Raw genomic sequence first — 60,206 nt, 5'->3', positions numbered from 1 at the left:
AATGTGCAGGAACGTCTCGGTCTGCACAACGTCACTCTGGCTCCATGTAGTACTGGGGGGTGGTCAAGGCCCCGGATCCTGTTCCCTCGCACGGGGGGTCCGTGCGGACTGGGCGGCCCTGTAGTCAAGCGGTATCCTTGCATTTCTTCAGCTTTTACCAAAAAGCCCCTTCCCTTGCCCGTTGGGTTGGCAGCTGAGGCCCCACGCGCAGGCTGCACCCCGGGCCTGGTCGGGGGCCTGGGGCTCCCCAGCCCTCACAGTTTTACAAAAGCCCAGTTGAGAGAAATAATAATTATGGCCTGGGCCTGTGGAGTCCACAGTCCACTCTTCCCCCGAAACAGCCTAAACTGTTCCCCTAAATTAAGCCAGCCCAGCGCAGACCACGAACCTGACCACGGCTTCTGGAATCCACGCCCCAGTGGAATGGCTTTTTTTTTTTTTTTCCCTGAATTGGGTCTCGGCGTCAGTCGCACATCATGACCCAGTGTAGGATGTCGTCGGAGGCGGCCCTGCCGCCCTGTGGTGGCCGCTCCTGGGAACTTGCAGGACAGGCCCCCCCTGTCCCGACCAGAAATAATCACCGGCTCCTGAGCGCCTGGCCTGCTGTCGCCTCCCGAGCCCTGGGAGGCAGGTCCCGGCCGTGTGTCCTCCTCCATGTCCGCTGCCACAGCCCGCGGAGGGGAGCTAGGGCCCAGCCCGGCACCCAGCACCCGCCACCCGGCACCCACAGGCCCCTCGCTGGGCCAGGGAGAAGGAGCCCGCAGGCCCTGCTCGGGGCCGGGGAGCCCACCGACTGGGGTTGAGGCAGTGTCATCCCTGTCTCACCTGTCCGATCCGCTTTCCCTCTGTATCCATTCCCTCTTTCACCAATTTTTAAGTCTGGTCGTAGGTAAGCCGCCTTAAATGCCTCCTCCAACAGAGCTGGGTGTTAAAAAAGGAAATGCGCGCGGAGAAAGCGCCAAAAATATATGCAGCTCCTGACAGTCGGTTACAAGTCATCAGTAGGAAAGTATTACTTCTTGTAAAAGATGCCTGGGCGGCTCAGTTGGTTAAGCGTCCGACTCTTGGTTTCGGCTCAGGCGATGGCCTCAGCGTCCTGAGATCCAGCCCTACGCTGGGGCCTCCGCACTGGGTACGGGGCCTGCTTGAGATGCTCTCTCTCTCCCTCCCCCTCCACTCACCCCCTCCCGCCACTCACACCTGTGCTCGCGCCCTTCTCTAAAAATTAAAATGAAACACATAATAAACTTACACAACAAGCATAACAGGGATTATCATCTCAGTAGACGTTAACCCGGCTCTTGCACCTTCCAGAAGCTGCTGGAAGGATGATCCTGTTCCGATTTGTCCTGGTGAGTTTCTGTGAGCAAAGGCTGACCCTTTGTACCACCTAACGGGTCAAAGGCTGGCACCAGGAAACTGCACCAAACTCTTCATCAAGAGACAAGCCAGTAGGAAAGGGATTTCTCTGCCGTCCCCTTGACTACCAGGGGGCTGGGCTCTGAAGGAGCGCCCCTGATTCCCCAGCACCACTGATACATCTCCTGCAAAGTCTGTTTCTCATCCACTTTTTCCCTCTCACTCTCCGTTGAGAGCTCTTGGGAAGGCTAGCCTTGGGCCTAGCTCAGAGATCATCCGAAGGATCCCTTGCTGTGCAAAAAGACTTGCTTGAATCTATTAGTTGCTACGAATTAGGGCGTGTTCCGCTGGCGACCTCACAGCACGGTCTCTCCCGCTATAACGAAAGCAACCCCCAGAAGGGGTCGTCTATCAAGGTGTCTCAAGCCCCCGGAGATAACTATTGGGTTTTAACTAAAAGCAGGTTTTGATAAAAGAAGTGAGTCGGTAAACATTTACTCAGCACCCACTTGGGGCCCAGCAGGCGTTGGAGTTGCCCCAGCGCAGGACTCCCTCGGGGCGCGCAAAAATGGTGGGAAACCAGGAATAGATGGTGTGTCGGATGATGAGGGCAAAAGGAAGTCATAAAGCGAGAGAAGGAGAGAGAGAGATGAGGCCAGGCGGGGGGAGGTGGGGGAGGGCTACTCATGACCCAAGGGGGTTGGGGAAGGCTCATGGATGGGAGGACAGGGATCCCAAGAGGCCTGTGGTGAGGGGTGGGACTACCCCCAAGGAGAGGAAGAGCCCCTCCGGGAAAGGGGGGAAGGGGTCCTGGGGGTAACTTAGCGGGGGCTGAGCAGCAGCCAAGCTCTGGGCCCTAAATCTTGGCTCCGTCAATCCCTGCCCTGCTCCACCTCATGTCTCAGATGAAGCTAATGTTTGCCCTGTCTGTGCCTTGGAGCGACTCGCGTTTGAGGTAACGTTTAGAGAATATTTTCAGCCCCACAGGCTGAGACACATGAGGAGAGCACAAGGTACAATTATGGTTTTTTCCCCTATATTTCTCTCCTGTTCCTTTCAGTTTTTTTTTTTTTTTTTTTTTAATTATTAAGACAAACAAACAGGGCTGGTGGCCTCTCCCTCCGAGGCTGTGAGCCAACCTCACGGGTCAGTTCCTACGTTCTTGACCTGACGGGGCCCTGAGGTCATCCCCCATCCGGTAGGGTCTAGGTCCACGGGGAACTGGGGAGGGAAGGTCGTGAAGCTTGAGGCAGGCCAACTCTCTCAGCCCCTCAGTGCCCGACCCGGTGCGGAGGGCCAGCGCGTACGAGGAGGCTCCCCTCAGAGAATCTTTATTCTCCGAAAAGCAGACGAGCACAGGATGGCACAGAGCCCCTGGGGGGGCAAGAGGGCCATGGAAATAGCAGCCCCAGCAGCACGATACTCATTTACTGCGCCGACTGTTCTCGAGAGCCAGACAAAACCCCACAAGACATGATTTTTCTGGGTCTGTGCAAGTTCAAGACACTGTTTTTTGGAGCCCTCAGATTGTATTCTAACCTCCTCTCACGTTCTCTTAGGACGGAAGAAAGGGGTAGAGCTGAAGGAAACAGGACAATAAAAAAAAATCATGAAGATGTTGAGTCAAATACTGACATTGATCGGAAGCATCAAACGTTCATGAAAATATCTCTAATTCAAGTGTTCAAATATTTATAATGGGATTTAAAGGTAATTTTTTTTTATGATTGGAAATGCCAAGCATATACCAAAAGAGAGAAAAATAGCCTAATGAGCCCTCAGGTGTCCATCACACGGCCTTACCAATCTCCGACTCCTTGGCCATGGTTCATCTATGCCCTGACACACTGTCCTGGACCCTCCTGAATTATTTTACGCAACCCCTAGTCACTTCGTCAGAAACTACAGTCAATTCTCACTCTTCTGTGTGGTTTTGCTCCATGAATTCATCACAAACATTTTATTAGCAAATACTGAGCCACTCCTATGGGATTATAGGACAAGGTTCCCAAAGCCTCTGGTCACATTTCTGACAACTGGTGAACATACAGCTGAATTTTATTATGAGTATTTTCTCTGTAAGGTACATCCCAGGATCCTTGTACTTAGAAACACGAGATGGCACTTTAACGCTATGTTTGGAGGCCACTTTAAATAGCAAAATAATAAAGCTTCCCACGTGAAAAGCATGGCACTAAACAGACCCTAAGAACACTGCTTCATGACATGAAAACTGAAAGAAGGCAGAGAGCCACCTGGGCAACCCAAGCTAGAAACGTGTATGTTGGGCCCCTCGAATTGTGCCGCACTGCTCACGACTGGGAATGACCATGGAGCCGCCATAAGTATTGATGCTGGGGTTACAAAAACCTTTTAGTCTGTGGGCAAACTCATAAATATGAATCCACAAATAATGAATCAACTATATTTTGACATGTATTTCATGTAAGGGTTCCTTCTTATTAACAAAACCACAATATCGTTTTTTTTTTTTTACTTAACAACAAACAAACAGTATTTTAAAGTGACCTTTGTCACTCATTAATAATACTCATTCAGTAATGACACTCATTCAAAATGATATTCAAAAATGGCAATGATAATTCAATAACATCACTCATTAACTCAAACATTTATTAAGTCCCCAAGAGGGGACTGGTTTAGTAGATCAGGTTACAACCAAGCGATGGGGCTCTCTGCAGTTATAAACGTGAAGACAGATCTTTGCATGCTGTTATGAAGCTATATTGCTAAGAGCAAAAGAACAAGTTAGAAAAAAATACATATGACATGCTACCATTTATCTAAGAAGAGGACATGATTATGGATGGATAGACCTCTTGGTAGATCAGTCAGCCAGTAGATAGGACAGGTAATTTACATAAAAGAACAATGGAAAGATGGAGCTTTTTTTTTTTAATGATTACTGATAAAGGAAGACTGGAAACAGAATAGGAAAGATGGGTATAAAGTAAGATTTCCCTGAATGTATTTTAGTCCATAAAATTTTATTGTGGAACACTGTAAAGAATATTAACAATCATAAAACTTATTTTTAAAAATTCCTAAAGAGCAATGATAAAACAAATGAGTCTAACCGTAACCAGTTGGTGGTAGGTATAGTTGATGTTACCAACTAACATCAAAACACAGTGTTTGGAGTAAACACCCTCAGTGAGATGTAGCCTTAGGACAAAAGAACTGCAAAGATTCATAAAGAGCATCTAAAAAATTCTATTATTGGCAGCAATAGTACTTTCATGAAGATTGATGGATTATTTGAGAAAGAGAATGAGCATGAGAGAGAAAGGGAATGAGCATGAGAAAGAGAATGAGCATGAAGGAGCAAGCAGGGGGGAGGATCTCGACCCCAGGACCCTGAGATCATGACCTGAGCCAAAGGCAGAGGCTGAGGCACAAGGCACCCCACACTGCAGTTTCGAAATATTATGTCCCGCCAAAGAGCCATGGCTTCTTTAGTAGTAGCCAGGGCCTACCACATTCTTTAATGTCAAATGAGACTTAAATTTGTTAAAGATGAAGTTCTAGCAATAATTAAGTATTCTATAGGTTGTCTACAAGAAACTCAATTATTATCCTCCCCACCTCTTGGAGATAGTGATTTTTTTTTTCTATTTGGATCTATACCCTATATATCCTATATATAGGATTCCTGGGTCGTAAGGTGGTTTTATTTTTAATTTTTGTAGAAACCTCCATACAGCTTTTCCACACTGGCTGTACCAATTTACATTCTATTTATTTATTTGAGAGACATAAGTATATGATGGGGGTGGGAGGGGGAGCAGACAGAGGGACAAGCAGATTATGTGCTGTGGGCGGAGCCCAACTCAGGGCTTGATCCCACAACCCCAAGATCATGACTTGAGTCCCAATCAAGATTTGGATGCTTAACCCACTGAGCCACCCGTGGCTCTGAACCAATTTATATTCTGACCAGCTCTGTACAACAGTTGCTTTTTCTCCACATCCTCAACACTTGTTATCTTGGGGGGGGGAGGGGTTCTTCATTGTATTGGAATATATTTGACATATTGCTCTGTAGAAATGTAATATGCACAGCATAATGACTCGGCTTACAAGAAACCCACTTCCAAGGTTTTATTTTTAGGTAATCTCTATACCCAATATGGGGCTCAACCTTAAAACCTTGAGATCAAGAGTCACATGCTCTACTTACTGAGCCAGCCAAGCACACAAGAAATGTACTTTATTTTTATTTTTCTTAAATATTTTATTTATTTATCTGACAGAGCAGGAGAGAGAGCACAAACAAGGGGAGTGACAGGCAGAGGAAGAGGGAGAAGCAGGCTCCTGCTGAGCACGGAGTCCAATGTGGGACGTGATCCCAGGACCCTGGGATCGTGACCCAAGCTGAAGGCAGATGCCCAACCAACTAAGCCACTCAGGTGCCCCCAAGAAATGCACTTTAAAGATAAAGCTCCATATAGAGTAAAAGTAAAGAGATAAAGAAAAATATACCATGCTAACACCAAAAGACAGCAGGAGTAGCTCTATTAATTTCAAACAGAGCTGACTTCAGAGCAAGGAAAGTTACCAGAGATAAAGAGGGGCATTACATAATGACAAAGAGGTCAAGTCTCTAAGAAGATGAGACAATTTTTCACACATATGCACCGAACAACAAAGCATCAAAATACATGTGGTAAAATCCGATAGAACCACAAGGTGAAATAGGTGAGTTTATTATTATAATTGGAGGGTTTAATACCGCCCTATTGGAAATGGACAGATCCAGCAGGAAGAAAATCAAAAATACCTGAACTCAACACCATCAACCAACTGAATATAATAAATACTTTAGCCTATTTCATCAAATAATAGCAGAATACGCATTCTTCAAGTTGACATGGAACATTCACCAAGATAGAACATATTGTAGGCCATAAAACACACCTTAATAAATCTAAACCAACAGAAATCACACGATGTCTGCTCTCATACCCCAGTAGAATTAAACTAGAAATCAGTAACAAAGACAACTGAGAAATCCCGAAATAAATGAAAATTGAACAACACACTTCTAAGCAACACATGAGAGGAAACAGTCTCCATCCAGAGCAGAGCCCGACACAGGGCTTGATCCCAGGACCATGAGATCATGACCGGAGCCAAAATCAGTGGGAGGCTTAAGCAACTGAGCCACCCAGGCACTCAAGAAAAAAAAAAAACATTTTAAACAATCCCAACACCCATTCATTCTAAAACCCTTGATAAGCTAGGGATAGAGGGAAACCTCAACTTCATTTCTAAAAAGTAAACAACTTACGGCCTGACGTTACACTTAATGGTGAGAAACTCAAGGCTTTCCTACTAAGATGGGGAATAAGGCAAAGACTTCCCCTCTCATCACTGCTCTTCGACGCTGTAATGAAGTCTTGATAACGCAGGAAGAGATGGAAATTAAGGGACACAGTCTGGGAAGGGAGAAAGAAAACCGCCCTCATTTGCAGATGACACGATCGTCTGTGTAGAAAAATCCTAAAGAATCAACAAATTAAACCTCCTTATAGGAAACTCACGTAAGAAGTTATAACCAGGTTGCAGAACACAAGGTCACTACTCACAAGTCCGTCCCTTTTCTCCAGAGCAGTGATGAACAGTGACATTTCAAATAAAGGACAGTATCAGTCACATTAACACCCCTAAAAATGAAATACTCGGGTACAAATCTAAAAAGAAAATACGTAGGATCTATTTGGGGAAAGTGACAAAACTCTGGAAAACTATAAAACTTTACTCTTCTTCATCTGTCCTGTCTACTGTCCCAACTTCACTTTCACTCTTTTTGATCCTCTTCCACCTTCATTCTCCCCGACACCCCGTAAGCTCCGGCCACATGCAGCCGATCCCAGGGCCCCAAACGTCGGGCGGCGACCCTCATCAGCTGCCCCCAAGGACCGGGGCAGCGGCCATGCAGCCCCCCGAACACCGAAAGAATCATGCGAGTGAAGTACAACCTGACGATCTGAGGTGCTCGCTTTCAAAGGGGGACCACCTCGAACCCAAAACTTCTCTTGTCCAGGTGGGGCACCGACGACCCCGGGCCCCCTTCCTGCAGCCCATCTGCTGCACCTGCTGGCCACGCTGCCCACTCTGGGCAAGCCAGCTGCTCCCGGGCCCCCTGCTCCCCTCCTACCCCGGGCCCCAGGGGCCCCCTGCACTCCCCTGCCGGGCCTCCCACCCAGGTCCAGGCCCCACGGGCATTTGCCCAACTGGCCATCTGGCACGTCCTCATGGCGATCCTAATGGTACCCCAAAGCTTACAGGAGCAGGTCGGCCCTACAGCCCCCCTCCCCAGAGCCCCACTTCCTCCCACGTTCTTTCCATCTCCCTGAAAGGTCTCCGCAGCGGCTCGTCCCCAGAACCTGCGAGTCACCCCTGATGCCCCTTTTCCACTTACCTTGCATCACCCCCGTCATCAGCGAGGCTCGCAGAGGCTACTGCCAAAGCCTCCCCTGCGCCCTGGTTCCGCCTTCAGCCTCTCCTGCCCCCCTTACCCGCCTGCCTCCCGCCGCCTCTACTCGGACCCCCTCACAGTTTGTTGTTGATCGAGTAGAAATAATCTTTACAAAGTGTAACCCAGGCCATTCCCTGCTGAAGAATCCCTCCAAGCGTCCCACGTCACGCAGAATAAAGCTCAAGCTTCCTGGTGACCTACGACAGCTCTGGTGGGACGTGCGCCAACCTCCCAGGCGCACACACCTCCCTCCTGCCACGCTCCCTTCCAGCCTGTGCGCCCCGCGATCGTGCTCTGCTTCTGGGCCTTGGCTCGTGCGGCCCCTGCCTGGAGCACCTGGGCCCCGCTGCTTGTGCACTTGCTCCTCCTGCTCTTTGAAATCTCACTGACTCCCACCTGTAAAAGCCGGTTCCTGAAAACCTTGCTGCTCTTCTTTACGACCCAGTTTAGGTGATGGCGTGCATGGGAATTCTCTAAAAATCAGCCAGGAAGCGTAGTTTTTAAAGATAATGAGTTCAGCTTAGAGCCTGTTGAGCTCGGGACAGGATGCTGCCCAGCAGGTGAGCGGATGCGCCCATCCTTCGGAAAATGGGTGTGATGGAACACGTGGGTCGCAGCAGAACGCACGGCATCAGGTAGGTTTGCCCCAGGAAATCAAAAAAAGAAAAGTTACAAAAGGACTAATCTCAGAGCACTGTGAAATGCCACCCATTTATTTCACTGAGGAGCATAAGAAGAGTTACCAGAAGGGCCCAGGGGGTAAGACACCCAGTGAAGAATGGGGACACAGAGCAAAGGAGAACGAAGTTTCCAGAAGAATGATGTGATGAACTCCGATGAGACATTAAAAGTGGAACAAAAAAGGTCCACTGCGGTCGTTGCTGGCCTGGGCTGGAGTATCAAGCCCAGTGGGGATAAGTCGGAGGTAGGAAGTGAGGACGAGACGACTCCACCCCCTGTTTATCAAGTGTTTGTCTTCTGTGCCAAATATTAGGCCCCATGAGGACACGGCCCGGTCTTTCCAGCACATTCCTGTTTTCACCACAGTGTCAGACACATCGCCGGCACCCCCACCAGGTGAGTGAGGTTGCGGGGGGAGAAGGGAAGAGGAGGACGGGGAAGGCGGCTGTGGAGAAAGAGAGCAAGGGAGGCAGCAAGGGATGAAAGGACAGAGCGCAGGACAGGGAAACGCGGCAGTGCGTGGACAGGATCTAATGGTTTTCAGGATGGGAACCTCGTGAGCATATGGGGGGGGGGCACAAATAGAGAAAACTCTGCCAGAAGATGAGAGGAGGGACCAGGAACTAGTGGAAGGATAAGTTTTATATTGAGAATCCAATGAAAATTACGTTTCAGGGGCGCCTGGGGGGCTCAGTGGTTGAGCATCTGCCTTTGGCTTGGGGTGTGACCCCGGGGTCCTGGGGTCGAGTCCCACATCAGACTATTTCCCGTGGGGAGCCTGCTTCTCCCTCTGCCTCTCTCTCTGGGTCGCTGATAGATAGATAGATGATAGATAGATAGATAGATAGATAGATAGATAGATAGATAGATAGATGAAAGAAAAGAAAGGAAAGAAAAGAAAAAAGAAAGAAAAAGAAAAGAAAAAAGAAAGAAAAGAAATAGATAAGTGAATGAATGAATGAATGAATGAAAATTAGGTTCTAGTAGGACTATAGAATGTCACTGACAAGCCACAAACGATCTGTAAAGGATTTTCATTATTTAATATTATCATTTTCTTATTTAATGCAATTACATGAAATAGCCAGTATTCATATCAGATTTTAAATTCTTGATTAAATCGTCGATGACCCACTTAAGAGTTCACACTCGTTCCGTCGGAATTTTAATTCTTTAGAAGAACTTTCTACCGTAGCTACGAAACGCTTTACCTTTGGAGGTAGAAACAGGACCGGGAATAATAATTGAATAATATTATTCAACTGTCACATAAAATCAAGGGCCGGATCTCGAAAAAGGTCTTTGTTGTTCTGGGCTGCCCGCGTCAGAGCCGATAGATGACGACGGAAGAAACCAAGAAAGGTTTGCTGTTTGTTATAAGAAAAGATTCCAGTCCCGGGCTCCTCTATTTTGGTCAACAACGTCCTTTGAGGAATGTGACCTTCCCTCCACGTCCAGAGAAGAGGAGGACCCTGAAGGGACTGAGCTCTACCGTGGGGCTCTAACTGGGCCAACCTCCTTGTTTACCAAAAACGAACCGTCCTAACATTTGTCCCGCACGTTCCCACCGAGAGGACAAGGCTCTGCTGAGCTCCTGGTGCTCTTAAGCCTCGAGCCGGCCTCACCCCCAACCCAAGGAAACAAACGCGCGTTTTCTCCAATTTGACTCTCAGTTGAAGACGCCGAGGACAGGACAGGCCTCGCTCACGCCTCGAGGACAACGGCCCTCGGGGGCCGACGAAGGACAGAGCGTCAGGGCTGCCCTGAGAGACGGTCATTCTGGAAGAAGACGACACCATCGACAGAATCAGGACTAGATCTCAGGTTTTCCGCCTGTTAAGCCAGTTTGTTTCCTACTAGGCACCGGGTCGCCGAAAGTATTTGCGAATATTCGTGGATGAAAAAATTAATCGTTGACACCAAGGTACAGCGAACCCCATCTGACCCGTCTGCGCCTTAAATTCCGCTTCTTTCCCACCCCAGTGGCACCCACTGTTTCACGGATTCGGGAGTCGGTGAACCTGCTCGTCGTGAACCGGATTCCCAGTTGGACTTGGGGGGTCATGGTCTAATTGCCCGCTAACGCCTCCTGCAGCAGGGAGCGTGCGCCACTATGGGCCGAGGGGGACCCCCCGGGGCCGGACCTGCAGAGTTGGTGAGCGCGGCCAGAACTGGCAAACGAACGGTGCCTTGGCGGGTGTTTCACGTGGCGACTCCTGCCGGAGCAACTGAGAGTTGGTAGGGGTGCCGGGGGCCCCCACCCCGCGGGCAGCCGTGCCCGTCTCCCCGGACCAAGTCCCAGGCCTGTCCTGCATGCCCGCCCCGAGCCCCCCAGCCCTGATGTGGCCCGGCCCTGAGTCAACCCCACCTCCCCAGGGGAAGCCTGCCTGCGCTTGGGGCGCCCCTCCCCGGTAGGGCCCACCTCCTCCCGCCACCCCAACCTCACACCCCAGGGTTACTCCCGACCAAGGGTGATGAGAACCGTTGGGCAAGTTCTCCAAGGTCTCCCCAGACTCCAGCAAAAGGCCCCAAGAGTCCAGTCCTTTGAGTCCTTGAAACCTCCCTCCTCCTAATCCTCGTTTCTTAGGGAGCTGTTGAGGCCGGCGGGTGGGGGCTTCCTGGGGGAGGCAGAGGTCGTAAGAACGCGGAGGGTGGCCCAGAGGAGAGGGGCACACGCACAAACCCTCCTGCACTTACATTTCTGGGACATTCACAAGGAAGGGGAGACCCCAACACCCTTATTAAGAATTTCCTTTAAATCCTTTTTAAAAAACTATTTACTTGATTTATTTTGAGAGAGAGGGAGAAAGAGGCTCTAAGCAGACGCCCCCCCGGGCGAGGAGCCTGAGGCGGGCCTCGACCCCGCGACCCTGGGCGCACCGGCCCCTACCCAGCCCCTACCCAGCCGCGCCCGGCGGCCTCCCCTAGGTGCCCCTACACCCGCTACTGCTCCCCCTGGTTTCCCCCCCAGACATCTCTGACATACCGGCTCTGCCCAGGACGCCTTCGCGAATTCAAGCCTCCGTCTGGATTTGTGCCGCCCTCGGTCTCCCTCCAAGGCCTCCCTCCTCCACCTCTCGTCCTGGGCACCGATGCCGCCCCCCCCCCGCCCCAGAGCCCCGTCCCCAGCAGCATGGCCCTTCTGGATGTTTTCTAGGGCGACCCCCGGCAGGACGGCGGGTCGAGTCGGGGGCCTGGGGGGCGGTTCTCACGGTGGCCCCTGGGCAGCGGCCGGGCCGGGCACTGGACGGAGGGCTCCGGGGGCGAGCGCGGCCGGGACCGCCGGGGAGCAGGGGCCCGGGGAGCTTCGGGGACCCAGCGCCCCAGGACCAGCCTCAGGTGGGCTGTGCCGGCGCTGTCCCCTGGGCTGCGAGGTGGTGGTGAGGGGGCAGGAGCGGCCCACGCGTGGCAGCTGCTCCCGTGGGACCCGCACGGTCCTTCGACTCCGGGCACACGTGGCGGCCCCGGCGACAGGGCCTGCGGTGGCACCGGGCCTCCCGCACCCGGGAGCACACTGCAGCTCCGCCGGGCTCTTCCGACAAAGGCCGCATTTTAATTCGCTTTTATTAACAGCAGCGAGCGCTGCAGCCCCCGGGCTGGGCATCAGGGCGCCACCTCCTTCCCGGGACACCAGCCGGAGGGCACCAGCGCAGGCTCCCGGGCGATGACACACTGCTGGGGGCGGGGGGGGGGGGCAGTAAAGTCTCCGTTCAGGGGTGACAGAGTCACCCAAGCCTCCGCCTCCCGGGCTTCATCTGCCTCTGTCCCCACCAGCCCCTGTGACTCGGGGGCTGTCAGCCTCGGTCCTGGCACAGCAGGTGACCGAAGGAGGAGGACCCTGTCGGGCGGAGTACGGGCCCGCCGGTGGATCCAGGTGTCGGGACTTTCACCCGGGTGGCCCGAGTGCCCTGGTTAGAACACCCCTCACGGCTAGCCAGCAACCGGCTCCCGGCGGCCCGCGGCGGGGAGAGCCCCAGGCGGCAGGTGGCGTCTACACGGAGTGAGCCCCAGGGGGCAGGTGGCGTCTACACGGAGTGAGCCCCAGGCGGTGGGTGGCATCTACCAGAGTGAGCCCCAGGCGGCGGGTGGCGTCTACCAGAGTGAGCCCCAGGCGGCGGGTGGCATCTACCCGAGTGACCCCAGGGGGCAGGTGGCATCTACCCAAGTGAGCCCCAGGCGGGACAGGGCTGGGCACAGGCACCCCTGGCAGGAGCGACCCACTGAGCGTCCCATAAACCCGGTGGTTCCGTAATCCTGGAAGGCATCCACCAACTCCAGGACCACAAATGTGGAGGGAAGCGCCACTTTTAGAGGCGGCTGGAATGGGGTCTGTGTCACACCCACACGACATCCACCTTCGAGGGTGTCCGGAATCCCCGTGGGGCTGGACATCCGGGGCGCTCACCTCGGACCTCTCGCCGCAGGCTGCTGGTGGCCGGAGCCCGGAAGCAGCCGGGCCAGCAGGAGACACGATGCGTGCACAGGGGTGCAAACCCTCCCGAGCTGGCAGGGGACAGTCCTCCGAGAGGACCCGGGGACCCGACCAAAGGCCTGGGAAGTAAGAGCCCCTCTGCGGTGGACGAGGGAGCGGACGAGGCACTCGGCCGCCGCGGGGGATGCAGAGCTCGGCTGGGCTCCTGGTGCTCCCCATGCCCCGACCCGACCCTCCGGCTGGGCTGCCACCAGGTAGGGACCCGCCGTGGACGGGGAAAGCCACCCCGGCCGCACCGTGGCCCGGCCACCGCTCTGCTGACCCAGGTCACATGCACGTTGCCACTTGCACGTTTTGAGGCAATACGTTTAGCTTAGTAGAAAGGGAAACCAGAACAAAAAAAGATGTTTTGATGTTCTAGATTTTAACCTCAGATTTTTCTTTCATGCGACTGTAACCCTCACATATACAACCCTGAGTCCCGCTTTGTTCAAATTGTAGCACAAGCATTGAACACACAGACGTTTGCTACTTGATTCTATTTTCTCAGGAGGATGGATCATGGGTCTTTAGCCACTCCTCCATCAAGGTCCTAAGGCTAAATTTGAAGTCAAAAGGTTCACCTAAAAAAAAAAAAATTAATTAAAAAATAAATAAAAATAAAAAATAAAAAAAGGGGATCCCTGGGTGGCTCAGCGGTTTGGCGCCTGCCTTTGGCCCAGGGCACGATCCTAGAGTCCCAGGATCGAGTCCCACATTGGGCTCCCTGCATGGAGCCTGCTTCTCCCTCCTCCTGTGTCTCTGCCTCTCTCTCTCTCTCTCTCTCTCTCTCTTTCTCTCTCTGATAAATAAATAAATAAATCTTTAAAAAAAAAAAGTTCACCTAACTCTTGCTTCAGCTCCAGAGGCCCAGGAACTTCATCCGTGGGCACCGCGCCCCGAGCCGCTACCTGCAAGGCTATTGCAATCAGTGAATTACGGAGCACGTCACACTTGATCAATTTTTACCATATTAACAGTGATTACACGTTTCTCGGGTTTCAGGGGGAAATCGAATAATTGACCACAGCTGGCACTATTTTATTTTACATGGAACGCCACAGCTGGAGGAGCGCCAGCCTAACCTTGAACAGGGCTTTAATTGACTGCAAACATTTCGGGGCCACGTCTCGCGCCGGCTTTCTCTTCGTCGCCCAGTTTTCATTTGGTACCTGAGTATTTTTAAAAGCGCACACAGGAATTGCAAAGCCTTCGCCGAGGCCCAAGGAGAACCCAGGAGCCCCACAAGCTTTTATCCCGAGAATGCAAAACAATCCTGATCATGTGGGATCCAGCGTGGGCATTTCTGAATGCCTATGGAAGCTGGAAACGCGCTTGAGCCCCTCAGGTTGAACAGCTGCTTCCAATCGATAAGCAAAGACGGTCATTTCAGAGCAGATGTTTGGAATACCAGCAATTCTTGCCACAAGATGGTTATAAACAAGGACGAAATAAAAATGGGAAGAGCGAGAAAGAACTTTTCCCAGCCCTTGGGTTTACAACCTCTCCCTGAGCGTCACCGCAGTCCACCTACGTTGACTGAACACAGAAGCGCTGCAGGAGTGAGGTGTAGGTGCGATGCAGCCTAATAGAATGTTTATCCGTCCTGCGTTCTTGGTTGCAATCGTTTTTGCTATTAGAAATGTCAGATCTGGGGATCCCCGGGCGGCTCAGTGGTTTAGCGCCTGCCTTTGGCCCAGGGTGTGATCCTGGAGTCCCGGGATCGAGTCCCGCATCGGGTTCCCTGCATGGAGCCTGCTTCTCCCTCTGCCTGTGTCTCTGCCTCCCTTTCTGTCTCTCTCATGAATAAATAAATAAAATCTTAAAAAAAAAAAAAAAGTCAGATCTGTGCTCACAATCCACAGACTTTAATTTTCCTAAAGATGATTAGTTTTCACTGGGCGCTGGAAGGAAAGGCGGGGGGGGTGGGGGGGGAGATCATAGGAAATATTTTCTAGGACCTATCCTTGATTTACTAAAAATAGAGACAGAAGCAAAGAAGCCAGTCTTATTACAGCTGCTTTTTACTTGACAGAACAAAGGTTGCTGCTGTCTACAGTAAAGGCACTTACGGTCCGCACTTGAAATAACAAAAATAATCCTTAAAGAATTAAATTACTGCAGTAGGTCATACCCTAACTGAAAAACATACTTAAGGACCAATTGGAATCAGCTGATCGAAATATTTTCACTCCCAACAAATAGCCATATACAGGTATGAATAAATACACACACACGCTCAAATATACTTCCCACAAACTCTCGTCCACTAGAATGTTAAAGACTGAACAAAATCATCATTTTAAAATTTGTATATGTTTTCACTCTTATTACGTAATTTCCATCTTAAAATGTGGGGCTGCAATGCCTGTCTTCACGCGGAACAATTTTACAAGGTGGACTAAACCATCTTAGCAGCCTTCAAGCTTTTACATTATTTTCAAAAGCTTACTTTTAAGAAAAATGTTAACTGAGAGCTTTAAATGTGCCTCCGGAGTCGCTGGGCCCATCTTTCTTGTGGCTTCTCCTAGGTTAAAGCGGACGTCGCTTTTACACGGTACCACCGCCCGAGAATGGCTTTGGGGGCAAAAAAAATCCTGCAGGTGTTTTACCCCAGGGATGATTTTAAGAATACTTCCAACTGAGATGTCATTTGGAGCTTAACACAACTTTATGAATAACTTTAGGGGGTAAACCACATGTCAAGGTCGTAAGCGGTTAGGAACCAGAGGACTTCACCCGGTGTGAAAAACTGGTAACCTGGGCTGAGGCCGCCTAACCACTAACCCAGCCACTTGCCTGCAAATGCCACCGGTATTTCTTTTAACCCAGCTTGCACGCCTGTGGTCGCCTCCTTCCCCGGGTGCGGAAGGGAGCTGTCGTGTTGGTGCGGCGTCTTGTGCCGTCACACGTGGGGACCTAGTAACCTTTGCACCGCCACGGTTACAAATAACAAGGTGTGTGTCCCTCAGGTGTGAATCCTGAGCCCTAACAGTGGGCCCGGGTCTGGAGGGTCCTTGCCGGGTTTCTACCTTGGTCGGGCGGGTGTCCGCCGCGGTGCACGGAGCCTGCAGCCGGGTCCTCACGCTCGGGGGGACACCAGTCCATAGGGCAAAAGGGCAGGTAACTCTTAGTCAAGCGTTTCTCCGCTAGTTGGGCCACACACTCCTGCAGGCGCAGGTGCACACGGCGCGGCTGAGCTCCGGGAGCCTCCCCGCGGCCTCCTCAGCCCCGCAAGCGGCGCCTCGGGCCTCCCTTCACTGCCTCCCCTGCCCGGGAGGGAACAGCGACGGCCGCAAGCCAGGCTATGTGCCAACGGTGGCTGAGAGGGGGGGCCAGAGCGGGTGGGGCGAGTGGGTGCTCCCAGATCAGGTGGGGCCAGAGCAGGTGGGGCGAGTGGGTGCTCCCAGATCAGGTGGGGCCAGAGCAGGTGGGGCCAGAGCAGGTGGGGCCAGAGTGGGTGGGGCCAGAGCAGGTGGGGCGAGTGGGTGCTCCCAGATCAGGTGGGGCAGAGTGGGTGCACCCAGAGCAGGTGGGGCCAGAGTGGGTGCACCCAGAGCGGGTGGGGCCAGAGTGGGTGGGGCCAGAGTGGGTGAGGCCAGAGTGGGTGAGGCCAGAGCAGGTGGGGCCAGAGTGGGTGCACCCAGAGCAGGTGAGGCCAGAGCAGGTGGGGCCAGAGTGGGTGCGGCCAGATCAGGTGGGCCCAGAGCAGGTGGGACGAGTGGGTGCACGCAGAGCAGGTGGGGCCAGAGCGTGTGGGGCCAGAGCGGGTGCACCCAGAACAGGTGGGGCCAGAGTGGGTGAGGCCAGAGCAGGTGGGCCCAGAGCAGGTGGGACGAGTGGGTACACGCGAGTGGAGCCAGAGTGGGTGGGGCAGAATGGGTGCACTCAAAGCAGGTGGGGCAGAGTGGGTGCACCCAGAGGGGCCTCCTCCCGAGGCCGCGACCGCCGAGGGTGACAGCTGTCCCCGTGGCTCACAGACCAGGAATGCACCAGAGCAGAGCCCGCAAGCGCGTGTCTCTCCTCTCCAGCAGGGTGGCCCTGGGTGGTCCTCGGTAATCCTCGCTCGGGCCTTGCCTCTTACTCCATGTTCCCCCAACGTTTTTTTCTTGTCATGAATGTGTCGCTCTTTAGGGTTTAACACTAATGTCAGGCGGCCGCAAGAGTGTGATTTTCGCCCCTAGAGCGCTTAGGTCGGGGGTCGCTGGTGCTTCCTACTCTCCGCTACCTTCCTCACGCCTCCCTTCTTGTTTTGTTTTGTTTTGTTTTGTTTTTTCTAGAGTAGATTTCTATTCAAATCCCGCTTAACCTTCAAAAGAAGTATTTCGGGAATGGTATGCATGAGGGCAGTCGAGGACAGAAATCCCATAAAGATAAGGTCCAAAGGCCTTCTAGGTCACCAAGTCTCACCAAAAACAGAAAAGCATCCAAAGAAACGGGTCTGTAATAAGACGGGGGTCATTCCCACGAGATCCCCCGTGGAAAAACGCTTACAAAGTCCAACCCTGCCCTGATTCTGGCATCTTCACATTTCATAGCTACAGGTGTCCTCCCCGACCCACCTTACTTTGTAGCCTGAGAATCTCCTTCCAGAATCCCAAAGTGATTTCAATACCTGTGCATTTTTTAAAGGCTGAGACTGAAGCTGTTTAAGAACAGCACAACTTTCTTTGCATGTGCAAGTCCTGACTACGTGTGCTCGCCTAAATTCCATAAGGAAAATGTAAGCATTTTTTTTGAAATTTATTTATTCATGAGAAACACACAGAGAGAGACAGAGACACAGGCAGAGGGAGAAGCAGGCTCCATACAGGGAGCCCGACGTGAGACTCGATCCCGGGTCCCCAGGATCACACCCTGGGCTGAAGGCGGCGCTAAACCGCCGAGCCACCCGGGGATCCCCATGTAAGCATTTTTGAAAGGCCAGCGTAACAGATTCCTTTGCCCTCATACTCCAGTATCTCCGTCTCACAGCTCTTTGAAATTGTCCCCAGTGCTACCGACACCACGCAGAAATATGGTTTTGTCGGGATCCCGAACCCTCAGATTGTGTTTAAATAAAGTTGACATTCAGGACTTTTCAGCCAGATGAGCCAAGATTCCTATTCCTTGCTTATTTGCAAAAACGTGTATTTAACTTCTGGGAAAACACAAGCCTCCTGAAACCTCCTAAAGTCAAGGTCTTAATCCACAGGCAAACACAATGTTGGCCCCATTTCACGTACGCTCTAAAAGCCGGGTCTGTTCATTGACTGGAATGATTCAGTGTTAGCCAGACCATTGTTTCTCGCAGGCCACTAAGAAAAGTAAACTTACTCGGATAACAAAGTTAACGTCTGATTTGTGGAGACGGTGTACATATTTCACACGCCTAATTCATTCCTGCACACTCGAGTGGGATTAAATAACACAGGATCACGTCTAACTCCATAATCCTGCTTTTATATCACCTTCAAAGAGATGTCAACATGGGCATATTTACACTTACAAAGCCATATCCACTATAAGGTTAATAAATGCCTTTCGAGAAATTCCTGATACAACTTTTTGTGATTATTGCAACCTGCCGGCTGTACTCCAGACTCCAACGTCTTTCTATAAGGATCCCGTAGTTCCACATAAAGTACCTCTGCAACTGAGCAGTTCTACTTAATCTGGCTTAGGAGCTTCTTCCTGCCTCGTTTGATTACATTATGGAATGAAGAACCACTCAAAAGAGCAGAGGTAGGAATCTTGTAGGGTCGGAAATGTGCTGTTTATCATACGTACGTTGGCGACTCCTAAATTTGCACCTATAGCTTTCCTCTATGTTCCAGACCATGTCATCTCACTCTCTTCCCGTTGGGTAGTAAGCATGGCCAACTTAATACAACAAATCAGAACTCTCATTTCCCCCCAGACCCACCCACCCAGCTTTTCCCTCTTCCTGGGCCCCAGGTAGCACTATGCTCCATCCAGTGGCTCAAGTCAGAAAATCATTTGTCGCCTTTGACTCTGTCTCTTTCCAGCTCTGTCCATCCAGCCCATCAGCTAGTCCTAGGGTTCCGTGGACCAGAATCCAAGGTGGGCCTTAAGTCTGGCCACTTTCCTCCATAACCCGAGCCACCAGCATCTTTCACTTGGAATATTGCAACAGCCTCTTTCTCTAAGCATGGCCCCCAACCCTATATCAAGCATTCTTACAGAATCTGAGTCATTTTTTTAAGATTTTAAAGTTTTATTTATTTATCTATCATCTATTTATTTTAGAGAGAAAGGGAGAGCGCATGCCTGAGCAGCGGGAGGAGCAGAAGAATAGTGGGGTCGGGTGTGGGAGGTGGGGTGGGGAGAGTCCCAAGCAGACTCTGTGCTGAGCGCAGAGCCCCCCACAGGGCTCGATCTCATGACCCTAAAATCACGACCTCAGCCCAAAGCAAGAGTCGGACGCTTAAATGACCGAGCCACCCAGGGGCCCCGGAGTCATCTCTTAAAAACATCCATCTGATCGTGTTATTCTCCGGCTCCGAACATGCTGATGGTTTCACATGCCCCAGTGACACAAACCAAACTAGGTAATCCGGCCTCCGCGGCCTCCGCGTTGGCCCCTGCTATCGTCTCCAGCCTTATCTCTCCCTCCACAGGTCCTCCCAAAGCAATTTCCAGCTTCGGAAGTTTCAAATGGCCCAGCGGCCCACCCGGACCACCACCCTCACCATCCTGGAAGGAAGCGTGGCGGCTTCCTTCTGATCCTGTTGGAATCAACTGAAATAGTTCTTCCACTGAGAGATCTCCCCTAGCCACCAAGCATGAATCCAGACTCCTTGGGCCCTAAAACTCATGCAATTGGAGGGAATCTTCTTCTATGGAAAACCAATTTTTTAGAATCTTAAATTTGCAAACTTCACAAAGACACATGATGACGGGGTGCCTCTGGGCCTTGGAAGAGGCCAGGACGTGGGAAGGACACTGAAGCTCAGTGTCATTAGCTCCACAGTGATTGTACCTCGGTGACTCCCCTTGTTCCGCAGATACCAGCTCCCCATCCCCTCCCTCTGCACCCCCGCCTCCACCTCTAACATCTTATTCATCCTTCTCAGCGCCTCTCACAGCACGTCACTTGTCTGCTCCCTGCCCCACGTCGTGTGCTACAGCAGGGCAGGCACCACGCGAGAATGCCCTCCACCCAACGTAGCGTCTGGCACAGCGGCGCTCAGTAAAAACGTGCCCTTGAATGAGTAAATGACAAAGTGTCCTTTCAGATGAACACTGCCAGATAAATGTAAAGAGCTGGGGCCCCTGGGGGGGCTCAGCGGCTGAGCGTCTGCCTTCGGCCCAGGACGTGACCCCGGGGTCCCGGGATCGAGTCCCGCATCGGGCTCCCTGCTTCTCCCTCTGCCTGTGTCTCTGCCCCTCTCTATGTCTCTCATGAATAAATAAATAAAATCTAAAAAAAAAAAATGTAAAGAGCTATTTGACAACTTAAATTTGCATGTTATTAAAGCAGGCTTGTTCCTTTCCTTTCTCCCATGGTAAGAAGCTTGCAGTATGGACAATTTCTGGTGCAGAGGAAACAACTGCTGTGCCCTTTCTATCTACTCCAGGCCTCAGGAATTTTTTAACACCACAACCTAATTTCCTGAGACAAAAAAAAAAAAAAAAAAAAGCAGTTGTCCAAGAGGTTGGTTCTCTGGGTGGAAGTCACCATCCACTGTGTTTGGGAGGAAGATTTCTGCTTCAACATGGCTTGTGGCTCTTTGACCTAGACTAGGGCCAAGGTACTAGCCTCCTCTGTGGAGCTCTGGACTTTTCTAAGCTCAAAGCCTATCTTTGGGTACATTTGTGCACCCACTGCCTCCTTTATTCATGTTTTTTGTTGTTTTGTTCGTTTGGCTGTGTTAGGCAGCCTGGCCTCAGCACACAAGACATTTTCCCAGCTCTCCAGGCTGTGGCTCCGAGAAGGGGATCGGGTCAAGGGCCTGTGGTTTGTCTCCAAGGACAGCTAGCGCCTGAACCCAGGCATATTTGAAGCTAACACATTCTGCCCTGAGCTTGAAGGAGAAAGGTAGGACTTAAAATGTTACCAAGACTTATTAGGAAAATATCCAATCTAAGTCCAAAATACAGATCTGGCTATTTAAGTGTAAGGTATTGAACAAGTACTTCAAAAAAAAAAAAAAGTAAAACAGTTATAATTGTCGCTAAATATTTCGTGTAATTTGACATTTCCTTGTGCTAAAAGCCTGCAGCGGAATTTAAGAAATGATTCTTAAATTCCAGAATTACCTACAAAAAGAGATATGTCTTCCAGAATATTCTTTTTGAATGAGATAGATGATAGATAAGTCGCTGTCTTATATAGAGTATATTTGGCTTTACCTAGACTAGGTAAGAATTACTGGGGTTGCTCTCAGGTGTAGAATGCTGCAAGAATCATGTCTGCCTTTCACGGAAAGTCCCTAAAAGTCCTCAAAAAAGGAATAAACTCACAAATTCAAAGTTCTTTTGTATTTGTACGAGCAAACTGCAGTCCGTTTGTCGAATGGCTCAGGGTCTCTGCCATTTATTTATTTATGGCAGGATCAACAGTCAGCTGGAGTGTATATTTTATGGTTAAATTAACCTGAGGCAGGTTAATTATGCCGGCAATTGAACCTCGTTCCTCTAAGCTCGCAGACTGAACCCTAGTATGACCATATTTGACTCAAAGCTACGGTATTTCAAACACAAACTTCTGACTGGGAGCAGTTTCAGAATCAATTTACATTCAAATAAAAAGGGACTCCAGTGAGAGGCACATTAAGATGTTTAAATTATGGGGCATGTGGGATTCATCAGGCCGGGAAAGCAGTTGTAAATCAAGCTCACGGCGAATGGGTTAAACACACAAGAGGGTCTTGATGCGTGGGCAGCACTTCCTACTGTCTGTTTTTTCCCCTTTTCTTTTCTTTTTTAGTTTTAGCAACTTAAATGGAAATATTAAGGAAATAGCAAAGAGTTAATAACATTTTTTAAAATTTTTTATTTATTTATTTTTAATAACATTTTTTTTAAATGATAGCTACCAGTCCTATTGATAGTCTCCCATCATTACAGGCAGCCCAGCTTTAAAGAGAGGGGATAGTTCGCGGTAGGAACACATTTCAAGACACCAAACCAGAATGAATGGGAGGGGAGGCCAGAGAGAAGAAATGAGACCAGCAGCCGGAGGGACTTTTCAAAGAATTACCTCTTGTTCTTATTTCTTTTATAGATCCTACCATCGTGTATTATACATGGATTTTCCCCGCTGGATCATCCCAAAGAATATGCCTTTGTAGAAAACAACAAACTATTACCGGGTGGTCAGCCGAGTCCTGTGGATAATTGCTTAAGGGAGGCAGCTAACATCTCCCTTTCCCGGCTCCTTTCAATCTCCTGTTCCCCGGGCCAGGTACCATGTACTCTCTGGCAACTTCTAGGGCCTCTTTCGGCCCTCGTTACTTAATTGATGCTAAGGAAGGGGTAATTTGATATATTTCCCAAGGCCTTGCATTTCATTCCTGAAGAGAACAGTGTTCTACGCAGTAGATTCACTCTGTTGGTAAAATGTTAGGCAAAGTCCTATTTAAGCACAAGCCCAACCTTTCCCAGGAAAGCGTCTATGTCACCAAAACTACCTATTTCATTAAGCCCCCAAAAAATGATCATTGAAGCTAGTTGGCGGACATTTGATTAGACGACCCACAAAGGCAGGCAAACTACAGCTTGTAAGCCGGTAAGGACAGAGCTCGTAACAGAGGCCGCGCGGCCCACAAAGCCTCAAGTGTTTGCTGTGCAACCCTTTACAGAAAGGCATGCCAACCCTAGAATTTGGTTGTTCCCTGTTTCAGCTGGCTGATAGGTTATCCTCTGCTTTTCCAATATGTTCTAGTCCAAGGCCTGAGGAGTTACCCTTATTTCCCAAATTTCAACTAAAGCTGCCTCTGTTTTGAGAACCCTCAGTGTGCAGCCTGGAATGCAGAGCCTGCACTTTTGAAACATAAACACTTCATCTCGATATAATTTTAGTACTTCTGGAACTCCCTAGGAAATGAAAAACACCAAGAAGCTCCTCTGACAAAATTCAGCTCGCACAGAGAGCGCATATCTTTGCAAGAGGCGTCGTCTTGCTCACCTAAACAGTGAACAACGGCTCTTCTCGGGGACCAGAATTTTACCAATAACATCAAGAAAAATATTGGTTTACTTGTTTGGTTCCCTTACGTGAAATGACCTAAAACGAATCACATTAAAGCATAAAAGCCCACTTCCAAAGTTGGAAGATTAAGTGAATCAATCGGAAAGTTCACATCTCCATGGAGATAACCAACATAAAGATGTTAAGCTTCCCGTAAGTTTACCATCTTCTGTATTCAGAAGTCGTTAGAGAAGCACTTTGGTTTCTCGATTTCCAAAACAAATCATATTTGGAAGAAAAAAAATTTATTATCAGTTCTATAAGTACTTGCCGAACTGAGTATTATGAAGTTTTTCCAGAATTGTATCTCTTTTTTTTTTTTTAATTAAATAAGAATTCATCTTGTCTCCTGACCATGCTACTGTCTAAGCACGTCTGCGTAGGAAGAGGAAGGAAAGAAAGAGGATTTCTATCTTCAACCTGAGAATGGATGAAAGGGATTTTTTTGAGTTTGGCATCTTGAAGATGGTGGGGCCAGAACAGGTCAGGGTGTAAGATGCCTTGGAAGCCACTTTTTCTTCCTGGCTGGGTAAGCATGCACTAGCACCATGTTTGAGAACCGTGGACCTTAGAGAATTCAAGAGTAAAGGTGGAATCGTTCTGACATTTTTTGAGCACCTACCTCGCTCCAGGCACTGCTCAACATGCTCTGCCCAGCTCAACTCACCTGATCTTAAGACTTGGGGAGAAGGCTAAACGCACAGTAACTTGCAAAGCAAGAAGTTGAATCCAGGGGTCCTAACTTCAGAGCTCTTTTCAGGGTGTGATAATGGGGCCATTTTGAGTGACTGAGTGTTTCTAAGGAGGAAGTGCAGGCAACTGTAGTCTCAGGCTATTGGTACCGGGTACACAAGAGAAGAGAAGACAAGACTGCGTGAACCAGTGATTCGAAAGAAATTCAGATGAGCTTCGTGGATATTGATCAATGGGCTTGAGGATTGTCCATCTCTTCTATTTGTTTCGTGCTTGATTTTCTCGCGATTCTGAATTTATTTCCTACTGGCCTGTATTGGACTTGGCACAGCAATATAAGGAGGAACAGAAAAGGGAAGGATGAACAAGACGGGAAGAGACAAATGTGCACAGACAAGACAATGAAGTCTTTGCAGGGGTACTATTTCTGAGCTTCGTGCTTTTTATTTTTTTTTTTATTTTTTTATTTTTTAAATTTATTTATGATAGTCACAGAGAGAGAGAGAGGCGCAGAGACACAGGCAGAGGGAGAAGCAGGCTCCATGCACCGGGAGCCCGACGTGGGATTCGATCCCGGGTCTCCAGGATCACGCCCCGGGCCAAAGACAGGCGCCAAACCGCTGCGCCACCCAGGGATCCCTCGTGCTTCTTTTTAAAGCTTTGAGTTACACGTCACAGGGAAAGGGTTGTACAGTAGAGATTTTGTTTGTATTCATATGTTCTTTTGTCCAGTTAAGTAATAACTGTTTACCTCAAATTCTGTTAATACTAGCATAGGGATCCTATCTGAGAAGCCCTGATCCTTCCACTGCAGAGTCACCAAAAGAACATGGAAATAAAATGAGAGTAAACTAGATCGACTTCATTAGCTTATTTGCCATCCAGTATAGACAAGAAACACTTTGTTTTCTGTTTCACAGACTATTTACCATCTCAGAAGCTTCATGGATCACCCCGGCCTACCCTCGCTGATGCCCCAAATTTTCTTTTTTCTTTTTTTTTTTAAAGATTTTATTTATTTATTCATGAGAGACACATAGAGAGAGAGAAAGAGGGAGAGAGAGAGAGAGGCAGAGACACAAGCAGAGGGAGAAGCAGGGCCCATGCAGGGAGCCTGATGGGGGACTCGAACCCTGGACTCCAGGATCACGCTCTGGGCCGAAGGCAGGCGCTATACCACTGAGCCACCCAGGGATCCCCAGTGATGCCCCAAATTCTCCTAAGACCCAACCCTACAAGCCTATTCAATCCTATTTCATAATGTTAAGTGTGCGGAGGGGCTGCTGGCTCCTTGGAAGGGCAGCCCCGGCACTACGATGCCACTAAGAGATGGCCTTCCCTTCCACCGCCTGGAGATTGGTGGGAAGTTCCTTTCCACATTTGCTTTCATTGCTGACTTCGCCTCCACAGTCCATAGATCCCTTCCTTCTTCAGCTCCTCCTTGGGCTCTCAACACCCGCCGTTCAAGTGCAATAATGGTTGCACTTCCAAAAACAAACAAACAAGAAACAAAAACGCCAGCTTTAGTTGTCTTTCAACGTGTTGAATTCCTGTCATAATAAAAATATTTAATGGAAGAAAAGCAGGAGGAATTAGGTCATGTAGAGGCTGGGGAGGACGCTGGCCGTGCGAGGGCTTGGGGGAAGATCTGAGAGTGGGAAACAAGAGCTCCCCGTGGAAAGTAGCCAATCTGGTTTTATTTGGAGTAACTGTCAACTCTGAATTTCGCCTTTCCTCCTGACCTTGTTCAATACTATTAGCTCCATACTTCTCTCCAAATTCAAGGGAAAACAGAAACGTAGAGGGAAAAATACCATTTTTGTTTCTTCAAAGAATCACATATCTTTAAACTATTGATGCTAAACAAAACAATTAATGCCAAAAGAATCACTTTAATTGTTCATTTACCTGCTCATACTCGACAAGAATCATTCCATTAAAAAACTTTGATTTTCGGGCAGGGAAAACTGAAAAGCAAAAACGACAGCGCTTGGGATCAGAACTGGAACTCTATTACATGCACTTTCTGGCATTCAGTCAGTAGATCTCCATTGAAGAAAAAAATATCAGCACCCCACTCCAAGCCTGACACTATTTTTTTTTTTTTTTTACAATGTCAGGATGCCCTGATCTTTTTATCAGCAATTGCGATGGTGGGAAACATAAGTTGGGAAATAAAAATAAGAGGGTCTGAGGCCCAGCTCTGCTGCTTATGAAACTCTGCGTTCCCAGTCCTTGATTTCTTCATCCATAAAGTGGAAATAATACTTACTTGACAGCCCTTGCAGGATTACATGAGGTAACACACATACAGGTGTTTTCTATAAAGCTCTAGCCCCTGTTAGATATTATTACCCAAAGAGACAACTAAAAAAGACTTGACTGTACCATTTTTTCTTATTAATACAGCTGGGAACCATATTCCAAAACTCTATCAGTTGGATTTCAGTAACAGTATTAGAAATCTCTGTTTTAAAAAAATAATAATAATAAAAAAGAAATCTCTGTTTTGTCTCATTTTTACCATCTTCTTGAACACTTATATTACTTAAGTATTAAAACTCACAGTCTGCATAAACACCAGTCTTGAAATACTTATTTGTCATTTTACTTGTTGAAAAAATAATAGCAAGCAATTTCTTGCAGAAGGCAATAAGTAGTGCTATTTACTCACAGTGACTGTAATTTTTGTATTTGCCTTCTTAATACTTAACAGATGTGGAAAGCCGTGGACTTGTCCCACCCCACCCCCAAATGCTCAGTGCAACATATGGCACCGAATCAGGTTACACTCTCTATGTGACACAGTAAAATACTCACAAATCTGGGAAGAGAATCCAAGTTTGCTGCTATTTTCGTTTGTGCTGGCCTGCGCAGCGGGCGCCGAACATTTTGGAGCTGTTACCTGGCTGGGGAAATTAAAATCCCGGAGGTGAACAAGGTGTTTCTAAGGAATTTATTTATTTTATTTTATTTTATTTTATTTTATTTTATTTTATTTTATTTTATTTTATTTATTTTTTTATTTTATTTTTTTTTTATTTTTTTTATTTTATTTTATTTTTTTTTTTTTTTCAAGGGATTTGGTGTCTAAGGAATTTTAAATGAACTTTCTCGATCTGCAGGCTACCGACAAGGGTGCATATATATTACATGTTTAGTGGCTCTGGGAGTTAGCGCCCGGCCGAAGAGCCCTACAGAGGCGCCAAGAAGACGCACTTGCATTTTGGCGATTACGGAGGAGAACGGACTCTGCAGCCGGATTAGGAACCTGCCCGACCTGGGGACCGTCACCTCCTCGCCCGGGGAGGCCTGCACGGACTCGGGGTGCAGCTGCTGCGCCCCTCGGCCGGCGGGGACGTGGCCGAGGACACGGCTGGATCAAAAGCTGCAGTCCTCTGTTGGTTCTGAGTGTAGGTGTCCTGAGCGTAAACTGTGTCACACGTGCACGTGGAATCGAATTATTCCTGCGGCTGCTGCCTCCCGCCGCTCAGCAACACTGCAGGCGCTGGATACACCTGCGCCCTCGTGGGGCGTTGGAAGAGGTCCCTCACTTAGACTTCCTGGGGGGGCGGGTAAGCCACCAGGCCTGGGCGGTGGCTCAGGCCGCGACCCCACGGCCAGCTGCTCGGGGGGGGGGACACCACCTGCTGGCTTCTCCCCGCCCCCTTCCTCCCCCCCTTGCTCACCTGCTCTCTCAAAAAACGTCTCACTATGCTTTGGAGAGGGGAGGACGCCTTGTGGGTTCAAGAACCCCAGCCTTGGAGGTCTCCCGCCGTCCCCCCTTCTGGCCCTTCTGACCAAAGCAAACCTGAGAAGCGCAGGAATCAAGCAGGACCCACCACGCAGAACCACCTGGGCCCCCCTCCTGGGGATCCCAGGGGGCCGCTGGGGGCTGGGGGCACCCCGAGGACAGGCGCATCTGGCAAGGGAGGCACCTGCCAGGGCCCAGGGCGGGTGGAGGCGGGCGCCTCAGGTGGGCAGGTGAGGGGGTCCTCCGGGATTCCAGAAGCTGCGGGCCCGGGCATGAGCCGGCCGTCAGGGTGCCTGCTCCCTCTCAAGAGGGGGGACTTACAAGACGTATTTGCTATTTGGGGGGCCGTTCCCGAACGCATGCCTCACTGCCCCCCAACGGCCCTTGTAGCCGAGGAAAGCGCAGCAGGGGGCTGCACACCTGTGCACACCTGGCCTGCTGTCCAGGCCCGAAGCTCAGAACCGTGGTTCTGCTGATGTCCCACAGGGAGGGGAGGGACTCTGCTGGGGGGGGGGGGGGAGAGCCGCGACAGCCGCCCCAGGTCCCCGGGGTGGGGGGTACACAGCTTGGCTGCTGCTGGCTCCAAGGTCCAACAACCTCCCCCCGATGACCAGGACTCCCTTTACTGGGCAGATTTCACCGAACATGAAACAGCACAAATCCAGGCGACAGGAGCACAGGCCTGCGATTGGGTCCAGCTCGGGTGGGAGTGCACACGCACGCAGGCACACGCACACTTCACCATCCTGCAAACCACAGCATCTTCTAGAGCTACGCATCTTTTAAAAGCAACACCGCGGTGCCCGTGCATGCATACTGCCTCTCCGGGTCAGCGCTGCAAGTCAAGGTTTATCTTAAAAGATTGGGGTGGGGGGAAGACTTACGCCGATGGGTTTAAGTCCAGGGAAGCGAATGTAACAGAGCTCCGCTGCTAACGGCAGAGGTCTCCTTCCAACTCACTTCCCTAGTGCTGATTAATACATTCAGAAGCAAACCAAGTGTATTGGCCAAAAGAAAAACGCTACTGGTAACACCCCAACGGCTCCCGGTTTCAGTTGTGCTTCTCAATCAGGCGAAATGTTCTCTCCCCAGCTACCAGCACTATTTATTTTGCTTCCTGCCAATCTTGCAAATAATTTATCTTGTGTGTCGTTTCCTCATAAATGCTTCCCGGTGCTTGATTGCTCTGCCTGTGCGGCGTCTGATTTCAAACTGCCATTTTACCTTTATAAACATTCAGAACTTTGAAGCGCGAGGAGAAGGCCCAAAAGGCATGTGAAAATGAGGCGACCGTAATTAGAGGAGCAGACTCCGTTTCACGGCGCGCCTGGCCTTCTGCATGTGCCCCAGAAGTCTCCCTCTGCATCCGGGATTGCATCCCCAGTCTGGGTGCAGGACAGCAAATTCACATTTACTCCAGCAAAGAGCACCTGGTATCAACATGTTTAATTTATTATTATTATTGCAAAGAACAGTTTTCCCAGGATTAGTGAAACAGAATACATATATTTAAGGATCTGCACTCAGACCACAAAAAGAGAGAGAGAGAGAGAAACAGAAAACAGAGAAAATAGAAGTAATATCAGTAACCACATGATTTTTGTGGTAAAAAATAGAATATGGCGTGCAATAGTGCAATTTTCCTTTGCTGATCCAGCAACGCAAGTCTTAGTAGGAAGTCCACTGGTGTTCTTTCTGCATTTCAGGATTTAGTTGCGTGCTTGCCGGGGGTTGGCATTCCTGCCAGACTTCTGACTCTGGGTGGAATCACTGTGGCTAGAATCACTTTTATTCAGTCCAAGATGACGGAGCTTCATGTCCCAGCGCTGTGAAATTCAAAACAGGAAATGGTCACGTGCACATATCACCAGGGTCATCATTACAATTATTCTAACAACTAAGCAAGGCCGCAAAGTCAGGTCTCAAAAGCATTTTCCAACAGCATAAGCCTTCGCTATCTCAGGGTAACAAAACTGGTGCTAAATGGACATGATTCTCTGATCATAAGAAGCGCAAAACTGGCCCCTCTGACGTATCAGTGATGTTTTCATATCAAACCTTCAACTCAAAATCTCCATGTCAAGTGATGATAAAAGAATCTATCAAAATCTGCAAGTATTTTTGCAAGTGACATACACAAATCTGGCACTTCACAGGTGACCAACAAATGGAAGCTTTGCACGGGGAATTCGAAGGGTTATTTTTCATCTTCTCTTATGACACATCAGAACACAGTCTTTTAAAACATATGGAATTTAAGCAGTGAAAAAAATAGAAATTTGGGGGGCAAATGGGATCTCTTAAAAACGTCTACCAAGTGGACCAATCACAACGGACAGGGTTCTGCACTCAAAGTTTTCCAAAGCAGACATCACCAGTATTTCTAATAACCACAATCAAGCTCACTGATAATTCATATTAACAATGCCAACAGTGTCCACATGTGAACTAATTAAAATTAAAAGGGAGTTATATTTTGAGTATCACAGCTAGTGAATAAGGACTACAGCTATACTTCTCAAATTTCAATAAATATAGAAATAACTGGAGATATTGTTAAAATTGCAGGTTCTCATTCAGTAAGTCTGGGATGGGGCCCAAGATTTTCACACCTAACAAGCTCCCAGGTGATGCCAGTGTGGCGGGTCCAGAGACCACACGTCGAGCAGCAAGGAGCTAATTTGGTCCAAAGGCCCAAATTCAAATCCAAATTCCATTGGTTACTGTGCAAAGTTTCTTGAACTTATTCAACCTCATTTTCATCATTAACACATTGGAATTAATTATAGAATATACTTAGAAGACAGTTGCGATGATTATCAAATAAAAAGTGTATAAAGGGCTTAGTACATAATAAATTATCATTTTTCAAATACTGTAAGGAATTCTTTATTTTAGCATACTCTATTCCACAATCTTACTGTTTTTCATATGAGAAAATAGTCTGATTCTCAGCTGCCCAAGGCAGACCAAATATTTTGATTTGAACAACCTGTTATGTCAGAGACTTAGGTAAACAACCATTTGTACAGCAAAATCATAAGAAGGTCTTTATTTCTAATTCTATTCACTGAGCAAAAAGAAAAAAATCAGCTGAAAAGGGAAATTCATATCTGAAAAAAAAAGTGTCCTCCATAAAACTTTTTGACATCCTCAAATTGACTAGAAAACTAAAGTAAAAATCGCAGTAATTCTAGCCAAAAGAGATTTTTCTACCCAAGATCTTTAGCCATGAGTATCTGCATGTGAATTAGAAATTGGGTTCACATCATGGGTTTAGTTCTTCCCTTTAACATGTTTAAATCCAGACTGAGAATATAAAGGATTTCACAACAACTCTGTGAGTAGAAAGCAATGGACACCGTATGTTTGCCTAAGAAACAGGATAAACAAGCCATGCGTCCTGGGTCTTTACATGATAGTCATTGTTTTGGTACCAAAAGAGAAGCAGCAAGCCTCGTTACATGCTTTGCAGCAGGGATGTTGAAAGGTCTTCCAACTGGTACAGGAATTTAGGACAAATTCCTGTTCTGCATTAGCAAGCAGAAAACCAAATTAAAAGAACAGTAAGAGATTCCAACGTACTGAGGAGCCACTTTTTAATAAATACCAAAGTAACTGAAAAGAGATACAAATGGACAATTCCCACAAGCCTGAACCCGAAATGCATCTCCCTTTTGACAAACACACTGGGGGCAGGGGGGAAGAACTTACTGAAGGATAGTTTCTCCCTGCAAAATAATAATGCCCTTTACATTTTTGTAGGTCACTTAGGCTCAAATGTGTCTGCTGTGTCAAGTGCCAGATGTAGAAGATAAACCGCCCAGGGGTGTTTAACTTACCCTGTAAATGTTTCCCAAGCCTTCAAACTCACCGAAGGAGGAGGATGTATTATGTTCGGTACAATTCCCACTCTTTCTTTCTCCCTCCCTGCCCACTACACACACACATGCGCGCGTGAGCACCCTTTTCAATTCTTGGCCATTCTACGCATACGTTCCTTTCTTTGAAACAGATTTGCTTCGTAGAGTAAAAAGAAATGAAACCCAACTTTCTACAGTAAGGTAATTTACTGTGATTTTTTAAAAAACGCATCACTTCCAGAATCTGAGAATAACTGGCTTAAAAATAAAGCTGCGCGACTGCTCTAAGGACCTAACTGAGCCAGGTCTCTTACACGCAGATGAATGTGGCTGCACCTCGTACAGAAGAACTGGGGTCTATGATTTGGGACACTGGCAGTTTCCTGCCCATCATCCATCCTCCCCTTCCTGACTCGCAGAACTGCAATCTGTTCAAAGAAGCAATATGCCCAGCTAAAGAAAAAAAAAAAAAAACAAAAACTACATTTGCCAGCCTCTCTTGCAGCTAGGGATGGATACGAGACTAAAACCTAACTATAAGTTGCCTTTGCACCTCCCTTTTTTTCCTCCCTAAAACGTAGGTGCGATGCTGGAGGTGACCTCCAGGTGAACTTGAGCACGGCAGTGATATCCTTTCAAAGGGCAGAAGAGTAAGGCAGGAGGAGCCTGGAGCCCTGATGATAACGTGCAGCCACCCAACCAGGACTCGACTCCCCACAGCCAGATTTCTCGTTGCAAGAAATGAGACTATTGTGGTTAAATCTCTGATACGCTTACAGAGAATTCATTCCTCAAATTAAGTGGACATTAAAAACAAAGTCCAGGGGTGTCTGAGTAGCTCAGTCAGTTCAAAACAAACTCCATCCTTAGAATTTCACACACACACACACACACACACACCCCTCAGGTTTTAGTATTTCTCCTAAAGGGCAACTCTTTCGTTTAAATGACAAATGGCTGATTTTCTCCTTTTATTTCTTTTATGAACACAAAGTACAGGCTTACCTTGACTTTTTTACCAAGTCGATCCTTCCATTTCTCAGCAATAGACCCTTCCACCAACAGTAATCTGTAATTTTTTAAAGAGAAGCAACCATTTTTGACAGGTTAAAACATGTTCTTGAGAAATACAAGGAGTCATGGGTCAAAAAAGCTTTCCTGTTCATTGTAGGACAGCCAAGTTTTAGATTAGCAACCCTCAACAATTTACGAGTCACGGGCTCCTTTAAGAAGAAATGATGCAAAAAAAAAAAAAAAAGAAATGATGCTATGATCTCTCCCCCCAGAAAAATGCACGCCCACAAACCGCACACCTACACTTTGCTACCCAATCCATGATAGTGAGGGACCCAACTGAAACCTAACTATCGTCCCCTAGCAGGTGGACAGGGCCCCAGGTCAGAACCGCAGAGTAAGAGGTCCGGAGAGATGCAGGAAAGAGAGGCAAGCATCCTGCACCAGGGAGCCACTACCTGGCACGCTCCTCATCCTCATAGCCCATGATGACGTACTCCTCGTTGACGCTGAGCGGAGGACACAGGCAGCCAGAGCTGGTGTACAGGTTAACGGTGTCCCTTGGAATGTTTACCAGGGAAGCCTTTAGAATCTCCTTCACCTCAATGACCACGGTCACATCATGGCACTTGGTCTTTATTTCTTTAACTTTAGCCCGAATGACTGGATAAGAGAAAATAAAGCTGAAATGGTAAAACAACACACAACAGATGCTCCATTCCAAAAAGACAAGTCGGCTTTCTCACGGTCGATGCGTGAAAGTCAACCAGGTATTTTTTTTTTTAAGATTTTATTTATTTATTCACGACAGACATAGAGAGGGGCAGAGACACAGGCAGAGGGAGAAGCAGGCTCCATGCAGGGAGCCCGACGTGGGACTCGATCCCAGGTCCCCAGGATCAGGCCCTGGGCTGAAGGCAGCGCCAAACCGCTGAGCCCCCCTGGGCTGCTCTAAGCAGGTGTTTCTGTCTTAGGTGGAGGGGAGTGGCACACGACACAACACACCTGCCCCTTTTACTGGTCAGCCCTGACTCCCTTCCAATTCGCGGGCACACACATATTCGTGCACACACACACACACACACACACACACACACGTGTGCACCTGTATCTCATTGTGAGAAATCCACTTAATCGAAAGTTGAGCGAATCTGATGTGATTTTCCTCCAAAATTTTATTTTGAATGTGTGCATATGTGCTTTCAGTTGCTGCCAAGAGGAATTTATATTAATTTCACGCTAGGTAAAGACCTGGTACTTAGATACGCTTTGTTTCCTTCCACTGCGTCCGCGGCACCATATACCTCTCCCGGTGGAGACCCTGGCACCCAACCTGGCTCACAAAAGCCAGCTTTACGTCTCCATACAAACTGTCTTAAAAGTACCAATTCAGCTGCAAAGTCAAAGTATTTGACTCAGAATCTAGAAAGTACAGTGCTGCTTCTACGCTGTATATTCTGTCCCTTGGAAAAGCCAGATTTTTTAGATTCCTCTTTCTGATAAATGAGCTTTCCTTTCTTTTTTTTTTTCTTTTTTTTTTGGGGGGGGTGGGGGTGGGTGGTGCAAAAGCCTGCAAAGAGGTAAAAATGTCAACTAGCAAGAAGCTAGTGGCTTTTGCCCCAGCTCCCTAGTCCCATACCCAGGGATGTTATACAGAAAACTACACAATGCATACAAATGAATCCACTTTTTGAAAGCCTCTAAGCACATATCTGCATACTCCTTGCATCTGGGTGCCTTCCCACGGATTTTAGGGTCTTTTAGACTACAAAGGAATGGGGAAAAAGTACTCCATGAAAACATAAAGCCAGCTAATAAACCGTTTCCCCCGTCGATGCCCCAACCTCACGCAGAAATGTTCAGCGACATTCCATCAGTAGGACAGATGGTGGATAGAAATTAAGTTGCTGATTCTAAAAGCTTCAGGACAAAACCCCATTTTTGCTCCACAGGTATTTCAATTTCCGGAGAAAGCAGGAGCACTCCAGCGCACGGAAGAGCGCCAGCCAGCCGTCCCTGCGGGTGCTCCTGGGGAGCAAAGGAATCCCTTGTCTCTCAAGTCCGTATTTGAACAAGAAATAAGATGGCCCTTTTTGAAATGTCACTTGGGAGAACTGATGATAAATCGACAGCCCTGGCTGGCAGACATTTTTGGGTGTCCTGGTTTATGTAAATGTGCTTCACAGCTTCCATCAGCTCTCAGAGATTAGCAAACTGTGCAAATGTTCTCAAACTAATGATTTATTTACCCAGTGTGTCTACTATTTTCATTAGAAATTTTTAGCACATGTCCCCACTCCAAAATAAATATCCCTCTACAAGACTGACTTTATTATTCAAGTAATTTGGTTCAAGCTCAAGAGCTTTTACTGAATTCATCTGAATGAAGCAGAGATTGTCTGAAGGATCTTACCCCCACCCCCACTTTGTTTTCTCATTCCACGCGGGCAGATACTAGTGACCAAAATCACCGTATTTTAGAGTTTGAATTGCATTTGCTTTTCAGAGTTCTTCCTTCCATTTAAGCATCTGAGTGCCCGCCTTCCCCCAAAGCAGCTGAGTAGGCAGCAGATGCGTGAACATCCTTCAACTGTGGGCAACCCGGTCATTATTTGGGTACGAGGAAGAAAGGATCTCCTTCCCATTGATTGTGAGCTGTATTTCATTTTACGCCGTAATATTCCCTCGGCTACCTTGTCAAAGATCTCCTCTTTCCCTGACTTGCAACCCAAGTATTAGTAGTATTTCGACTTTTAACCAAAATACGCAGCACCCACCGTCATAGCACTAAGAAAGTGAGACAGAGTGCAAACGGATAAGAGAAGAAAAATAAAGTCAACGAAATGTCCCTGAAATAACATTTTTATTATGCCTTTGTTTTTAGCATAACTATACTAAACGTTCACCTAACAGTTTTCAATCTTGAAGAACTAATCTCCTAAAAAAATCAAGAACCTCCATTCCCGTGATTTTTCACATCAGTTTTTAGAGGAATGGGTTCTCAGAGGAGCAGCCAGGCATTCGGCCTCTCAGGAAAACATGACCTTTCGACCTCGCACAGTGCATCCACCACCGGCTAAGAGAAATTGGATTCCTCTTAGGATGAGTGGTGAGCAAAAAATAAAAATTGATTCCATTGAAAAAAAAAAAACTTGGGAAACCATTTATTTCAAAGAGATTTACTTACACTGAGAATTTCCTATTAAATACCTTCTAATACACAGTTTCATAGATATTAAAGATTATTCTTACGGAGTCTTACCGATTTCTCTCCTTCTGATTCCCCACAGTACAGAAATAGAAACAAATCTGTGCCATATGTCCTGCGTCCTCTAAAAGGAGGCACATAAATTCAATAATAAAATGCCCATTCTAATAATAAACTTTCCTTTAAGAATCTAATCGTCACGTTCATTCGTTGACTCAGCATCAACAGAGATAGTCCTGCAACCCTTTATCAATCTCATAGACATTAAGGGGGAAAAGTCACAATAAGATGCCTCTGGATGACAGCAAATGTTGACTTGTCCCTTACATTATCAGCTGGGAAATTCTGAGCCTTGCAAAGATAGTGGTAATTGGTATTTGTGAGTCTGAAGCCCGCCAGGGCCTAAAAGTATATTCTAAATAATTAAGAAAGGACAACCCAGGTTCAATAGTCAGTGATGGGACACCTGGGTGGCTCAGTGGGGGAGCTCTGCCTTGGGCTCAGGTCGTGATCCCGGGGTCCTGGGATCGAGTCCCGCCTGGGGTTTCCCCGCAGGGAGCCCGCTTCTCCCTGTCAGTGTCTCTGCCTCTCTCTGTGTGTTTCTCATGAATAAATAAATAACACCGTTTTTTTAAATTATCCCTGATAAAATTAGGGTAGTACTACATCTCACGGGGCAGGTGTACAGGACGCACCCAGCACAGCACCTGGTGGGACAGGAGGCCTTGTCCCCCTCAGTGAAGCCTGCGGCTACATGTGGGTTGGTGGCTCTCCAGCTAAGGTTTCAACAGGAGGTCACTCTCCGGGGTCCAGCTAGAGCAACAAAGCCATTTCCTTCACTGCACACGAACACCTTCTGTCTGTGTCACCTTCCAACTGGGTCCCCACGTTCCAGCAGACAGATCGACGACGGAGACACCAGGTTGTGCTGTCAACCATCGGTCCCTCGAGCTGGGGGTTGACCCTTGCTCCCCTCTGCAGGCAACTCGCCCCGAGGCTCCAAGCTGGGCCAGGCCTTGGCCTCCGGGGGAAGGAGAGGCCCCCACCGCACCCACAGGGCACCAGGTGCCAGCCACGCTCACCCCCAGGCTTCAGAACCCAGCATGTGGGGCCCGGGACTCGGCCCTGCAGTGCCCTTCGGCCCAGGACGTGACCCGGGGTCGCGGGATCGGGTCGCCCCTCTGCCTCTGTCCCTCTCTGTGTGTCTCATGAATAAATACAGAAAAGTCTTTAGAAAAAAATAAACATAAAAAGTTAACTTTAAAAAATCAAGCATTTGTTAAGAATTCTGCCCGTGGGGGAATAAAAAAGACAGAATTTTGCCCAGGAGACATTTTAATTATTTGGCAGGGACGGGGCACTTGCGCTTAAAAGTTGTCCCTGTTTGGCCGTATTTTTAGATCGCTCTGCGCCCCCCCAGCGCCCCCCCAGCCCCGAGATGTCACCCTTACCGTAGTTGTAGTTGTTCCGGAAGTAGGTCTTCTGCGTGGCTCGGACAGGCTTACATTTGCAGCGCTCTGAAAAATACAACGTTTTTGGTTTTGGCCCAAAATGCAACCTGAGCTTTCTTTTTTATTCAATCACATTTTTTTTCTTGGTACGAGGAGCTGCAGCTGGGGGTGAGGGTGAGGCGGCTCCTAGCAGCGCCCTCTCCCCTCCATCACCCATCCTCCCCCATCCCCCCATCCTCCCCTACCCCAGCCCCCCATTCCCATCCTCCCCATCCCCCCAACCTCCCCATCCCCCTCCCCCCACCCCCATCCTTCCCCATCTTCCCCATCCCCCCATCCTCCCTATCCCCCATCCTCCCCATCCCCCCTCCCCACCCCCATCCTCCCCCATCCTCCCCATCCCCCCTCCCTACCCTCCCTCACCCTCATCCTCCCCATCCCCCATCCTCCCCATCCCCCTCCCCCATCCCCATCCTCCCTCTCCCCCCACCCCCATCCTCCCCCATCCTCCCCCATCCTCCCCATTCCCTCATCCTCCCCATTCCCCCTCCCCTATGACCAGGGCCGCGGCCCAGCGGGGTGAGGCGCCTGTAACCGGCGCCCGAGAAGGCTTCGTGAGCCGTGGATGACACCTGCTTACGTTTTGATGCAGAAAAAGGAAAAAAGAGCAGAAAAAGGGAAAAAAAGCAAAGATTCTTTCCGAATCACAGGAAGCCAACACGAGAGGGGTCCTAAGTGCTTTCTGCCAGGACGCCCCGCAGAAGGGAGACGGCCCTGCAGGCCCGGCCGGCCGCCGTCCTCCCACCAAGGCCCGGCTTCCTCGCGGCTGAGCTTCGGGGGGCCCCTGCTTCCCGGCCACGGCCCCAGGCCCCTAAAGCTCCAGAACCCCTCCGACGGCAGCCAGCAGCCTCCCCCGGGCCCCGGGGCGCCAGGCCTGTCTCCCCCCCACACAGCAGCGCCCTTGCTGGGCACAGGACTCCTGACACGCGTGTCGGGGAAGAGATCTCGGACCCACCCCTGCGCCAGCCTCGTGCTGGTGCCCCGTGGAGACCAACGAGGGCGCTCCTGGGCAGGACACCTGCATGCCCACCTGTGCAGGACGGAAGCTCCCCCGCTCTCCGGCGCGGCCGCTCTACTCTGCACCGAAATGTCACGCAGTTTGAACGACATATTCTCTAACAGGTTAGGACACGGATTCCACGGGTCCTCCGTGCCGCTGAGCTCACCACCCCGCGGCCACCGCCCGCCGCCAGCTGCCACCAGAACACCGCTGACCAGGCTGGGGCTGCTGGCCTGTATCCCCGGGACTCATGTCACCGCGGGGAGCCGACACTGCTCACTCCCTTCATGCCTTTTGCCCATTCTCCGACCAGTTTCTTATCTGTACTTTTGGATCCATTTCTGCTTTTCTTTTGTTTGTTCGTTTGTTTGGTTTTCTGATTCCACATATAAGTGAAATCATATGGTAGTTGTCTTTCTCAGAGTCACGTGTTTCACTTAGCATCACACCCCCTGGGTCCATCCATGTTGTCATCAACGGCAAGATCTCAGTCTTTTTTTCGCTGAGTAATATTCCTGTGTGTGTGTGTGTGTGTGTGTGTGTGTGTACACGCACACACTACATCTTTATCCATTGATCTATCAGCGGACGCTTAGGTTGCCTCCCTATCTGGCTGTTATGAATAATGCTGCAACAAAGGGGTGCATATGCTTTTCAAATTAGTGTATTTGTTTTCCTTGGGTAAATACCAGTAATGGAATTACTGGATCATACAGGGTTTCTTTTTTTTTTTTTTTTTTCCCTAAGTAAGCCCTATGCCCGATGTGGGGCTTGAACTCACAACCCTGAGATCAGGATTTGCATGCTATAGTGACTGAGCCAGCCAGACACCCCTCTATTTTTAATTTTTTGAGGAACCTCCATACTATTTCCCACCATGGTTGTACCAATTTACATTCCCATGAACAGTTCACGACGGTTCCTTTTGATGGAAAGATATTCTGGAGATGAGACCATTTCTGAAGCTATAACTCTATGGTCTTTGATTTCCAGTTTATCCTCAGAGGGATTTGTGCTTCTCCATAATTTAAAAATAGATATTTGTCAAACATAATGTAGATAAATTATCGACATATTTGTAATTCTTTAGAAATTTGCTAATACGCTAATAAAAATTCTTGGCAGAACCATACCAAGTATCACTGGGCTGAGTTGAATATGGGGTTGTTGCCATAGGACTCTGCTTGAAGCATAAACAAAGCGATTCCATAACCTTCCCAAGCAGAGATTTTTCAAAAATTAGATCATAAAGTGATGTAGAAAGATTTCAAATCGGTATTCACATACCATATATACACAGAGCTGCACCATTTCCTGATAGCTAAGGAGCAAAGCAATTATATTCCTGGAACTAGATTTGACTTCTCTACGGCTCACTCGTTTCTGCTAGCCTCAGAGGTGGCGACGCCATGCCATACACGTGACCCTGGCCATGCCTCTATCCGTCGCTTTTGCTATAAGCAAACATCTGCCTAGGTAAAGTAACTAGTAGCTCAATAAAATAGCTGACTCAAAGGAGAAGTGGAAATTTATATCTACAAAGGGCTCAAATAGGGGAGGACTTCCTTTCACTTATTTATGCTAACTCAAGTCAAACATAATTATGATTATGTGTATTCATGAAAAATACATCTTAGATCGGTTCTTCTTCTAGAGTACATTTACTCACATCTACCTATATATCCCCAAAAGCCCAAAAACTAGGAAATTACAAAGAATCACGGAGGGATACGGTACACACATTGTTAGGTTTTTCGTACCTGCCACCCTAAGTCAGATTATAACAGCCTCCTTTTTTCTTCTTCTATTACTATGAGTAGTTGACTCCTCGGACTTTGTACGGAGCCAGTAATACTACCATCATTTCTACTTTGATTTGCTAATAACTCTTCTAGTAGTCTTCCTCTCCCGGCTTCCCAAACTGCACAAAGGTTTTATTTTCTTTTATTTTTTATTTTTTTATTTTCGCACAAAGGTTTTAAATTTTGGTTTCTACAGTGGCAAGATAAAATCTATTATTTACTGAGCTTTGCACAAAAACCCTTAGCGATTGATCTGCTTGCATTCCACTGCTGAGAAGCAAAGGTTGTAAAGGAAATGCCTTGAGGTTTTTATCTAAGGAATATGGAAAAGTCACAGGAGCTGGACGTGACAAAGAATTCTTCAAACGAGGGGAAGGTTTTAGACGAACAATTCATTCACCTCACGTCCAGGATTGAATAGAACGTCCGAGTTGCAGAAGAGCATCCTCATCATCCTCATCATCCTACATCCCACAGGCGTCCGCGGGCCCTGGTCGGCCGCTCTCCCAGAATCAGTGGTTTCCCCCTCCTCGGCTAATGAAAGTGAACACTGCTTCCTATCCTCGTACAAACACGAGTTTATCACCCTCACACAAATATTCATTTGCAAAATTAACGTGCCGGAGGTCCACAGAATCTGGTTTGCAATTCAGAGGAGATCCCCCCCCCCCCCCGCCCCATGCACTGCAGCGCCCGAGCCTTAAACAGCCTCCTGAGCAATGAGGCGCCTTACAAACATAGTTCAGAGAGGAAAGTAATCACAAACTTCTTTATTTGAAATTTGGTTCAGAAAAATGGGCTCATTTACTGAAAACACATAATGATAATAGTCTTCCTAAAGAGTCATATGGTGGGGCCCCTGGGTGGCTCAGTGGTTGAGTGTCTCCTTCAGCCCAGGGCGTGACCCTGGGATCCTGGGTTCAAGTCCCGCATCGGGCTCCCTGCAGGGAGCCTGCTTCTCCCTCTGCCTGTATCTCTGCTTCTCTCGGTGTGTCTCTCATGAATAAATAAATAAAATCTTTAAAAAAAATAGTCACATAGTTTCATAAGAGCTAAAGAATTAGAAGTACCCAATACAACTATGAAATTCGATTATCAGTGGACCTTAGCTACTTGATGGAATCTGTTCAAGTTGATGCCTAATAAGGGTGACACTACTTTCTAACCTTGACCTTTCCTTGAAACGGACTACTGCTGGGTCTCATCCAGAGCCGGAGGACCCTAACGGACCTCCTTTGCCAGATTTCAAAACCCCTGTAGTTTTCAGGTACCATAACTTTGGAATACTACTCTCTATGAATTAGTATTTTTCTGATTTTTCTAGGAAGCAAACATCTTAGATCTGTGTGCAGGATCTATTGTCAGAAAGTACGTGGGGGTTAAAGAAAGTATAATCCTATTTGTTTTACAATTTCCAGTGTAATTCTTTCAAGATTGACTCATTCTAATCAGATTAGAGTTTAAGTAATTTTAATTTGTACCAAACGTATTATATGTTTTATATCTTGGCATTCGACCCTAGGAGCCCACTTGCCCCCTTCCTTCCATTTGAAAAAAACATAGGAGCAAACCACAAGTTTTAAAACAGACATAAAAAATTATTTTTTATAATTTGAATGTCTATATTCTTAACTATGACTTCTTTACTGAGATCCAGATCTGTATTTTTCACCACCTATAAGGCATGTCCATAAGCATGCCCTTAGGTAATTTTAGACATCTCCTTTATAGAAGTACTGGGAGAATTAGAGGAGAGAATACACATAAAATACCTATCACAGCACCTGGTATACCTGCCTCGTAACTGTCAGATTTAATCAAGATTCACTGGGATTTTTAATCCGTTATATACAAAGATCATTTAATGGGTAAGAGAAGCACTATTTTTTCCAGGGTCCCTTGTCACCCACTGAACCGTGGTGCCCACCAAACTCAGGCAATCAGGCTTCTCAACGGTGCCAGATTCTGCTGTTTTGGTCCAGGTGGACCAAGCTCATTTCTGTCCCCATGCAAGGAGTCCCTTCGAATTGTCATGTACGTATTCCAAATTTGAAGGATCAAGCTTAGCAAGCCAAAATGATCACATATGTGACCATTCTCATACGTATTAAAATGTAAGAGAATATGACAAAGTGATTAAGGGCCCATGGGTCTGCCTCCCAGCTCCATGCCTTTCCCGTCGTGTGACCCTGGGCCGGTTACCTTCGGCAAAGCCTAGGTCTAAACGACGACTGTCTATCTACCGCGTAGGGTTATTGTTAAGAATTTAAAGAATAATTCACTTAAACAATTTGGCGCAGAGCCTATTAGTGAGTAAATCATTCACTGAACGTTAGCTCTTAGCAGGAGTCATACATAAACAAACCAAAAAGATCTGAAGATATTTTATGCAAATTCAAGAGCGGTTGATGACGCAGAAGAGACGATTTTTCTAACAGAAAATCATCTGCAAGTTGGTGTAAAAATTAAAGTTTAGACTTAAAAGTTCACGTTTAAAGATAAAAATCTACTAGATTTTTTTTTCCCCTGGAGACAGAATATGTATTATACTTGGTTTTGGGGGGAACTATATGGAAAAAGGTAGAATTGAGAAATCACACTGGTATTACGGTCCCACAAGGGAACGTTACTCCACAAAATATAATGATACCCAGAAATGGATACATCTCAGAAACATTACCCCAAAACAAAAGTAGCCAGTCACAAAGGAATAGGTTCTATATGATTCCATTTACATGAATCTGAAGAACGGATACCAATGTAGGGTGACAAAAAACGACACCTGTGCTTGCCTCACAGTGGGGTGGGTGACTGGGCCCGGAGGGATCCTTAGGGTGCTAGAAATGCTCTCTATTTTGATCACGGTGAGAGCCACGTAGGCGTATACAGTTGCCAAAATTCAATGTGGCACACGCTTCATTATGCCTTTTATTGTAAGTGAGTTATATATCGAGAAAGTGCCAGGAACATACAAATTCATGAGACATTCCTTTCATTTTTCCATAAACTGAAGTGTGCCACGGCTTAGCAGCTGTTCATTACATGTTTAGAATAATTTTTATTTCCCAGTCGTATGCATAAGGCAAAGAATCTATTAGATTTCCTTTTGGATAAGAGCAGTATGTGCAGAAGGCGATGCAGCTGACTGGTGAACACAGGTAATGTAACGAGGCTTTAAAAAGCAAAAATAACCCTTGCTCAGTTTAGCCTACAAAACAAACCTCAAATGTTGTAATAAAGGTCTCTATTCATAGTAATTTGTACTTTGTAAAAGGGAACTGTTTAAGATTGAGGGGATTAAAAAAAATAAAATAAAAAGATTGAGGGGATTAACCCTGTATTAATAAGAAAAGGAAATTTAGTGTATTCCTTTAGGATTTATGCCTTCAGAAATTTTTAAATAAACTGTCCCTCACAACACTTCTGGATCTAAGAATCATTGGGGATGCACAAAATATGGGTAGTCCATGAGATCTGTCTACTTTCTCCCATGAGACTGGAAGTGTTATGGGGGAGCCTGATTCCCCCTCTCCCTCAGCCCCTTTCCCTGCTCCCTCTCCCCCTCCAGCACTCTCTCTCAAATAAATAAACAAAATCTTTTTTTTAAAAAAAAAAGATCATCAGCCATCTATCTACCTCCCCCAGCCCCCAGGGGTGCAGTCACTGCTCACTCCCTCTTCCCAAGTCCTGGCCTTCGGGAGGCCTGGTAGGAGGAAGTGGCCCTTCTAAGGGCCAGTGGGGTGGGGGAGGGACCAACAAACGGACTCTGAAGTTTCAATCCTGGGGACCTGAGAAAACAATGGTGCCACACATTTAAAAAAGAAAGTTGCCAGGAGGAAATCTGCGATACAAAGAGAGCCTTAATTATTAACGAGGCTGTATCTGAGGTACAGCCCGGTGACTCAGGGAGAGGTGTTTATCCAAGGAGAACTGCGGGCTCTGCCCCTGACAGAGATAAGACCCGGTCCGGGGAGTCAGGGGAGGGAGAGCTGAGCCCCTGTGGCTGGGCGCTCCAGGGGGAAGAAGCCCCCAGAAGGCGGGAGGAGCGGAGGCCTGCACTGGCTGGGGGGCTGGGGGGCAGGGGAAGCTCTGGTACAATTTGGCAAACAGCTCAAAGAGGAGAATGCTTAGGAATAAAAATGAGTCAAGTGTCAAAGAATTTAAAAAAAAAAAAGCGCCTCTACTTGGAAGCTACTGTGAATTTATAAATAGACCACTTTTTAATCCATCCTAATTTTTTCCCAATAAAGGGCAGGCATTGCACCCAAGTTAATTTAGCTGCCAGAATCAGTACACATGTGCACCCAAAGCAAAAAAAAAAAAACAAAAAACCTAAATTCCTTCCCCAAATTAGGAGGAAGCCAAAGGGGAGGAAAGAAGTTTGGAGAAGGAGAGAGAGTGAATCTATACTACCCAAGCCGGGCATAGGCCACCCCAAGAGTGGGGAGCTGGGGCCGGCCTGGCAGGTGCAGGCAACTGGGAACCCAGTACTCAGCCACCCAGGGGAGTTTCTCTGAAGCACCCCTGAACAGGCAGGGAGAGGCCAGCGCAAACCTGGTGAGTGCCCACCTTACCCTGGGGACGCTGCTGATGTCTCCCGGATTTGAATATGTATCAGAAGGAAACCGAGAGTCAGTACAGTCTGATTTTATATCTTTGGAAACCAACCAGTAAAGTAATTCTGTTATGCTTATGTCAATTAGCTCATGTCAGAATTTGCCAGCGCTATCTGCCCCCCCCCCCGAAACTTTGTGTTTTTCAAATATAGGAATTCATAAACCAGTCACCATCACAAAGTGGGGAACTGAGAGAATTCTTTCAATACAAAATAGATCTTTTCATTGCACCCCTGGAGCACCTGCCTTAATCTTCGGTGTTGATTTGACAGACCAAATGACTCAGTGGAATAAAACTAGAACTGTTTTTCCCCAAATTCCACGTTATGGAAACTAGAAGTGATGCACCCCTTAGTGGGACAGTGGGTTTACAAAATAAAACATACTCACAGATTGGAAGCTGTTCAGTCATTAGCTCAAAAAAAAAAAAAAAAAGAAGGAAGGAAGGAAGGTAAGAAAAGAAAATAATTATGAAGCTTCTAGGCAAAGAATAACTTAACTGGAATAAAAGAATTTCTTTTCCAAATTCCAGCAGAAACAGCTTAACACTTTTGAAAGTGGGGACATGTGGGTGACAGTGTTTTTGTATCTTCCTCATTCCTTGTTTCGTCAACCTCGGCTGCTCCATTTTTCCAAGGCATGAATTTCTGCGTGTGAATAATTTATATTTTCTTTGCAGAACATGTGAATATGTCAGTACATTTTTTTTTACAAGCAGAATGAGCTTGGTTTTGCCTGTTTGCTGGTTTGTTTTCATGGTTCCCATTATACCAGGGAACAGGAAAACATTGGTAAAAGAGGAACAGTCAACCCTAAACCCAGGAAACTACGTTCATTCCAGGTAGTTTTACACACTGAACTATTTTCATATATTATTTATAGTATTGTTGATGCCATCTTCCGTTTACACACTGAAGGGCTGTATTATTCTAACTATAACTTCTGGACCATTTGATAGCACACGCATGCAGTTGCCAAAAATGGTGACTTAGCCAACTGTACTATACAAATGAGCCTTGTGGTTTGTTTTGATCAAATATAAAGTAGGGGTGATCATTAAAATAGAACCATCACTGGACACCAATAATTTCCAGGTGATTTTATGACACTCCAAGAACATTCTCAACTGTATCAAGAAGGTAATGAAATCGTTCTAAATAAATCATTTTCACTCACTTACGTTTTTCACAGATAAATGTTTGTGGGACACCTCTGGCAGACATGGCCTCCGGTTGAACACCTGTCACTCTTAACAATATTCATTGGAAATCAACGGTGAAAACTGCTGCAGTCTAATGAAAATTGGTATTTCAAACTTATTTACAACTCCATAAAAGAAAAGTTCCACTTCCACATATAAGACACCTTACAAGGCAGAGGCACCTGAGTGCATTGACTGGATGTTGGCTCAGGTCACGATCTAAGGTCATTTCAATGGAATGATTCTTGTAGAGGATGAACAGGTAAATGAACAATTAAAGTGATTCTTTTGATATTAGTAGTTTGTTTAATTTAGCATTAATAGTTTCAAGGCATGTGATTCTTAGAAAGAAAAAAATGGTATTTTTCCTTCTACGTTTCTGTTTTCCCTTGACTTTGGAGAGAAGTATGGAGTTAATGGTATTTAACAAGGTCAGGAGAAAAGTCGAAATTCAAAGCTGATTTTTGATTAGTTACTACAAATAAAACCAGATTGACTACTTTCCACTGGGAAATCTTCTCATTCTTAGATCTTCCCTTAAGCCCTCCCACCACCAGCATCTTCTCCAGCCTCTATATGACCTAATTCCTCCTGCTTTTCTTCCATTAAATATTTTTATTTGGACAGGGATTCAACACATCGAAAGACAACTAAAGTTGGGTTTTTTTGGGTTTCTTTCTTTCTTTCTTTTTTTTTTTTGGAAGTGCAACCATTATTTGTTGTTTCCTCTTTGAATGGCAGGTGCTGAGAACTCAAGGAGATATGAAGAAGGAATGGATGTGTGGACTGTGGAGGCAAAGTCAGCAATGAAAGCAAATGTAGAAAGGAACTTCCCACTAATCTCAAGGCCGTAGAGGGGAAGGACTCTCTCTCTCTCTCTCTCTCTCTCTCAATCAATCTTAAAGAAAAAAAGACACCTTACAAGGCAGGATGCAGAGACCCAAATCAGTGCAAATTACTAGAGGAACGTGAAATGAAAAGGTATATAGTAATTAATTGTAGTTATAACATTCTTATAAGAGCAAATACAGCATTAATCATAAAAATAAAAACTAGAAACGACCTAAATATTCCAAGAACATTAGAATAACATGTGGTATATTCATATGATAAAATACTATACAGCACTGAAAATTCAGAAGAACTACTATACACTGGGTAATGAAGAGCAAAGGAAGGCACACCCTATATATATGTTCATAAAAGATCAAAATTAATAGATGTTATTGGAATTTCTGCTAGTAGTTACCCTTGGAGAAAAAGGATGGAAGCAGTGATTTGGAAGAGGTACAAGGAGGCTTCTGGAGTGCTGTCACGGTATGTATCTTGATCTGTGTGGTGGTTACACAAGAATGTTTACTTTGTGACAAGTCACTGAGCTACGTGCTTATGACATGTTTTTTGCACATATGTCATACTTCATTTGAATGCTTATTTTAGGAAAGACGGAGTAACTAGATGCCACCATGTCTCTCCCCCTGAACACAGTTACAGAATACGTGAAGCAACTACTTAAGCACTCGGCTAGTAAAAGCAGGAGATTGGGAAAGAAGACTAATACTATCAAAGTGGCAATAGGTTCATCAATTTTTCCCTCTCTGGTCTCCTCAGGCCTAGTTTCAACACAGCCCATAGCCTGTAAGCGGGCATAATGCAGCAGAGTCCTTCAGGAGAGGCCCTCTAGCTAAGAATCAAAAGCAGGTGGGACACCTGGGGGGCTCAGCAGTTGAGTATCTGGCTTCCGCTCAGGTCATGATCCCAGGGTCCTGAAATTGAGTCCCACATTGGGCTCCCTGCGAAAAATCTGCTTCTCCCTCTGCCAATGTCTCTGCCTCTCTCTGTCTCTCATGAATAAATAAATAAAATCTAAAAAAAAAAAAAAAAGAATCAAAAGTAGGAAAAGCGTCTTCTAACACCCCATTCTCTTGTATTCCAGCCCTCAAGCAATCCTGGGGCAGTGCTGACAACAGCTGCACCAAGGGAAGCCCTCAGAATCCTAAACTGCTGATGTTGGAGAACCTTCTCTTCTGATTAGATATGTAGTATCAAGAGATTGGGGGAAAAAAAAATGAGATTGGGGCAAAGTTCCATTGCGTTGTCCTCCCACCATCTGGCCTCAGATGCAGTCAGTCACAGAGTGGGATAAGTAAAGCTCCAGCTTTCCAGCCAAAGGACCAAAAAGAAGAGCCCCCAAGGAACTGAAAAGTACTGAGAAGACCACAGAGAGGGAAGAACTTAGAAATAAAAAATCCATAAAATTGTTTATGAACTGGTAGGTTCACCCCTGGGTATATATGAATCTGACACGAAACAGTATACTATAGACTTTGAAAACTAAGCCATGCGGTAGGTCACTGCCCTGATCTCACACTGGCCACTGGGCAGGATACACATGGGATGGACCTGAAAGGCATTGCAAAGACTGAGAATGGAACTGGTACTGAAATCACAATTCACAGAAGACAAGTCAGAATTTGCTGCTTTAACCCAGCAGGATCAACTCCTGCTAAAACAAAAATATCAACATTCTTCATAGAACTTTAAATAAGAACCAAATTTCTTAGAATATAATAATCAAAATGACCAGGATGCAATCAATTATTCTGCACAAGAAGAACTAGAAAAATCTCAGAATGTATGGGGAAAAGAAATCAGATGACACAAATGTTAAAGGTATCCAACAATAATTTCAAGGCAGCTTTTATAAAAATTCTCCAAAAAGTAATAGTGAAAACTCTTGAAATGAATGGAAAGATAGAAAGTCTCAACAAAGAAATACAAGATACAAGGGAAGAACCAAGTGGAAATTTTGAATGCTGAAAACTCCAATAACTGAAATTAAAAATTCACTGGATGGGCTCAATAGCAGAACAGACATGATTGAGGAAAGAGTCAATGAACTTGAAAACAGACCAAGAGACGTTATATAATCTGAACAAACAGAAAAGGTTGGGGAGGGAAATGAACAGAGCCTCTGAGACTTGTGGGACAACAACAAAAGCTCTACCATTCACATCATCATAGACTTGGAAATAGAAGAGAATGTGTTATAAAAATAAGTATTTGAAGAAATGGTTGCTGAAAGCTTCCCTAATTTGACAAATGCTAGAATTTATAGATTCAAAAAACACAGTTAACTCTAAACAGGATAATCCCAAAGAAACCAAATGTCCAGACATAGCACAATCCAACTGCTAAAAACTAAAGACCAAGAAAAAGTCTTGAAAGCAACCAGAGAAAACTGATGCATTATATACAGGGAAAAATGATTCGAATGACAACCAATTTCCCATGAGAAACGCGGAGGACAGAAGTAAGTGGAATAACTTTTTAAAGCACTGGATGAACTAGCCAACCCAGAAGTCTATATCCAGTGGAAAATGTCCTTCAGGAATGAAGGTGAAAGACACTTTCAGAGAAAGGAAAACTAAGAGAATTATTGCCACCAGAACTGCTCTAAAAGAAGTGTTAAAGGATGCTCCTCAGGCAGAAGGAATACTAGAAAATGGGGAAAACAACAGAAGTTAAAAACATCTGGGTAAACACAGTAAGCTATTCTCCTATTGAGTTGCTTAAAACATTTTTAAAGTCAGGGCACCCGGCTGGCTCTGCTAGGTAAGCATCCGACTCTTGGTTTTGCTCAGGTCATGATCTCAGGGTCATGAAATCAAGCCATGCAATGGGCTCCATGCTCAACTAGGAGTCTGTGTGAGATTCGGTCTCTCCCTCTCCTCCCTCTGCCCCTCCCCCCCACCATCTCTCTCTCTCTCTCTCTCTCTCTCTCTCTCTCTCTCAAAATAAATAAATAAATCTTTTTAAAAAACATTTTTAATGTCTGGAAAAAATACAACTGTATATACTCTCATGATATGTATACACACCTTGTGAATATATATATAACACAAAAATATATGTGTGCATGTGTGTGAAAGACATTCACCTAATCCAAAATAAATTAGGAAATACAAAACAGGGATGAAAAGAGAAGGAACAAACAGAAAACAAATAATAAAATGGTAGATCTAAATACAAATATATCAATAATCACATTGATGTAAATGGTCTCAACACATTGATCAAAAGATAACGATTGGTAAAAAAGAAAAAAAAAAGATAACGATTGGTAAAATGGACAAAGAAATCAATACCTACCAAAAAATTATCCAATTATTCCAGGTCTACAAGAAATTTACTTGAAACATAGTAATACAGGTATGTTAAAATAAAAAGATAAAGACATAAGACATACCTTGAAAACACTGATCAAAAGAAGATTAAAGTAGCTATATTAAATACCAAGGAATAAGACTTTAGAGCAGAGGAAATTACAGAGGTAAAGAGGGACATTACATGACAAAGGGTCGATTCCCTAATTAGACATAAAAATACTAACTGTGAATGCACCAAACAACAGAGCTTCAGAATACATGAACCAAAATTGACAGCCCTGAAAAGAAAATAGAAAAGACTACAATATTAGGAGACTTAAACATTCATCTCAAAGTGATCAATAGCTCTCATACACAGAAAATGGGCAACAATATAAAAGTACTAAACAACAGTATTAACTAATCTAATTGACATTATAGAACATTCCAGCCAACAACTGCAGAATATATGTATTCTTTTCCTGAAGGCTAATAAAACATTCACCAAGATAAATCACATCCTGGGTCATAAAATAAACCTTAACAAATGTAAAAGAATCAAGATTATACAAAGTATGTTCTCTAGGGTAATTAGAATAAAATATAACAACATAAAGCAAAGAGAAAAATCTCCAAACAGCAGCAAATTTAATAGTACAATCCTCAGTAATTCAAGAGCCAAAAACGTAATCTCAAGGGAAATTATAAAATATTTTAAGGTGAAGAAAAATTAAAATAAAACCTATCAAACCTTGTGAGAAGCAAATAAAGCCATCCTTAGCTGGATAGTTATAGCATTAAATTACTATAGTAGAAAAGAAGAAAAGTCTCAACTCATAATCTAAACTTCTGTAAGGGGGAAAAAAGTCCTACACAAGCAGAGGAAAGAAATACTGATGAGCAGAAACCAATAAATTTGAAAACAGAGAAAATCGATGAAACAAAAAATGGTTCTTTATAGCCAGGATATGGCACTACCTTGAGGGGTGTGAACTAGCACTCCACAGCTATCAAAATAGCTAAGATTTAAAAAATAAAACCTGAAAATACTACACGCCAGATGATGCACAACAACTCGAAATCTGAGACACCCCAAGTGTAAAATAGAACAGCCATTTTGGAAACAGTTTCACCGTTTTTTACAAAATTAAGCACACCCTGACCATATAGCCCCAGTAATCCTATTCCTACTTACCCTAGAGAAATGAACACTCAGGTTTAATCGAACACCTTTATGCCAATGCTTATAGTGGATCTACCCATGACTGACCAAAACTAGAAACAGCCCGATAATCCTCGAAGGCCTGAATGGCTAAACAAACGGTAGTAGACTCAAGCAATGAAATCTTTAGCAATTGCAACGAGTCCATAGTGCCACATGCAGCACCAACTTGGATGAAGCTCAAAGGCATTATGACAAGTGAAATAAGCCGATCTCAAAAGGTTACAGACCCTACCATTCCATGTATAAGATCGTCTCAAAAAGACAAAGCTAGAGCGGAGGAGGGATCAGTGATCGCCAGCGGTTAAGGGGGGCAGAAGCTTGTAATGATGAAGAGACACCATGAGCAAGTTTCTTCTGAGGGGATACGATAGTTCTGTATCTTTGCTGTGGTGGCTGTTACGCACATCTATTCCTGCATTAATACCCACAGAACTCACAAAATCCACACAATTTTTAATGACCAAGAGAAAACATCAATGTTAGTAAATGCTAATGTTTTAAATAAAATATGAGTGATTTTTTTAAGTTTACTTTTAAAACGTAGGGCACAAATGTACCCAAATGAGACTTGAGTAGATAGGTCACGAAGGCTCATGTGAACACAAACGAAAAGTAGGAAGGTACTGGTATACTCACCACTGCTGGTCCCTCTACAGTTTCCGTTACTAGAATCCATAGGAAAATCTGAAAGGTGACAGACAGAATAAGCAATTATCATTTATTCATTATTATTTCGAGAATTCCCGTATAAAAGTCTAATTCAGTCATGAGTTTAATTTGGGTAAAAAACCAAGGTGCCTCAAGGAAGTCGATTCTTATCAGTGACATGAGCTTGGTTCTCTGTTACTTACAGGTCAAGTAAGGACAACCGTCGGTCCTTTTGTGTGATTAAAGGATGACACTCTCTTTGGAATCCTCACCGACTACGCATAAAATTTCAGGATTTAAGAAGTTTTGGGGTCTCACAAAATTTCTGACACGATGAAGTCCACACACATATTAAGTCCTCACCCAACACCCAAAAGCAGCAAACGCATCTCTTCAACAAATAGACGCCTCATGCGTTCCTAGCATGTACTTAGATTCTTAGGGCCTAAGGAAAACACCCAGAATGCATTCTCATGCCCTTTGTTGCCTGTAAACTAAACCGTCCCTCAGCAGAAAGGAAGCACATCATGCTGGGACCGCTCAAGCCAGCGCGATTAACGGACGTGGCAACGATGACTAAGAGTATAAAGCTCTTCTGTGTTCCAGCTAAGAAAGCAGCCTCCGGTGACTGAGGCCTCGGCAAGACACCATGCTGAGACCTGCTGCCCCTAGCAATATAGTATTTTATTTTATTTTATTTTATTTTATTTTATTTTATTTTATGTCAATTAAAAAAATAAAAATAAAAATAAAATAAAATAAAAATAAAAAATAAATTAAATTAAAAAATAATAAAGTCAATTAATTAACATACGATGTATTTCTTGGGCCAGAGGTAGAGTTCAGTGATTCCTCTAGTTATAGATTCTTATGGACACTTCAACTCCGTACTCCTACGCAAGCTTTAATTTTGCATTAACACTTCATGTTATAGGAGTTGAGTATCCACTGATCCCAACAGGAAATACCATCCTTGCTCTGTCCTTTTTCTTCATAGGATGTATCATGATTAAAAAGGAGTGGTTAAACACCATTTTAGGACAACAGCACTCAAAATTACAATTAGTGAATTATTCTCTCAGGCTTGGTAATCATCATCTGTTTTTTTTTTTTTTCAATTTTTAAAGAAATTCCTTAGCTGTTATTCTTCTGGTATTTAAAAAGCTATATACAAGGAAAGACAGTAACCACCAGGCAACACATACTTGATTCTAAAACGTGAGGTTCAACTCAGTCATATGCTATTAATTTAATGACTTTCATTCTATTCAAAGACTTTCTTCATGATAAATGAAGTGTTAGAGTAACATGCCAATGGTTTTATTCCTGAAAAAGTCCAATAATCATGGTTACACACATACGATCTATACAAAAATGATCTCTCTGGGGGTGTCTGGGTGGCTCAGTCGATTAAGCGTCCGTCTCTTGATTTCGGCTCAGGTGATGATCTCAGGGTCCTGGGATCCAGCCCTGCCTCCGGGCTCCACACTCGGCGAGGAGTCTGCTGGAGATTCTCTCCCTCCCTTTGCCCCTGCCCCGCTCGCGCATGTGCACACGTGCACTCTCTCTCTCTCAAATCTTTTTTTAAAAAATGAGCTCTCTGTAAGTGAAGAAATTATATTAATCCACGTGTAAAATAACTGTTAAGTCCTGAAATGTTGACAGAAAAATGAAAAATAAATCTCTTCTCCCGGGGGAAAGAAAACTCTTGATATAGCTGAACATAGGAAAATGGTTTTCTTCTCTCACTCTTAGTCACAGGAAGATATTTCTGTTTATAAAAGCGTTTAGGTATCCGTTGTTAGAATTTTAAGAGAAAAAAAAAGTTATCTGATCAAAAATCATCCAAAAAAAGTTGTTTTCAGAAAGTTGAACTTAGGCATTCCGAGAAAGTCATCTTAAGTGAAGATTATTCGTAGGCATTATTGGGTTTTACGCCCCAAGGATTTCTAGGAGGAGTCACAGAAGTTTCCAGAATAGTCCCAAAGCTGCTGGGGAAAGTCGGGGAGCGGGGGCAGGTTCCAAATAGAAAGTATCATGTGTGACAAGTATGGACAGAGATTGCGGCTGTGACCGAGGGCCCCCAAGTCCTGCAGCGAGGCTAACGGAGAGGGGAGCTGCACCCAGAGAGGCGGGGGCGAGGCCCATGCAGGCCGGGCCGAGGCACCGCCGATGTCAGCAGCACACCCTCTGCACAGAGGGCATCGGGCTGTGGGCAGCAAGCCATTACTACCCCGGACCCGTGACCCAGGGGACCCACTGGAAGCCCAAGCTGAACGAGCCGCAGTGGAAAAGGAAGGAAACTGGATTCAGAGCAGGTTCAGGGACACTTGAACGCGGGGCTACAAGCGGGGGCTGCCGATGGCTGGGGGCCTGACCTCGAGGCCCTGGGATCGAGCCCCAGGTGGGGTCCCTGCTCCGCGGGGAGCCTGCTCCTCCCCCTGCTCCTGCTCCTTCTCCCAAAGAAATAAATAAAATTTTAAATAACATAAAAGGGGGAGGTGCTAGAATCAGGGTGGCTCTGGGGCCTGGAGCCAACAGAGAGGGAAGCATCGGCCGACGCGGGGAAGGAGACGAGAGTTCACTCCGAGGCGCTGCCCCTGAGGTCTGGGGGTCGGACGGGGGCCTGGGACCTGCTCGGTCCTCCCCAAGGGGCAGCACGTACCTGTCTGTCCTGGAACCCCTGCCCGCAGCCGCCTCGGAGCTCTCGGGGGCTTCAAGCGACAATGCCCAGAACCTGATCCTTTAACTGCAGCCTGAGGGCCAGCGACAGATTCTTCGTCTTAGGTTACGAGTCCCTTCCTTCTTCAGGAGACACGAAGCGTGGCGGAGGGTGGCGGAGGGTGGCCTCTGCTGGACCCCCTGTCCCCGGAGCTGGCCTTGCTCTCCTTCCCACGAGCAGGCGGCGCAGCCAGCAGGCGTCATAGGGCCAGGCCGCCCCCCCCAACAGCAGGGGGACGGGGTGCCACCGCCCTGCCTGTCGCTGCAGCCGATCCCGCTCCTGCCAGGACCCGGTGGCCCAGCGGGCTGCTGTCGCTAACTCCCACGCCGTCCTGCTGTGCCATTTACCGGCGCTTCCCGGGTACGGCGCCTCCGTCCTCCTCCGTCCTCCTCTTGCCAACGTCGCTCTCCACCGACTCGCTCAGGGCCTAAGGGCCACGCCAAGCCGGAGTTCCAGCGGAGGGCCCCCCGCTCTAAACCCGCGAAACCGCGCACATGAGACCAGTTCTGGACTAGTCACGTCCGTGTGTCCGTCCTTCTATTCACCTACTGGAAGGGGAAAGGCCCAGCACAGCTTAGTTTTGCTACTTATCGCAACAACTACTTGGAAATTTGGCAGGAATGAGACAAACGGGGACACCTGGGTGGCTCGGTGGTTGAGCGTCTGCCTTCAGCTCAGGTCGTGACCCCGGGGTCCCGGGTTCGAGTCCCACATCGGGCTCCCCACAGGGAACGTGCTTCTCCCTCTGGCTGTGTCTCTGCCTCTCTCTCTGGGTCTCTCATGAATAAATAAATAAAATCTTTTTTTTTTTAAAGTAATGAGATAAAAAATGAATTCTTAAAATAAGGCTTGGGGCCTACCCAAGATTCTATGCCCACCGGGCAGGTCAGCCGCGGCCCTCGGAGACCCGCGTCCCTGGGCCACCAGAGCGCCCCGCAGTGTCTCCCGTGAGGAGGGACCACAGAACCGTGCTCTCTGCGCCTGAGTCGGAGTCTCCACTTGTCCTTCCCATTCCATTCTCCGGCCCTCGCACGACGTCATTCTGCCTTCTTGGTATTTGGCCCCTCAAATAGCTGTAGACCAGGGCGAAGGAAAAGGCGGCCTGTTCCGGGAGCGCGGAGGAGTGACCCCACGGCGGCCCAGCAGGCGGGACGGGCCCGGAGGACCGTGTCGAGCAAGGGCCGGGGTGACAGGCTGACAGCGGCCCGGAAACCGGCGCTGCCCGAGGCCGGGGCCGGGGCCAGGGCCGGGAGCCGCGGCCGCTCATGTCAGACCACGCGTGTGCTTGGATCCTTGCTCCCTGCGCTTCCCAGACACGCCGTTTGTCACCAGCAGACGCCCATCAGGCTCATTCTCTCCTCCTTCCCGCTGCTGCCCCAGGGACTCGATCCGGTGCCTGAGACCCGGGTCAATCGCGCAAAATGAAACCTGAGGCTCACGGGTTCAGCAGGAAGATCCGCTTTCCACTGGGCCCGGGGGTGAAGCTTGCGTTCCAGAGCCGAAGTGACAAAAGCTCCAGGCTGCATCCGCACTGACCAGGGGACCATTTCAAAAAAGAAAAACCTCATTTTGGGATCCCTGCGTGGCTCAGCGGTTTAGCACCTGCCTTCGGCCCAGAGCGTGATCCTGAAGACCCGGGACTGAGTCCCACGTCGGGCTCCCTGCATGGAGCCTGCTTCTCCTTCTGCCTGTGTCTCTGCCTCTCTCTGTGTCTCTCATGAATAAATAAATAAAATCTTTAAAAAAAGAAAACCTCATCTTGACGGAAGGACGGTAATCAGGACGGTTATCAGGGCAAAACAGAGAAGCAGCAGCACAGTCTGTCAGGGCCCGCGCCCCAGGGACCAGGCTTCTTCATCTCATCTCCCAGGCCCCGCACACGTCCGAAGACTTTAGCTCACTCAGGTTACAGAAATTCCCCAAAATGACAGCTGAGAGGGGTCCAGACTGAGCACCTGGTCTGCGGGCTCCGAGCCCACGCCCTGCTCGCCCCCCCACCCTCGAGAGGGGACCAGGGGTCTGAACAGAGGACGTGAATCCTCAGATGCAGCAGCCGCAGGAAGCCCCAACCCCGTGATAAATATACAATGTGGACAAAGAACAAGTTCCATATAAATTTGTCCATAATAGTCAGGATGTGAGCTTTTTTTTTTTTCTTTTTTAAATGTACCCTGGCCCTTAGTATTTTGAAAGCAAAGAGTAGTTTGAAGCACTGCTCCGTTTCTGTAAGACTTTGCTTTGTAAAGGGGCCTAGACTCGTTTGTGGGATCATACTGTGCTAGGAAGGAACAGATCCCTGAACGCTAGGATTTGAAAGTCCTCTTGGCATTGAAGGAATGCGAAGGGTGGCCCCTTTTATTCAGGGAGACCTCATTTTCGTATTCGGAGCCCGGATTCTAATCCTAAAACATAAGCAATTCTGTTTATACCTAAAGGAAGGCGGGGGGGAGTGCTTCGGGAACTATCATATCCCGCTGAACCAAAGAGTATACTGCGTTGTAAATTAAACCGGCCACATATGGTAGTGACTAAGTAAGTCCAGGTGCCTGACAGTTTGACCCAGGACAGGGAATGCAATTTTTAGCAAGCTGGCCTCGGAAGCCAGGAGACCCTTCGGGTTGGAATCCAGCTCTCCATTCCCCTCCCCACCCCTCCTGCCACCAGGCTCTCTGATTCACACTGAAGGTTGTGGTAAAAAAAGGGAGACGGTCATAAAAATATGGTTCCAACTGCCACCTAAGCCTACTTATTTTTCTAGCAAGGATGCTGTCAACAAAGTGGATATTATGGCATTTTAAAGCAGCTCAGAAACCAGGTCCCACATACTGACAAATTGTTTCCATGCATGGCCTATTTGAGGGCTTCAATGAGGCAATTGTTCTGCATCTGGTCCCCAATGATAGGTAATTCGGGGACACTTAAGGAAACTGCTTCCCAACCATATTGACCATGGCTTTTGAGAGCTGTTACCCTTGCCAAACCTCGCTCGTCTGAGGTCCAGGTCCGTCTCCAAGAGAGGTTTCAGAACAAGTCTTTTCCTTTAAGGGGAGGAAAGCTATTCAGAGTGAACCATCGCCACCCCATTCCTAGTCGCTGGCCCGAGCGAGCGAAGCGCCTGCATCTAACTGATTCTAAGTGCCTGGCAAAGCAGGGCAGCGACTGAGCAAACTTTCCAGAATCCGCACAGCCTGTGACTTTACTGAGTACAAAGGCTCAAGAGTGTTCCTTTAGCCCAGAGAAATACATTCCTCCCCGCTTAGAGCACACAGCCCGTTCTGGGCTCTTGATTAAAAGCAGCAAGACAACAGGTATTTAGAAGCCCGACTCACTGAGCGAGGGGATGATCGAAAAGCTTCTGGAATCTTTCTGTTCCTGGGTTTGCAGTACTTTTGGCCTCTTTGCTCACTGTATGTTGAGCGGGTCATTGTGCACAGAAAGCAGTTTTTCCCCATCAATTCTCTGACAGCCAAGAACCGTCCCTTAGAAATGGACTAAGGGTGTGAGCACAGGCTGAACAACTTGAGAAGCAGATGAAGTGGGGGGGGGGGGGAGATGCCCAGGAAATGAACAGGGGAGGCAATCAAGTCATCACATCTAATAAGAGAGTTCCTCCCCGGACGGGATGAAAGAAGACCAACCACCAACCATAAATATATCCATATATGAAACTATATGAAGGGTGCAAGTTGAATTGAGGGGTCCTACGCGGGAGGGGTACAGAGCGAGAGTTCAATGAACCATCATGAGCTGGGTTTCGCTGGGGTCTTCAGAGGCACGACTGTCATAATGAGACCAAACAGTTGTGAGAAAACCACCTGTGACTGATTCCATTAACCGTCGGAGAGCAGGCAAGCTCTTGGGGGGCAGGGGAACACCCCGAGGGACCCGGGGGTGATGCACATGCAGAACAAAGGGCATGAGATGAGGTGTTCGGGCCGGGTCTGCAGAGCACAACAGCGGGCTGGGGAGCTTGGGGGGCGATTAAAATGCCCTTGCACGGGTGAATGGTGACAGCCGCCTTGGGCATAACCCCTTTCACCCCTGTGCCCCTCACAAAAGGGCTGCAGGTGAGTGGCATGTGGAGGGGGCTCAGCAGCTTCCCAGCCACCCGGGGCTGGAGTGCGGGAACAATCTACCCCATAGAGACGAGGGCAGATTTAGGGTGAAGGTAATTGCTCACACTGGACTGCGAGCAAACACATGCCACTGACATCCGAGGCTGGAGCGAGGTCCCTGGAACCATCCAGGCTTTCCTAATGGCTAGAAGGGGGGGGGGGGCGCAGTCTGAGCCGCAGCTGGAGACCCTGCAGCCGCGGGGGAGGCGGGGGGGGGGCGCACGCGGTGCCCCCAGGAGCCACCCATGGGGAGGGGGGGCGGGGGGGACTCACCGGCTCCGTCCGCCGTGACGATGGCCTCGGGCGAGATGCACACGCCGCGGTCGTACACGGGCAGCTCGTCGCAGGCCAGGCTCTCGGGCCACGCGTGGCGGTACTTGATGAGGATGGGCTCGCAGCCCTGCCGGGCGCGCTCGCACACGGACTTGCAGGGCTTGATGGGCTCGTGCTGGAAGTCGATGGTGCAGATGGGCGCGTACATGGCGCAGAGGAAGAAGAGCAGGTCGGGGCTGCAGTGCGTGCCCAGCAGCCCCTCGAACTGCTCGATGGCCAGGATGGCGTTGGCCTGGGTGCTGTGGTGCAGGTGGTTGGGCATCTTGGTCATGTTCCAGGGCAGGGCCTGGCACAGCGGGATGCGCACCGGCTCGCACGCCGCAGCCCGAGCTCCGGGCGCCCAGAGCAGGCTCGGCGCGGCCAGGGCGAGCAGGCCGGTGCGCAGCAGCAGCAGCAGCCGCCCTCCGGGGCCGCGCGCCATGGTCCCCGCGGGACGCCGCGCCCGCCCGCCCGGCCCCCGCCCCGGCCCCCGCCCCGGCCCCCCGCTCCTCCCGCCGCCCGCCCCGCGCCCCGACCCCGCGCCCCGAGGGCTGCGCCGCTGCTCGGCCGGGGACCCCTGGGACCCTCCGCGGGGGCGGCCGTGGGCCGAGCGGGTCCGGGCCCGGGAGGCGACCGGAGGCGAGACCCGACTCCGCCGAGGCCGCGGGCGCCCCGGACCGTCGCGTCCCCGGATCCGGCTAAGGAGCCACCCGGGGCCGGAGCTCACCCGCGGGCCGGGCGGGGCGGGGCGGGGCGGGGCGGGGCGGGGCGGGGCTCCACGTGGGGGGCGGGGCCCGGGGCCCGCAGGCTGGGGGCGCAGCGCTGGGATGGGGCGGGGGGGCGCCCGCAGGAGCCGGAGCCGCCGGAGCCGCCCGAGCCGGGAGCTCCCACCGCCGCTCGCCGCGTCCCGCGCCCCGGCCCCGGGCGCAGCTCCGCCCCCCCCGGCCCGCCCGGCCCCCGAGCCCGCCCCCGCCGACCTCCGCAGGCCCAGCCCCGAGCACACCCCCGTGCACTCCCAGCCCTCACCCCCCACCCCGTGCACTCCGAGCTCTCACCCCCCACCCGTGCACTCCCAGCCCCCGAGCACACCCCCCCGTGCACTCCGAGCCCTCACCCCCCACCCCGTGCACTCCGAGCTCTCACCCCCCACCCGTGCACTCCCAGCC

At 47.8% G+C, this 60,206-nt stretch overlaps 1 protein-coding gene and 2 long non-coding RNA genes across 3 annotated transcripts; 1 reads left to right on the top strand and 2 right to left on the bottom strand.

Moving 5' to 3' along the window:
* Positions 1-25,800: 25,800 nt before the first annotated feature.
* Positions 25,801-28,738, bottom strand: LOC140624214 (uncharacterized). Its single transcript, XR_012023719.1, has 3 exons — positions 28,540-28,738; positions 26,722-26,810; positions 25,801-25,868 (listed from the first exon to the last, which is right to left on the bottom strand). It is a non-coding gene; the product is annotated as an uncharacterized lncRNA (long non-coding RNA).
* Positions 28,739-29,086: 348 nt separating this feature from the next.
* On the bottom strand, positions 29,087-59,781 carry FRZB (frizzled related protein). The gene is made up of 6 exons (XM_072810841.1): positions 59,002-59,781; positions 51,880-51,927; positions 37,192-37,257; positions 32,991-33,195; positions 32,524-32,587; positions 29,087-29,481 (listed from the first exon to the last, which is right to left on the bottom strand). The coding sequence occupies exons 1-6, from the start codon at positions 59,480-59,482 to the stop codon at positions 29,365-29,367; spliced, it is 981 nt and encodes a 326-aa protein (XP_072666942.1). The 5' UTR covers positions 59,483-59,781; the 3' UTR covers positions 29,087-29,364.
* Positions 44,435-49,652, top strand: LOC140624192 (uncharacterized). The gene is made up of 4 exons (XR_012023705.1): positions 44,435-44,610; positions 45,861-46,132; positions 46,612-47,187; positions 47,807-49,652. It is a non-coding gene; the product is annotated as an uncharacterized lncRNA (long non-coding RNA).
* Positions 59,782-60,206: the final 425 nt, after the last annotated feature.

The sequence above is a fragment of the Canis lupus genome, chromosome 34 (assembly GCF_048164855.1).
Source record: "Canis lupus baileyi chromosome 34, mCanLup2.hap1, whole genome shotgun sequence".
Classification (NCBI taxonomy): Eukaryota; Metazoa; Chordata; class Mammalia; order Carnivora; family Canidae; genus Canis; species Canis lupus.
Note: the sequence above shows the minus strand (reverse complement) of the source record. Positions and strands in the feature narration are given on the sequence as shown.

Excerpts from the sequence above, each read along its gene's own strand:
- FRZB (XM_072810841.1), bottom strand. The coding sequence starts at position 59,482 with ATGGCGCGCGGCCCCGGAGGGCGGCTGCTGCTGCTGCTGCGCACCGGC. Across the intron at positions 51,928-59,001 it reads CGTCACGGCGGACGGAGCCG|ATTTTCCTATGGATTCTAGT; the intron begins GTGAGTCCCCCC and ends GTCACCTTTCAG. Across the intron at positions 32,588-32,990 it reads GAGGATGAGGAGCGTGCCAG|ATTACTGTTGGTGGAAGGGT; the intron begins GTAGTGGCTCCC and ends AAAAAATTACAG.